At 41.8% G+C, this 61,494-nt stretch overlaps 3 protein-coding genes across 9 annotated transcripts; 2 read left to right on the plus strand and 1 right to left on the minus strand.

Annotated features, from left to right (window-relative positions):
• Positions 1–480: 480 nt before the first annotated feature.
• tp53bp1 (tumor protein p53 binding protein, 1) lies at positions 481–36,719 on the plus strand. 7 transcript variants are annotated; one of them, XM_033617896.2, is made up of 29 exons: positions 481–625; positions 6,011–6,225; positions 9,701–9,788; positions 11,345–11,429; positions 11,523–11,590; positions 11,699–11,824; positions 13,204–13,264; positions 13,355–13,524; positions 13,709–13,835; positions 13,925–14,013; positions 14,094–14,278; positions 14,777–15,923; positions 16,220–16,336; positions 16,416–16,607; positions 16,729–16,795; positions 17,047–17,139; positions 19,207–19,480; positions 20,656–20,724; positions 20,816–20,968; positions 24,342–24,553; positions 24,880–25,029; positions 25,570–25,967; positions 26,532–26,723; positions 27,345–27,524; positions 28,492–28,680; positions 28,788–28,882; positions 31,382–31,578; positions 36,180–36,316; positions 36,399–36,719. In XM_033617896.2, the coding sequence occupies exons 2-29, from the start codon at positions 6,046–6,048 to the stop codon at positions 36,581–36,583; spliced, it is 5,226 nt and encodes a 1,741-aa protein (XP_033473787.2). In that variant the 5' UTR covers positions 481–625; positions 6,011–6,045; the 3' UTR covers positions 36,584–36,719. The 7 variants fall into 7 exon arrangements, with proteins under 7 accessions (XP_033473787.2, XP_033473743.2, XP_033473766.2 ...); XM_033617852.2 differs by lacking the exon at positions 481–625 and adding an exon at positions 5,671–5,722; XM_033617875.2 differs by lacking the exon at positions 481–625 and adding an exon at positions 5,671–5,722 and having other exon boundaries at positions 17,050–17,139.
• Positions 36,720–36,733: 14 nt separating this feature from the next.
• tubgcp4 (tubulin gamma complex component 4) lies at positions 36,734–46,593 on the minus strand. The gene is made up of 18 exons (XM_033617936.2): positions 46,414–46,593; positions 45,804–45,932; positions 45,360–45,482; positions 45,226–45,279; positions 45,056–45,112; positions 44,311–44,390; positions 42,775–42,976; positions 42,526–42,691; positions 42,312–42,436; positions 42,038–42,088; positions 41,854–41,959; positions 41,654–41,761; positions 41,010–41,154; positions 40,747–40,924; positions 40,003–40,137; positions 39,802–39,918; positions 39,569–39,708; positions 36,734–39,401 (listed from the first exon to the last, which is right to left on the minus strand). Exons 1-18 carry the CDS (start codon positions 46,489–46,491, stop codon positions 39,395–39,397), a joined length of 2,001 nt encoding a protein of 666 aa, XP_033473827.1. The 5' UTR covers positions 46,492–46,593; the 3' UTR covers positions 36,734–39,394.
• A 226-nt stretch (positions 46,594–46,819) lies between these two features.
• On the plus strand, positions 46,820–52,779 carry cdkn2aip (CDKN2A interacting protein). Its single transcript, XM_033629655.2, has 4 exons — positions 46,820–46,906; positions 47,330–47,579; positions 47,670–47,794; positions 49,146–52,779. The coding sequence occupies exons 2-4, from the start codon at positions 47,332–47,334 to the stop codon at positions 49,700–49,702; spliced, it is 930 nt and encodes a 309-aa protein (XP_033485546.1). The 5' UTR covers positions 46,820–46,906; positions 47,330–47,331; the 3' UTR covers positions 49,703–52,779.
• The last annotated feature ends 8,715 nt before the right edge of the window (positions 52,780–61,494 follow it).

The raw sequence follows: 61,494 nt of genomic DNA on the forward strand, positions 1-61,494 counted from the left end.
TCTTTTTATTAGGTTTTGAATTTTGCAGACTACATGTTCACTTTCAAAGGAAGCACACATGATACTAATAAAATAATTTACCATGCCATGCATCTCTTCATCTCCCAGTTATAACTCCCACTACAATAAATATGGTGGATATGAATTATAAGTGAACTATTGCATCTGCAAAGTCTTCTGGTTATATTTAACCACAGCTTCAGTTTGACATTAGGAAATAATACAGACATGGAGCTGACAAACCTGAATTTACATTTCCTCTCTATTCTGTCTCATTCAAACACTGAAAGCACATTAAACTACCTCCTCTCTGCTTTATTTAAAAAGTTATTTCAAAGTAGCTCCTGGCATCCAAAAATAAAATTAATCTACATTTTTAAATGAATCTCATCCTGGTGATGATCCATGTGAAGCAGCAGTGTGTGAGTCCAGAGGAAATGAGCATGGCATCTACATTAAAAGATGCCTTTGCATCTTTACGTGCCATGCGTGTGTATTCCACACCCTGACTCTCAGCAAAACAGAGGCAAGGAAGGACTGAGCGATGTTGGACGCGTTATTATTGCAACCAACGGGACACTGAAACAAATTGGACGAACCGGGAGCTGACGTATTGAATCCGAAGGTAAAGCGCTTTATGTGTGTTTTTCTTTGCATTGCGGTGAAAATGTGAGAGGATGGAGGATGGTGATGTGTTAGAGGACGCGGAGCAGCATATGCTTCCAGTGTGCGTCTCAGCTGTCTGTCAGCTCCGGCAGAGGTGGCTAAGATGAGACATTTTGGGTAGTGGCTGCGCATTTCTTAATGTGGGTGTCAGCCCGACCTGCAGAAATGACGACGTAACGCTGAACTTTGCGGTGGCAGTCGGTGAAGCTGGCTGCACGAGGCTGATGCCCACCAGCATCCAGCCGGGCTGCAGATTGTGTTTCTTCATCTTTGTTTGGTGGAGCTGCGTATCAGGTCATTTAGCAGGATCAGGCATTGTTTCCAGCCACAGTGTCTCCACCTCAGTGTGCTCTTATCTAAATGCTGGTCACTAATATTCCTGCTGCTGCTGCTTGCCTGTAAATCAGAGCTGTGGTCAGGCCCATGGCTGCTGCTGTCTGGCAGGATGCACCTTCAGCTGACTGGGAGCAGAGAAAGACCCAAGGGTTTGAATCAGAGCTGAGCCTCTGTGAGCTGAAAGCTTTCAATTGGGGATTCTGCAGAAAACTGCAATCTCCACCTCCCTGAAGACTCACGCTGCTGTTTGGAGTTAGTCTGTAGTGAAAGAAAATGACCTTACCCTGCTTCATGGTGCTTAATCTATGGCATCATTTCTGTATCTATGATATGTCTCACAGGATTTTAAACATCAACTGTCCTTCTAAAATGGCAACTGTAGGTCTTTACTGGTGTGTTCAAAGCATTTGTGCTTGTAATGACTCTTGTTCCTGACTCTTGAGGAGGATGGCTGTGAGCTGAGGAGACAGCCCAGGTGTCAGTGTGACTTAGTTCAGCCAGGTTTGGGCTCATTGTGAAGACTTGCCGTGGAGCGACTCACTTTCCCAGCAGCAGCTTCAATCAGTGAAATGATTGCTGCTTTTCTCAGCCAGTACCTCTGTGATCTGCATTTGCATGGGCTGCGGTGTTACAGGAAATGTGGTGTCTCCATGGAAACTGAGGCTGTCAAATGATGATGACAAAGTGATGTTAATATTTGAGAGGAGGCCTGTTAATCTTCAAAAACTGAGAGCACCACAGCACTGTAAGCTCTCTACAAAATGCAGCTAATCTAGCGTGTGCTTGTTTGCAGTTTTAAAGCCTTAAAATCTACACAGCCACACTCACAGGTGCTGAGAGAGATACATATCTGTGATGCACGTTCATTACTCCTAAACCCCCATTAAGGTTCTACTTCTGTAAAGATGTTCCTTTAAAGTTTGATTAAAATATGAAATCTGGGGATGTGCAGGGGGAGCAGAGGTAACAGCAGGGAGAAAGAAGTCCATGAAGTCAAACTCGGTGAGTCTGAACCAGAGAGCTGAGGGGAGTGATGGTGAAAGTTAACCTATATCTCATTTTGCCGGAGTCCCCGAACACCTCGCAAGGACCTCTGAAGGTCTCAGAGATCCCACTGTGGGAAGCAATGCCCTAGATTTGTCTTTTTGGTATGATTTATCAGTGCAGAGTGCAAATCTTCATCATATATATCAGGTAAAACATCTTTATAATAAAAAATACAAGAAAATACTGATGGTCAAGAGGGTGTTCATTCTGTAGATGCAAAAGGACAAAACACTGTGAAAAAAGTTGATAGACCGACATGATGCAAATAAAAGACAATTAATGGTTATTTTGTTTGATTTATTTCAAGTGGGTTTTTTGCAAGTGTCAGGAGGCTTTAAACTGTGTATGAACATGATATGATAATTCAGCCAGGCAACTTTGTAGACTATAAACAGTGGTGTGTGGTAGTTACGACGGGCCCCAGTGCGCGCTATCGTGCACATATCGTCTTGTCACATGATCAGAGACTTGACACTGGGTAACATCAACATACCCAGCAATCATCACTGCATATCTGTAGGCCTATATGACAAAAATACCAAAGAAAATAATTGTTGATTTATAGAATATTTATGGATATAGAATAGGCATATATAGACCCTTTTAGAGCCGACGTCACAGTGACATCATGTTATCAGCTGGAGGTGCAGCTGCCTCTCCCCCACAGGGCTGTAGGCTCCATAGGAGTGTTAAAATGTGTTTGTCTTGTTGTGTTATTGGGAGCCAGAATAGAAGGAGTCATGGCTCAAAACCAGCCGCCACTGCCCGTCAACAAAAACAAAGACAACTATGGTTAAATGTGATAAGACCAAAGGACTGGACGGAGGCCATCATCAAAAATGCTCACATGTGCAGCGCACACTTCATATCAGGTTCGGGAAAAAGTATTTCCTGTTGTAGGGATGAATAAGGTTATGTGTATTAAGGGTTATCATGTCCACCTCATCAGAAACTGGGGAAGGATTAAGAGGAAGATTGGATTTCTCTGCAACGCTAACTTTTTAGCACATTAGCTAATGTTAGCTTCCATAGCAAAACAAACAAGTGTGGTCCTCCTTTGTAAGATTGGCTTCCTGTGACATCATCCATCCACTGAGTGAGAGCATACGAATCGGCCAGTCTGGTCCCGTTGGTCAGTGTTTACTTATTCAAGTAACACTGGCGGTCCCGGAGAGTGAGTGACCTGACATGGTGCGTTGGTAAATTCAGTCTGACGCTCTACACTAAAATGAGAGCCCTGTTGGTGGAAGAAACGCAGCGTTATATTTCTACATGAATGAACCAACGGTTAAGTTAATCACACATTCACTGCGCTCGGCGCTCTGCTGCTCCGTCTCCACAGACAGAGTGTCCAGAGTGCGCTCTGCCACTCTGAGAGTGCGCTGCTCTGGATAACCCAACGCTACATTCAGACAGCGTTCCCAATTTATCAACGCTCCAGTTTGTGTCAGAGTGCGCTCCCACACTCAGAGTGAGTGTTTCTGAATGCACCACTCACATCATCTTCCTCCATCGTCTAAAGCAAGACAACAGAACATGTTAGCTAGTGCTAGCTAATGTCTGTGGAGAACTGTTTTGTCTCCAGCTAAGCCCCGCCCACCAAAAACATCATATTGTAAAAGGGTCTATAGCAAATGGCACTTTTTTTAATGTAATGTAATTTCTTCTTAGAAAACAGCATATTTTCAAGGTGGCAATCAGGGCCCATTCTCCACCTAGCACATTGTTGGAGGGCCCACTCTCCCTATGGGCCCCCCAACTCATGGACCTTAGTGCAGCCACACTGCCTGCGCTGTCGATATTTACGCCCCTGCACAGGGGTGATTCAGTGTACGTCAGAGCAGGGGTGGCCAAACCTTTTTGATCATAGGCCATACTTTAAAATTTACACCTGTACTGTAAATATTGTTGTTATCTGTCTTTGTTTATCATTTTATATCAATATAGGACCTGTGTGTAATTGACAAGCAAGAGTGAAAACATTGAATTTCCCCTCAGGGGGATTAATAAAGTAAATAAACTAAACTAAACTAAACTAAAATAAAATAAAATAAAATAAACTATAGTCTGTTACTGTTGTGTATCACTGGGTGACACGCCTGTTTACATAATGTATCACTTAAAAAAAAGGAAGAAATGTCATCAGTACATGAGCTACAGTATGTAATGAGGAACATATATATAAAAGATATGATGGTAATATCAGGGGTCTATATGTGTGCATAAATATAAGCATATTCAGTAATCAGAATCAGAATCAGGATCAGAAATACTTTATTGAGCCCTGAGGGGAAATAATGATTCCTTACAGTCACTCCAATGTAAGGAATAGAGAATTATAAGAAGGAAGAATGAGAGTATGAAATAAAAGTGTGTAAATATAAAACAATAAATAAAATGAAGAAGAAAAGAAATGTGCATTATGCTACTGTGTTTAACACTAGTACTTAAATAGATTAAAATAAAGTATATATGGTCACTATAAGTGTGAAAATGTAACTACAATAAGAGTAGAATAAAACAATAGAATTAGAGTAATACAAGAACAGTTATGTACAGTTATTTACAGTGTATGTTGAACTAATAACAATATTAACTATTCAAGTGGTGAGAAATATTGCACAGTTGAATAATTGCACAGAATATATGGGCAAAGTATTGATATTATATTGATATAATATGAGATGAGAAATCGTTTGAAAATTTTGGCTATTGCAATATCGTTATTTCCACATTACTGAAGATTATTTATCAACAATCTCATTATGTTAAGTTTTGGGAAAGCAACAATAGTCAGCCCTACAATACTGTCACAATATTGATGCTGATTTGCTTAAAAATAAAATGACATTTGATTTTCTCCATGCCCTGCACACTGAGAGGTTTCAAGGAAAAAAAGTTCCCTGATTTTACCCAAAGCGTATCAGGCTACTTCTTGTTGTTTAAAGGAATGTTAGAAAATTCACTTCTAAGAGTAAAGATTAAAAAAATAATAATAAAGAAAATAAATAAACAGAAAACTTGGGTTGTGATGTAGAAAATGTTTCTTTGTGAATTAAAAAATGTATATTTAAAAAATTATTTAAAAAAATGTGATCACTGCTACTACTACTTTTTTGTTGTTTAATAACTTGGCTGATATAAGTAGCATTAAGGAAATTAAATTCTAAGAGAAAAATGAAAACAAACAAAAAACCTTAGGTAATGATGAAGAAAATGTATCTTTGTAAATTGAAAAAAATGCAAATAAAATAATCAAATTAAATTAGATATATTCAAGAGCGACATCATCAAAAAAAATAAAAAAAAATGCTAATAAAAAAATTACATTTAATCACTACCACTTTTTGGATGTGTAATAAACTGGGTGATTTAGTAAAATGTTAAACAAACAAACAAACAAAAAGCTTAGGTAGGGATATAGAAAATGTTTCTTTTTTAATAAAAAAAATGCAAATAAGATAATTGAATTTAATCATATATTATCATCTGTATTATCATGCAATAAATTATAAAATATTTAAAGTTAGAAAGATAGAAAAAGTTAACAGCTTCAAAAAATCCTGCAACCATAAAACTAACCAGCATTCTTATATGACGTCACCTGCAAACCGGACCAATCAAATCACTTCTGGTAACTTTTCCCGCGAGCGGTGGAGCAGAGCCGGAGTGGGTGTGTATGTTTTTGTTTTCTAACCGGTTAACTGATCGATTAGAGACACTAATCGATACTTTAATAACTTAGTAACTCATTAGTGAAGCTCCGCAGCTCCCGGTGTGTGTGTGAGAGTCTGTCCGGAGCACAGCGGCTCCTCAGCGGGCAGCAGCAACAGCGGCAGCACGCTTTGTTGTTGGGCGGAGCGTTAGCCGCTAGCCTTTAGCTAACATGCTAGGTCCAGGTAGCAAACAGCGGCTGTAGACTCACATGCCTGCCTCCGTTGTCTCACTGCTGCTCGGCTAGCTAACCACCCCGTCTCCTGTCCTCGGCCTGACCTCATGGATCCCGGCGGAAGTGAACTGGACTCCAGCCTGCCTCAGCCCGAGAACCCGTGTCTGATCGTGGAGGACTCTCAGCCGGACAGTGTCGCTCTGGAGGACGACCCCGAGAGCAGCTACCGAGCTCTGCTGGCCCGGCGCCTGTCCAGCCTGCAGCCCACCGCCCGCAGCCCCGTCCTGGTAAGCTGCAAACTCATCCTACTCCCCAAGTAACATAAGAAAACAGGTTCACCACGGCTATGAGAAAAACAACAGCACAATCACCTGCACCAGTGGAGGAAGTATTCAGATCCTTTCTTTAAGTAGAAGGATCGGTACCAAGGTGTAAAAATACATCAGTGACGTTACAAGTAAAAACCTTGCATCCAAATCTGAGCCAAGATAAAGTACATAAGTATAACCATCAAACTTTACTCCCACTATCAGAAGTTAAAGTTCTCAGTCTGCAGAAAGAAGCCCCAGTTAGGGACTGTTCTCCACTTATCAGAGGAAGGGGCTGCTGGGTGGGACTTTGTTGTTTATCAGTGTTTGTTTTGACCCTCCCTGAGGTTACAGATGTTTCTCTTTGAGTGACTGGCAGAACATACATGACCCTCATAACACAGATTAGTTATTAGATTTTTAAAACTTTCCCTTTGATGTTTGAAAATGAGAAGATGAAGATGAAATCCTGGAGCTGAACAACGCTGTGGTTTTGTCACTCTTGTCGAACATGTTGGTTAGTTCATGCATTTCATTTTAAATGAGACTTAGAATAAAGTGATTTTGATTAAGTATCACTATTTTAAGCACAGATCTGTTTATGGTTTTTTCATCTGATGGAAGCTTAGTTGCACATCGAAAATCTATTTGATGATTTATAGAGATGCACGGTATTGGTCTTTTTGCAGATATCTGATATGCCGATGTATATCATTGCTGATTACTGATATCGATATATCTGCTTTTTTCCCCAACCTAATTTCAGTGATCATCAAGTCTCTTCTGTAGTTGAATTAACATCATATTAAACAGATGGAGACATGAAATACAGTACTGTTCAATGTATGTAATATTCTTTTATTGTGCAAAATAATAAAAAGCATGTTGGCTGATTCTGACAGTTCATTTTAAAGCTGATATTGGCCGATACCGATGATGTGACGATATCGTGCATCCCTGATAATTTGTGTTTTTATAGTTTCTGGCTGTGATAAATGGTGTAATTTTGGCGAGTTTTAGAGAGGCCTGTGGGTTTGGATGGCCTGTTTTCAGTAGTATAAATAGAAAATACAGCCATTTCAACGTGCATGCCCCTCTCTTAAAGGGAAATTTCGGTTTATTTCAACCTGTCTCCTATTGTCCTAAATTTGTTTCAAGTGACTAGTGACATAAAAATGATAGTTTGCATGTTAGCCGTTAGCCTAGATACAGCCGGGGCGCATAGTAGCGTCAGACCTGTTAAAATGTAAGTGAACGGGCAACCTTCAAGTGCAAAGTTAGTCCACTAAACAAGCTTTTTTTCCACAAAGACTGCCTCATATCGTTAGGATAAATGTCAGAGAACATATAGAAAATGACATGTAAACGTGTTGTCTTACCTTACCGGTGTGCTGCTATGTTTGTTTACCATTTAGCTCTGCTTTCCAAAGCGCGGCCAAAATACATCTGGCGAGCTCTAGATAAAGCCCAGCTGGATACTACTCCAGGTGGAGGTGTCTCGTCCTCGGTCACATCCAGACCTTGAAAATAAGGCTGCAACCGATCCCATTCCTTGCAACAGAGGCATTCCTCTTCTGTGGGCACTGGGGCACAGCATTCACAGGTACACCACCAATCTCCAGAGCTACGCAGCCTTGCAGCAGCCATTCCTCCTCTCTCGTCCTCTACCTGTTGCGCCTCTCTCTCTCTCCTCCTCCGTTCTTCAATTTCATGAAGCTCTTCGTCAGTGTATTCTGGCTCAAATAAATAAGGGCGGCCATCAAACTCTGCAAAATCAAATTCCTCCTCCACAAAGTCGAAGTCTGGCAAAAAGTCAGCCATTATTCTATAAATCTTTCATAAAATAAATGAATGAACTTTTCAGGCTACTGTCCGGTTCTGACTTCCAGCTGTTGCTGCTTGTTCTTGCAATATTTCGGCCGCGCTTTGGAAAGCAGAGCTAAATGGTAAACAAACATGGCACCACACCGGTAAGGTAAGACAACACGTTTACATGTCGTTTTCTATATGTTCTCTGACATTTATCCTAACGATATGAGGCGGTCTTTGTGGAAAAAAAGCTTGTTTAGTGGACTAACTTTGCACTTGAAGGTTGCCCGTTCACTTACGTTTTAACAGGTCTGACGCTACTATGCGCCCCGACTGTATCTAGGCTAACGGCTAACATGCTAACTATTATTTTTATGTCACTAGTCACTTGAAACAAATTTAGGATGATAGGAGACAGGTTGAAATAAACCGAAATTTCCCTTTAAGCCAAAGTGAAAAACATAGGTCCCTCCCTAGTGTTTAAAAAACCAAAAACTGAAAATCTTTTAGCTGGGTAAATAATCACTAAGTTGTAGTCTCATAGCTGTGGAGAAAAAATGTACCATATTTTCTTCCAAACTTAAGTCGAGAGTAGGAGTGTAAAGTAGCATAAAACAGAAATACCCAAGTAAATTACAAATGCCCCTTACTGTTCCTAAAGTAGGATACTTGAGTAAAAGTACTTAGTTACAGGCAGCTTGTTAACAATCTGACATGGTTCACCACTGTGAACCAGGGCTGGGCGATATAACGATATATTTTAAAACAAGATATAAATGTAGACAAAACTGTTTATGTTAATATAGGGTCAAGCTGCATTACATGACACATACCAGTGTGCATCTCTCCTCTGTCACATTCTCCACACAGCTCCGCCCCCTCACTCACTCACAACTTCTCCAGCAACACTTTTTAGAGCCGTAGCCTGACGTGCACCTCCCGAGAAGAGGAAGCCTCTCGCGAGACGCAGAGAGACAGAGTTCACTGAGGACGAGTTTACAGACAGTTGTTGATGTTATATTGTTGCTGATCAGTCGCCAGTCCGTCACCAGACAAAGACAAGAATCACAAACAATTATTATATAAATTGAGGGATCCTAAGTCACATAACCTGCCTGTCTTCAGACTATGAGGACAAACATGAGATAGTTTCCTGTAGGTTCCTGCACACATGTAGATAAACATGCACATTCCTTACAGGGGGGCTCGAGGGGGGCTGGCAGCTCACATGACCTTATTGTGAGGTGGCAGTGCTCCTGCAGTGAGAGTCTTTGCTCTGCAGAGCCCCTCCCCCCTCTCGTGAGGAAGCAGAGAGGTCAAACTGTGACCTTTCAGTGACGAAATCTTTGTTAGTGTTGTGGTTGAGAACTTCAGCAGAGCAGGCTGGAGTTTAGTGACTGAGACGAAGCACTCACACTTCCCTTAAATCAGTGTGACCCTTCATCAGTCATTATCAGGCTCTAACAGGTTTGTTTAGTCGACAGACGTACCTGAACTTTTTCTCTTTTTGCTCACAGACACAACAAAGGGAACCTGACTAATGACATCATATTTGCTTTTCCTCCTTATTTTCTAAAGTTTGAATTAATTTGATTTGTTTTACATTTTTTTGCTTTGTGACAACAGTGATATTTTCTGTCTCCAGGAGCTGATATCCTCACCACTGGGAAGCAGATACTCTCAGAGTGACAGCCAATCAGAGAGCTCCCAGAACAACAACCAGGCTGAACCCGGTCAGTGCTTTTTTAATGACATGGATCAACATGTACTCGTATATAACGTAAAGGTCTTTACACACCCGAGGCGTGATGAATAATCTACAAGAAAAGGCGAAATACTCACTTATGAATAGAGTAATAACGTTTTTCATCTTGCTTATGACTGCATATCCTCCACGTTGTTGTTGTTCTGCACGACGTGATCAGTTTATGTTTCGGCGTGTCACGATAACTTCTTTTGTTCGATGATATGTCAAGAAATAATTGCAAAAAATGATGTTGTTGTTTTGAGACCATTTAATGCTGCTGATATAATGATAATTCAATAGCATAATAATGCAAGTACCACCTTTTAAAGAGCAGTGTAGTTTAAATTCTTAGGAATATTCAGACATTGGATTTAGAGTATGAAAAAAATTAACATATACGCGAAGGCTGTCAAGCGAGTAAAAAAAATAAACTTATACATGCTCTGTGATTAATTCATCTTAATTAATCGCATACATTATTTTTTGCTGTGAAAGTATTTAAAATTTTCAGTTTCAATGGATGTTGTCAGAAGAGTCGTAGTAAAGCTGCTGGATGTTGGAAACAGTTGTCCCCCTGTCCTCGACCACCCAAACTGGTCTGCAAGAGAGTCATTGAGTCAGTCACAGGTAGACTGACTCAGTCTGAACACCTGGTCCAGTGTGGCTTGACGAGGCTGACCTAGCTCAGACCTCCTGGTTCACTGCTAAATGTTTTGTGTTGAGGTGATATTTCAGACTGAAGTTCTCCGATGGTACAAAAATTCCTTCCTGCAGAACCTGCAGAGAACACTGCTCCTATCAACAGCTCCATCTGGCTGTTGCTTAAATGTAAATGTTCCACACGGGGCAGAGCAGTGTCGTCTCGTCTGCCTCCATCATGTGACAAAGACACTGTCGCCTTCAATGACGCACCGGGTCAAAGGGCACCACGGAACGTGATTAATCAGTTTAATTTTTTTAAGGCATTATTTTTTTTTCTGTGGTTTATTAACACATTATTTTGACAGCCCTAAAGTATACGTATATTTATTTTAATTATATTTAATATTTTATTTTATATTTAATTACCACCTGTTAATAAATACAATAAAGTATATGTATATATATATATATATATATATATATATAAAAAAGGTATCGTATCTTAAAACAAGTAGCCCAAAATGACTCATTTGAGACTTAATACTCAATTTGGCCAATAAAAAACAAACAAGTGATGCCTCTTGCGACTAATAGACAAGCTTAGCTAAATTATAGGAATACTGAAGTTACTTTCTTAATCAGTGTGCTGCAGTCGGCTCCTGGGGATGGACGGCCCGTTAGCTATAATCAGTGTAATTACCGTGACGGGCCTGTCGATGCTTTTAGTCAGGGTGCAGAAGCTCAGAAAAATCAACCTTGTTCTGGAAAAAAGTCACGTCCCTTTTTCAGAGTGGATGTTTCTAAAAAATATATTGGCATATGATTTAATGCCCCCTGTGTGTGAGGGCCTTCATCCTGTGGTGAACAGAAACAGTAAATAATCCTGTTTTCTTTATTCAGGCGTTCTCATGGCGGCTGACCCCAGCTCAGCGTTCCAGGAGGAAAGTCAGGTCATAAACATCTGCTCTCCTCCCAACAAGAAAAAGTAGGTGATGATTGAACATTTTCACTGATGATGATGATGATGATGATGCTTCGCGTCAGATGGTGACACAATGTTTTCATTCTGTTCATGCAGATGTGCAGCTGAAGACACTGAGATGGACTCTGGAGCTGATTCCACCACACACTGTGTTCAGTCTGAGGGTGGGAGCAGAGTAACGTCCTGTATCATACCTTTATAGGATTATATATCTCCGTGTGTGTGAGTGACGTCTGTGTGTGTGTGTGTGTGTGTGTGTGTGTGTGTTTCAGGGGGAACCTCTCAGTTCGGTTTTCTGGAGCTCTCTCAGAGTCAGGATCTGCGTGGTGAAGCAGAGAACAGTCAGGAGGAAGAAGACATCAGACCTCAGCCAGACAGCGAGAGACGCACCAAATTAGGTATTAACACTTTTATTTATAGACACTGATTTTCTTTGTGCTCCTTTTGTATGTTGTGGTTATTAAGGCCTCTTCTCTCCTTTGAATTGATGCAGAGACCATGACCTGAACATCTCAAATGATACCACCTGTAAAAGGCTGCAGTCAGGCCGGGCTCCTGGGTGATTTAAGAAACTCAGTTTGAATCTGCTGACGGGTGACAAATAAAAGGAAAATCCTCAATAAATGAGAAACTCAACAAATGCAGATACTTACAGGTCACCTACAGGTCACTGAATCATCCGAGCTACTTTTTAAATCTCCTGTGGTGGGTCATATTTAAACATGTTGTCAAAACTTCACACCTGTGTTGTCCATGACCGTGTCCTGCAGGCTGTCCCGTTTATACAGACATTGTGTCAGTGCTGTTGCTACCTCTGTTGCTGCATTAAAGGCGAGACAACTCTCACCCCCCATTCTGTGAACGTACCTTTTATACAGAATGACGAGGTGGCATAACTGTATGAAATTCCGGTTTGGGCTCCGTTGTTTGGAGCATTTCGTCCCCAAAGAGAAAGGTTGGGAAACCAAAAAGTTGGTTGTTAGCTGGAACTTTAATTATAAGCTTCAACGTTATTAGTTCACAGGCTTAATAACGTTAGCGTGGCGTATTTGTGGGTGAGTCTTGTGAGTTATAATGGAGCTCAATTTTGTACTTCTGTTAAGTTATTTTTAATGTTTTCACCATTAAGCTGTGTTTTAAGTGTTATTTAAATGAAACAGACTTTACTGTTCTTTATAGAAACCCCACCATCAACTAGCGTTTTGGAGGTGAGATTGCTGAGCGACACAGACACACAACTGCACAAGTATAAACGCACACTTTAGCGTAGCCTCGTGCGTAGGCTACAGCGTGGGCTCTGTGTAGAGCTTACGGCCAACTGGAAACCAGCTTTTAGAGGGATGGTGCTCAGAGTTCAAAGACTTGGAGAAACCTCAACAAGGAGCTCTAAAGTGGTATTTTCTTTTGTTTGTCACTCGTCTACAGGTTGGTGCATATTAGTTGCATTTGCACTTTGCTGTCTGGCTCTCTGCTCGCTGTTTAATCAGCTCGAGATGCATTAATTAATTATAAAGAGGGCTGCAATGACGATTGTCGAGGCAGCACATTTTTACCTGCTTCAGGAGTACTACTAATAGCATACCATGCACTGTGATGCTGCTGGTGAAATGTATACAGTGTGTGTATGTGTGTGTGTGTGTGTGTGTGTGTGTGTCAGGAGTGAAATAAATTCCTAATCCTGCTGGACGCAGCATGACAGCTAGTTCATTATTTAGTACCTGATCAGAGGAGTATTCATACTGACATGGTTTAAAGAGTCAATGTAACGTCTTCTCAGCAGCAGCGGAGCAGAACATGAGCTCCAGGACTTCTGAGAGTCAGGACAACAAAGCAGTGAGGTACGACTCCACGTGGTGTTTAAATCCTACGTTCATCAGAGGTCACGTACCAATGTGGGATGAGCAGCATTTTCTTCTTTCCTCCTCCAGATCTGAGGTGAGCTCCAGCAGCTCATTGGAGTCTCCGGGTCAGTCGGGGAGGCAGCTGAGCGTCCACGCTCTGCTGCACTCACAGAGCCTCCAGGCCTCTGGAGAGAAGGACCAGCAGGACTGCCAGATCCTGTCCTCACAGGAGGACATGTTTGATGCTGACAAGACAGGTACATCCATGCACATGCCGGCCTGTGTGGTGTTTTAAAGGTTGCAGGTAACAGGAGAGTGTCGCTCTCAGCTCAGGGTGTCGATTCGTTCTGTTTTACAGCCACACAGGAAGTGATTTATACCAGCTGGACATTGGACTGCCGTCTTTTCCTCCCTCATGTTATCTCTTTGTGCTGCTCGCAGGTGCTGCAGTGGACAGCACAGTGTCAGAGCCGGAACAGCAGGGTCACCCCACCCCGACGCCGGCTCACACCCTGCGACTGCTGCATCTGTCTGGACAGGGAACACTGGTGCAGGAAAGTCTGTCCCAGTAAGTCACAACAGTGCTGTCATATGAAGTTCACCTCTCCACACACGAGCAGAACAGAGACAATAACCTGAAACTCTCCTTTCTTCCAGGAGCTCTGTTGACTATGTCGCCCCGACCCAGGACAACTTTAGCCACACCCCTTTAATAGTCCCCAACTCACCGACCGAGAACGAAGACGGTGACTGATTTAATCTCCTTTTATGAATCTGAACTGGGAGTCAGCCGGCGAACAGAACTAAAATGTGTTTGCTTTGTCAGGTGCTGATGAACCGATGGATACTTCGCTGCCTCCAGAGGACCGAGCAGGAGAGAAAGATGAGCCGATGGAAACAGAAGCTGCCTCTAAGCCACACCCGTCCGCCTCTACACCTGTATCCCAGAATTCCCCTGGTTTTGTGTTAGAGCGAACTCTCTCTTTACCGTCCCAACCAGAGTTCTCTCATGTATGTATTACTTTTCTTTTCTCATTTTTAATGACTCATCACTGAGTTTTAGATTAATCAGTTATTGTTGATTAAGGTGTCAGAAAACAGAGAATATTGACTCTCACAGTTTCCCAGAACCCAAAGATATTCAGTTAGATCTTCTGTATGTGACATTCAGAGCATTAATATAGCAGCAAACCGCTGTTTGCTATGTTAAGATATGGTGGTGTCATGAAATCATGTTCTGTGTGTGTGTGTTGGAATCTGAGCAGCTTTAAATCATGTACAAAGGAAAACTGCTGCACTTAAAGATATTCCAAAATAAGAATTTTGGAATATCTTTAATTGACGACGTCACTTTAGGCTCTGGGAAATTAAAGGAGTTATACGTTACTATTTTTGAAGATCTTTTAGGCAAGTTAAACAGTTAATTGTAAAAAATAATCCACAGGTTAATCGATGATAAACCTTTCATTTCATGATATTCTATGTGTGTGTTTTCTTCTGTTTCCTCAGGACATGTTTGTCCCGACGCAGAGTCAGGACGCCCCACAGCAGTCAGATAAGAAGACAGTATTGTCGCCACGTGAGACGCAGTCTCAGCAGCTGGAGTCAGCTGCTTTCACTTTGCCTTTGCAGCTCTCTGTGAATACGCAGAGCAGCAGCCAGGTTCAGAAGGCCTCAGCACAGATTGAGGAGGACAGTCAGGCCACACAGATCGAGGAACTGGAAGAGCCGCCCGGCGTCGACACCAGCGACTCTGCGATTTCACATCAGAGGAGCGAGAGCAATGGCGTCCCTTCAGAATCACAAACTGCAACCAGCTCCAAAGCTTCCATCTCTGCTGAGTCACCAAAGCATCACAGCGAATGTGCCAGGAACGAGCCGTCCAGTCTGTCGCAGAAGTCTGATGTGCACAAAAAGACTTCTCTGAATGTAGAAAATGTGAATGTAAAAGACAGTAAGAGTGAGAGCAAAGAGGCGAGCGCCGCTGACGTGGTGTCTTGCTCTCAAACAAAGCTCGATGCCTCTGATGTGACTGTGAACAGCTGCGTGCAGGAGACCCCACCGGACACCACACCCCACAGTCTGCCCTCCCAGTCTATGATCTGTCAGACATCTCCTGTGGACGTGACGAAGACTTCTGTAGACTCGAGGAAGGAGGGAGACACTGCGAAGAGTCCGTCCATAAAATCATCTTCACAGAAGAGTGGAGTCGTTGGTAACAGTCAAACAGATAAAGTGAAGCAGAGTGAAGTAGATGAGGAGGTGGTGGTGATGGAGGAGGAGGAGGAGGAGGAGGAGGAGGGGGAGGGGGAGAGCACAATGGGAGGCGGGGCCTCAGCAATGGCCCTGGCCCTCTCTCAGAGCCAGGTGCAGTCTCCGGAGCCCATGGAGGAGGAGAGTGAAGACAGAGGGGAGGACAGCATCATTGTCGTCACAGACAGCGACAGAGACTCCCAGCTTCCTCAGAAAGATGTGACATCACAGTCAAAGACCAACAGCTCCCAGCCAATCAGGGACAAAGTGTCCGTCTCCACTAACGGCCATGAGTCCCAGACAAAGAAGTTACACACAGCTCCTGATAGGCTCTCCCAGACTGAGAAGGCGGGGCCTGAACCAGAGGGCCTCAAAGACAAGAGCCTGAGTGACAGCTCGGGAGGTAAGCTGATATACTGTACAGCCCTTTTTACACAGAGATGGTGCTACAACGGTGCTCCAAAGTCCCACCTTCATGTCACCTTTGAATTGATGCTTCTAGTGTGACATATAACATACACCTTTGTCTTTGAGTTAGCCGCTAACTGCTAGCAGCTCTTTTTAAAAATCTCCTGCAGTGGGTTGTACACACGTCATCAAAACGTTACATAGCAAATACCAAGGCCGAGGAGTGAGAGACACATCTCTGAACGATGCACTCAAGTAGATCTGATTCTAATTCTGCTTTTTTTATGACAGAAATTTCGTTTCACTTCACGCTTCCTAAAGAAGGGGAGCTGATTGGTCCTGCTGTCGGTGCCACGCCCCCTCTAATCAACCAGCTGAAGCAGACGCTGAGACACAGCACTCCCATCGGTGGGTCGGACAAACCGGAGCTGTAGAAATGTTAAGTATCGTGACGTGATCTGATGTCGAGTTTCTTCTTCTTCTGCAGAGATCACTTCCTTCTCTGAAAAGTCCGGTGTGGCGGGTGATGTCTCTGCAGACGGGGCGATGGCAGCCAGTGACATCGTGTCGGGGGAGAGCGGGGACGACACGACGGAAAAGGGAGACGGGAAGCTGAGTTTGAGGATGAAGCTGGTGACCCCTGTGGAGGAGGGCAGCTCGGAACGCTTCAGCCTGCAGAGTAAGAGCTGCTCCTCCCTCGTACTGTCACACTCGACCCTGGGCGTAGGCTTCTTCTGCGGAGTGATGCTGGGCGCACTCATCGACCTCTCAGTAATACATGTGTAATTTCTATCCCTCAGAGCCAGCACTATCAGAGGAGGATGGATCTGTTGTCAAGGTTACCACCGTTGCCAAGGCTGTAACCAGGTAACCCGGCACTCTCGCTTCATGCACAGTAGCTGAATTCTTTCAGAAGTGTGTCGCTGCCTTTCATTCAGCCTTTAGCGGATGAAACACAGTGAAGGACATTGTTCAGCCTCGACACCTCTCACACAATGGCACCGACACAGTGAGACATTTGTAGATGTGTTTGAGCGTCCTGTCAGATGATCCACAGTCAGAATTATGGAGAATAATTTATTTTTTAGTCCAACTGAAAGTCATGTTTCGTGTCCCAGCAGCCCGTCGGTGTTCAGTCGAGTCAGGCAGGTGCACAGACAGCAGGAGACCAGGGAGGACAGTCAGGCTGGAGGCAACACCACACCTGTCAGGTAAGCACGCTCACCGCTACAGTACAGGAGTACATCTATGAGTTTAATGTAGTGTTAGGCCTTCGATATTAAGCCAAACACTGGACCGGACCAGTATACCGAATTTTACAAGGTGTCCCATTTGACTTAGCAGCATGACACTGTGTCCCAGCAGAGAACTAGCGTCTGACTAATGCGTCACATCAGGTAACACGGGAGCTCTCTGTCCACACTGAAACCATTAAATATGCACCTCTGTTGCACCACGTAAACAAACCGTGTGGCTATCAGCTTAAAAACCAGGGATGGAGGTGAAGCAAATGTTGTCCCCAGATGTACAGAAAGTAAATATCCTCCTGGTCCTGTGAGACTGAATGTAATCTATAACAGGTACCAGGGGAGAAGTCTGCCTTATGCTGACAACAGCATTGTCCCACTTCTGTTAGCTTTGCAGTGTAGTGTGTTAAAGCTGCCATGTTTAGGATTTAAATAGACTTGCATCGATTAACCATTCGTGCTCGGAATCGGGCCGGTTTTCACGTGATCGGCCGTGACCTTCGACCGGCCGGTCAGTCTAAAATATGACGATTTAAAACACCGGTCAAATTTCCACTGCGCCGCATGATTGACATCGCATAACATCAGCAGCGCACATACGCACATGTGCAACTCACGGCTTGGGCGATGTGAGAAAGTGAAACATGGGCAGCTTCTCACCTTAATCATTCACGCACACACATCAAAAGAGAGAAGGAGAAAGTTGTTAATTGTCAGTGTTAAACTGAACTGCGGAGCTCTCACTGCTGCACTGTGCCGCTTGAAACTGACGAGGCGCGCGTCCTGAAGACCTGTGTGAATTTTTCACAGGAGATCACAAATCACATACTTGTTACTTTTAGTAGAACCTGCAGCTGCTCTTAAAAAGTTCGAACTGTTGCATGCAGTCTGCACACAATAGAGACAGACTGCTGTCCCTTAACGTCACACCCTGTACTTTGACCTTGTTGCTTTTATATCTGTTACCTTGGAGATTAAACAAACGCAACTTAGTGAGTTCACCAGAGACGAAGATCAACCCAGAGAGCTTTTTGCAGTGTACGTAGTTTAAAGTTATAACTGCACAGACTGTAGAGTCTGACATGTTATATTTGTGACGGTGAAATTACATCTACAGATCTCTGTTATTGTTATTTTTATAGTTCTGTCCTTTTGTTCTTTGTAATATTTATGATTATTTTGTTCACTTAAACAATTAATATTCCTATTATTACTATTCGACTGGTCATCAGTTACTTGAATGCCCTGTCATCTGTCATTGTGACTTCTGACAGCTGTCAATCAGCTGTCATCTGTTTGCAACTCAGAGGATTGTGGGTCAGAACAGCCAGGAAAGCATGCTGGTTTGCAGACTGCAAAATCAGATCAGATGTAGCAGAACATCCTGGTATTTTTGGCATACTGCATTTGACATACTATGTGTTGGGACATACTAAATCTCTTTCTGGCGTACTGTATAGTGTGGTAGTCTGGGTATTGAACACACAGGAAATTAATGTAGAGTGAACAGTTTTCTGTGGAGCGTCCACAGTCTGACCGTTTGACCAGGCGAAGTATGAATAGCTCTCCCCTGCTGTAATGTATTTTAGGAGACAGAAATAGGTCCACTTGCGTGTGTGTGTGTGTGTGTGTGTGTGTGTGTGTGTGTGTGAGAGAGACAGAAAGAGAGAAACCTACTTTTGGAGTCTGGAGGTGGGATGGTTATTTTTTGCATATTCTCTGGGGACATGAGGAGCGTTAGATAGTTTTTGTCCTCCTGCTTTGACAAAGTGTGTCTGTTTCACAAAATGTCCTCTGCAGCAGTGTTAATTTGGGAAACTATTTCAGATTTAGTCTTTATATGAAAATGCTTATTAGCACTTATTTGTTGCAGTTAACAGTTCAGAGAGCTGTGCTGTTTGCATGACAAGACAAAAGGTCTGCTGTTAGCCACAGTTTATTTAAATAGATTTGAATATTGGCACCTATTTATGTCGTCAGTCTGCCAGACGTCCCGGAGCATCACATTTGTACCTGTTAATATGTTTACAGAGGGGAGCTGTTCGCCTCCCCACAGAGGAGCTCCCAGGAGTCCTCGCTGGGATGCAACAGCCTCCCGAATAGCCAATCAGAGGCTTTACCACAGGAAGTGTCAGCAGCACCTCAGGAGACCACCAAGGATGCCCCCGGCCCTGCTGAGCAGACCGAGGAGAGACGAGGATCACCTCAGTCTCCAGAGACACCCACCCTGAACAGGACGGATGGCCGACAGAGGATTCCTCAGCAGGCCGCCGACAACACCATCACCTCCAGTCCGTCCAACAAGGTCAGTCACTTCCTGTGAACATCTGATGCTCGCCACAAGAGTGCTAATGTAGATGGTGGATTTTCCAATTTGTCATGTTCATACTGACGAGTTACTGAAGATAGTTATTACGTTATGTTATGTGGCTCAGTGCCCTCTTTATCTCCACAACATATGTAGTAGGGGGAGGAGTCAGACATCCTGAGGGAGCTTGGAGTAGCTCCTTCCTGTTGAAAGGGGTCAGTTGAGGTGGTTCAACATCTGATCAGGATCCTCCTGGGCGCCTCCTGTTAGAGGTGTTCCAGGCACGTCCCACTGGTAGGAGGCCCCGGGGCAGACCCAGAACACACTGGAGGGATTATATATCTCATCTGGCCTGGGAACACTCCCGGATCCTCCAGGAGGAGCTGGAAAGTGTTACTGGGGAGAGGGACGTCTGGGGTGCTTTGCTTGGACTGCTGCCCCCGCGACCCGGCCCAGGAAAAGCGGATGAGATGGATGGATGGATATTTCAATCTGCTCTGTTGCAGTCTCTCAGTCACTGCCACAAATATCATGTTTTAAACAAGCACAGAAGTTTTACAGCTAATAGCAAGTTGTTACTAACAAGCTGAAACAACAACACCTGTTTATGACTGACTGTTTAGCTCAGTTGTGTCTCAAAAAATAACCTGTGGTCATGTGACCTGCATGCAGTGATTCTCCTCAGCAGAGGGAGCAGCAGAGTGGACAGGAGGACTGATAGTGACTGATGTCTGTGTTCTTTATTCTTTCTAATCTTCACTCAGTCTTGTGATGTCAGGAATATGATTTATTTTATTGACATTTTAGATTTGTTTCTGGTGAGATACCGAGTTTATATTGTGATTTAATGTTTTAATGTTACTGTTGCTGCTCTAGAAACAACATTTTGTTGTAAAATATTCAGTATTATCCCTGTTCTGAGTTTATTCTTTTTCTTTTTTAAATAACTGCTTGTAAAATTTACAGCATAAGTTCTCTGAGAGTCTCTGCAGCAAAAATTTGTGTTGTAACTGAAATATCCCCAATCAAATCGATACTGAATCAGGAAATCAGTGGTGATACCCAGCCCTGCAAACAACTAAGCTGATGTTCAGGGCTTAGGTTTTTTAGTTTTTGACAGATGAGACTAAAGTGTTAGCAGAGTGTTGATGTCTGTGTCCTGTGTGTCTCAGCTCCGTCAGCGGACAGTCTCCCAGCAAACGAGCTTTGATGCACCAGGGCTGCGCTCTCCAGCCGGCAGGGTAGGGACACTCATGTTAATGGAGCGGGACTCATTCTGCTTATATTGGTGCAAAGTGTCCCGCTGACACTTGTGCATTTTTGTCTGTAAAGGGTGAACCAGAGTCTCAGCCCTTCAGAAGAACCACAGGCCCCTCCCACCGCAGACACGTGCGCACCATCCAGGAAGTGCGGACCACCGTCACGCGCATCATCACAGACGTGTATTATGAGGACGGCAAAGAGGTGGATCGCAAAGTCACGGAGGTAACTGACAGATTTCTCATTTCTCTGGAAGAGTTATTAAACTTAACTAGCAATTAGAAATCTTTGAGGGGTGGGTGTCGCCAGAGCAGTCTCCTGTCCTCTGTCAGATAATGTGCCATTATGGTCACATATGAATCCACTGACCTTGAAGTCCAGGGGCCGTATTCACAAACACTCACAGAGCTCCTAACTCAGCCTAAAAGATTTTAGTAAGATAAGATAAGATAAGATAAGATACACCTTTATCGATCCCATAATTGAGAAATTCCAGTGTTACAGCAGTCAAGGAGAAAGTCAGATTAAAGATTTCAAATTTAAACTTAAAAAACTTAAATAACTAGGCATGCAAATAAGTACAAAAAATACAAGAGACAGTGATAAATAACAATGACAACAATAATAATAATAATAATAATAAAAATAATAGGAAGTGGATAATAATGAGCAGCAGTGAATGAAAATGACCAGTGGATAAGGTGCAAGTGATTGTATGTGCAAAAACAGCAGACTGCTGTGGTGTCTATTAAGTGTCCATAGTGTCCCTAAAGTGTCCATGGTGCAGTTTACTGTGAGCAGTGCTGGTTATGTAGCCTGACAGCAGCAGGCAGGAAGGACCTGTGATAGCGTTCCTTCACACACTTTGGGTGAATCAGTCTATCGCTGAAGGAGCTCTCCAGAGCTTTTATCTCCTCCTGCAGAGGATGGGAGTCATTAGTCCTCAGAGATGACGGCTTGCCTGTAAAAGATGGCTGATGCCACCACAGTGTCAAAGAAGGTCTTCAGGAGCGCCCCCTGCACTCCAAAAGACCTGAGCCGCCTCAGCAGGTAGAGTCTGCTTTGGCCTTTCCTGTACAGTGCTGTTATGTGATCGGTCCAGTCCAGTTTATTGTTAAGATGAACACCCAGGTACTTATAAGATGTCACCATCTCAATGTCATTTGCCTGGATGTTCACCGGTGTTGGGGGGAGGAGTCTGCGCCTGCGGAGATCCACCACCAGCTCTTTGGTTTTCCCCGCGTTGATCTGAAGGTAGTTCCTCAGGCACTGGTCCACAAAGTCCTGGTTCAATTCTCTGTACTCCCTGTCACCCCCATCTGTGATGAGGCCGACTATGGCAGAGTCATCAGAGAACTTCTGCAGATGACAGGTGGGGGTGAAAAGTCTGCAGTGTAGAGGGTGAAGAGGAACGGTGCCAGCACCATCCCCTGTGGGGCCCCCGTACTGCAGACAACCAAGTCCGATACACAATCCTGGGTCCTGACATACTGCGGCCGGTCCGTGAGGTAGTCCAGGATCCAGGATGTGAGGTGATTAGCCACCCCTATGTGCTCCAGTTTGTCCCTCAGAAGCGCAGGCTGTATGGTGTTGAAAGCGCTGGAGAAATCAAAGAACATGATTCTCACAGAGCTTCCAGGCTTCTCCAGGTGATGAAGAGCTCTATGCAGGAGGAAGATGACGGCGTCGTCCACCCCAATGCCAGGCTGGTAGGCAAACTGCAGCGGGTCCATTGAAGGGCCTACTGCGGGGCGGAGACGAGATAGGACCAGGCGCTCCAGAGTCTTCATGAGGTGTGATGTTAATGCCACCGGTCTGAAGCTGCTGAAGTCCTTGGGGTGCGGAGTCTTGGGCACAGGTACCACGCAGGATGTCTTCCACAGCTGTGGTTCTCTCCCCAGCCTCAGGCTCAGGTTGAAGATGGTTTCAACTATCCTGCAGAGTTGGTCTGCGCAGGACTTCAGGAGCCTGGAGCTGATGCGGTCTGGACCTGCAGCCTTCCTCGTCTTTATCTTCCTCAGCTGATCTCTCAGGTGAGGATGAGGGGGTTGCAGCCGTGATGTCTGGGCCAGGGGAGGGGCAGACTGATCAAATCTATTGAAGAACAGATTCAGATCATTCACCCACTGCTGGTCGCCTCTGGCCTGGGAGTCTGGTTGTTTGTGTCCTGAGTTTTCAGACCTCTCCAGACTCCGCTGACGTCGCTCTGCTGTAGCTGTTCCAAGGAGTCCTAACTTAGGAGTGATTTAGGAAAGTTCTCAGAGCAACTCTGAGCAAGGACGAGACAGAAACTTTTACCTCAGTGAGGAGGTGTGGGCAACACTGTTGCTGGGTGTGATGCATTCTTTTACCACATGTGATTGGTTGTCACAAACACGCCCCTTTGTGACCCTGTAAGGTGAGGACACCCGGTGGCGATGAAAAGAACTGCTGACTGTGAAAGTGTTGTCTTCGTTAGTGTGATCGCTGCTGATGGAAGGTTGAGACAGACTCACCTCATCACTGCTGCACTGATGTGTTTTTACAGTTTTCCAAATAATGATCATTTCATTTCCTGGCGTTAGCTTTAGGTGGGAAATGTGTGCGTATCCCTAATTGTTTCCACCGTTTTCTCCTCTGATTCAGGAGCCTCTTAAAAGTCCTCCTCCCTGCTCCTAACATTTTTTCACCTTAGTAGCTCTTTGAAGGTCTGAGATGCTCTGTGAATAACTTTTATTTTCACAAGGACCTAGTCTTGATTTTAAGGGGAAATTCTAAGAAAACGTCACAACTCTAAGAATTTTCTTAGAATTTCATCACCAGGAGCGACTCAAGGAAGCTTTGTGCATCACAAGTTATCGCCACCCTTCCTGCTGTACCTCAGATTCCTCAGCTTTATGCTTCATTTCTCTGTAGAGCTTGGGTACGGCCGTGTCTGTGAAAAAACGTGGGGGCGGAGTCACATATCTGGGTTCACCTGTTTTTAGCATGTAGCAAAAGCTGTGGTTTTCAACAGCGCTGCATGGACGCAGATCTTTATACAGGAAGCAGGTGATGGACTGTGTCTCAGCTCTCTCACAGTTGGATGGTAGTTTTGTCGAGCTAAGTGTGTCCAGTGTTGGTTGATTCTTCTGTGGAGCAGGTTTAGCGTTAGCTTGGCTGTTAGCAGCTAAAGCTATCTCTGGACGGTGGAGTGTGAGGTGAGCCCTAATGTTCGAAGTATTCCCAGAGTGTTTTTTTTCTCAGATGACACTGCTGTAAATCACGTGTGTCACATCCAAGTCCTCCTCCTGTGTGAAAAAATCTAATATAGTTCCAGATGTCTGATTTATACGCAGATGTCACATTTCTGATTTCTGTCTCTGGTGCCTCCATCTTTGTTTTGATGAACTTCCTGCTGACCTCACAAGGAAACAACATCAGCACCATCTAGTGGACCAAAAGTTGTATTAAAATGTGTATTTGTAAAAAAAAAAAATGTATATCATTAAAGATTGATACTATCGATATAATATCACCATGCAAAATATCGCGATACTATGCTGTATCAATTTTTCCCCCACTCCTAAAATCTTCCTGACTTTAAAATGAATGTGATCACTTTTTTGATTGTTACCAGGAGAACGAGGAGCCAGTGGTGGACTGCCAGGTGTTGGACAGCGACATCTCCCCGTACCGCACAGGAAGCAGCTCTGTGACCTCCGGTGACCTCGCTGACATCAGTTCTTTGTCGTCCAAGGCGTCCAGCCTGCAGCACAGCTCTGGAGGAACCAGCAGCAGCGGCTTCACCAGGCCGGACTTCATCATGCCGCCCAGCCGAGGGGTCTTCAGGTACCGCCTCCACCTCACACTGCCGCTCAGCGCTCACTGTTTCTCCTCAGTGTTTCCTGTATAGTCTCTCTGCTGTGTCTGTCTGTGTCTGTCAGTACTAGCTGCATACTGTGTCACTCCTTCTTCTTCTTTGACTTTCTAACACCCTGATATTTCTCAGTGATTCACTGATCCCTGCCTGCTTCAGGTGCAGGTTGCTCACAGGCATCAATCTGGGGTCATCAGACGCCCTCGTTCAGCGGGGAGCTTTTGATTTTGAGAGTCGCCCCAGATCAGTGCCTGCTGCAACCTGACCGGCTCCGTTCGTCCCCTCTGTGTGTCTGCAGTCCCAGGAGGGGAGGCGGGCATCAACAGAGGGGTCACAGGGGTCAAAGGGTAGGGTCAGTGGTCACGGTGAAGTCCCGGGCCTTCGTCCCGCTGTCCCCAAGAGGAAGGGCTAGAAGGGGCCGACCCCCGTCCCGCTCCTCCCCGTCCAGGTGAGTCCTCGCTGAGGCTCGCCTGCACTCAGAGAACCCATGGATGAGGCAGCAGAAACAGGCAAACTGCTTCAACCTGCACCACCCACACTGTCTCTAACAACACCTTCCTCCTTCCACTCATCTTCTCACTCACAGCTGCAACTAACCACTCACTCCAGTAGTCATTAATTTGTTGATTGATTTCTTAAGTGATCATGTTTTTTTTCTGTAAATATGAAAAATGTGAAAACATTCATCAGTCTCTCAGAGCTCAGCGTGACGACTTCACGTTGTTTTTTTTTTTCTGGCCAAAACATCATAAATGACGTGTCAGAATCCTCACGCCTGAGAAACGAGAGAAAGTTTTTGTCAATAAATGAGCTGATCAAATCATCAGTTATCAAAATTGTTGATAGATTTTCCGTCAATCTGGCAGTTAAAACTTTTTCAAAATGTTATGTTAAATTAAAGATGGATAGACGTTGAGGAGAAAGTGTATGTTAAAATTCTCGCCAGATGCCACCTGTTGTCTGAACAGATTCTGTTTCTCTCTCGAAGGGGAGGTGGTGTCGGCTCGCTGCAGAGGCTCAGCGCTCACGGCCTGCCTCATTCGTCCTCAGAGGATGAGCCCTACACCCGCATGCTCCCCCCACGCCTCCCCGTCAGCCCCACAGACGGCGAACTCCCCAGCCACTCCGACTCCCTCAGGTCTTCGCCGGAGGAGGCGAGCTCGGTCGGAAGCAGCTTCGTCGGGCTGCGGGTGGTGGCCAAGTGGTCGTCCAATGGCTACTTCTACTCAGGCCGCATCATCAAAGACGCCGGGGAGGGGAGGTTCCGCCTGCGGTTTGACGATGGCTACGAGTGTGAGGTGGCGGGGAAAGACATCCTGCTGTGTGATCCCATCCCTCTGGAGACGGAGGTCACCGCTCTGCTGGAGGACGAGTACTTCAGCATAGGTGAGGAAGAAGAGTGCGGGCATGAAGGGATTAAAACAACTCTGAGCCCAGATCAGACTGTTATATTGTGATGCTGCAACAACTGATGCCATCACACACGCCATCGGTTGCGTCAAGGCGAAATCCTGCGTCATATACCTTTTAAATTTAACTTTCATAAAATGTATAGTGTCAAGATGTGTGACCATTGACCGTATCTGTGTGTGATGCTGCAGTAATGACATAAAGTTTTAGGGTTAGAAGGATGACTCTGCTGCCTAATTAATTGTTACGGAAACAGTGTATTTAAAAGATATTTTGGGTGCCTGCTGATTTTTTAACTGTTTTAAAGATGATTCTTCAAACAAATTCTAAATCTGTTTGCAGCAGCTGATCACAATATCGCCAAGTTTTTTCTTTGCAAATAAGAAATATGTGTAGCTCCCCCTCAAACCACCCTGACATCAGTGTTCCTGCTGTACGTGTGTGTGCTCTGTTTGTTCCTGTATGTTGTTAGTCATTTTTACAAAAGGCTGCTACTGATTGTCCCTGTGTGTGTGTTTGTGTGTGTGTGTGTGTGTGCAGGTGTGGTGAGGGGCCATAAAACGGAGGGGCAGGATCTTTTCTACTGTGTGGAGAGGGACGGTCAGAAGCAGTGGTACAACAGGACGGCGGTCATCCTGTCTCTGGAGCAGGGGAACAAGCTGAGGGAGCAGCACAGCCTCGGGCCCTACGAGCCCTCCACTCCGCTCGCCAAGGCCTCCGACATCAGCCTCGGTAAGACCCCCTCTCACCTCAAGATATCTGAATGACAATGGGTCCTGTGGGTCCTCATGAGTCTCCCCTTTACAGACATGTACACTTTGTTAGTCCCCCTCAGTTTGGGGCACAAACTATGCACTTTTTTGTGTGCAGTGTTTATTACAGATTTATGACTGGCATCTCAGATTGATCTTGAGGTTCCCAGCTGTCAGATGATGTACACCACTTCTATGTGACATACTGTTGACCTACTGTCTCCCCCAAAAAAGACTAGAATGGGTCTACAGTCTGTGGGTCTCAGAGGGGTCATTGCCTGCTGCTGTTTTGTCTCTTCGACCACACTGTTGCAGCTCTGATTTGAAATAAATAAATCTAAACGTCAGGATCACAGAGTGAATTTCTTTACATTCATTTGAGTCCCAATCAAAACAGTCGGGTAAGAATTGATTCACCTCGTTTATACAGACTTTAAAACTGTTGTGAAATGCAAAATGATGAAACTTTAAACCTGCGATTAACTACTGATTAATTGTGATTTAAAAAATTGTTTGACAGCTGTTTTTATTAATCTCATGAACCTCTTGTTTCCCCGTGCTGTGGACTCATAATAGAAACTGCTGTTGACGTTCTCCTCAGATAACCTGGTGGAGGGGAAGAGGCGGCGCAGAGGAGCCCCCGGAGCTCAGAACACTCCCAACCGCAGCTCCTCCAGCAGCCCCCGGAGCCCTGGCCCCTCCGGCAAGAGGAAACTGATGACCTCAGAGGACGGCAGGGCGCCAGCCAAGAGGGGCCGCAGGGGCCTGGGCGCCAGAGCTGGTACGGAGCCCCAGTGACCAAAACTGTGATGGGTGGAGGTGGGGATGGGGGGAGTGATTTCAGGGTTTGCAGTGTTTGTTTGTTCCTTTTTTTAACATGAGGATTTCAGTGTTTTTCAGTTTTTATCTCAGACTGTTTTAACTACAAACTTCAAAATTAATCTTCTCTGTAATTTTATCAATCGACAAGTTGGTTTTAGATTTTAAACTTATTGTATTATTTTCTTGTTAATGAACTTTGATATTAAAATTTTAAGGTTTTTATAAAGCAGTTTTTAAACAGCTTTTTGAAAAATGATTTGTTATCATTGTATTTAATGGTGCATTGAGCATGTGAACATTTTAATTCTTGTTGAAGTGATGATTGTGGGATCTCAGATTGTTTCTCTTGTTTGATACGGAGTCAGTAATGTCTGATTTTTGTTACTGAGCATGACTAAGACATTGAGGACAGTGCGTGTCCATCCTGCTGTCTGCCGGCTGCTGCTGAGGCTGACTTGGTAACTAATAACGCCCCTGGTGTTGGTCCACAGGTGGAGGGAAGATGTAGTGTGTGTTTCTCTAAAGTCATGGGTGGATTTACTTTGAGAATGATTTTAATACAGTTTATATATGTGTTGAATATGTGTATAAACTGTATATTAGATGCTCACACGGTCGGTTCAGCCAAAGTACAGAACAGTCTTCTCATTTACGTCTGCTTTGATGCAGGTAGAGTTGATTATTTTTGATTTCCAAGTAACAGAAACATTTTTGGATCCAAAGAACAAAGTCTTTAATAAGAATTATTACAGAAATCTCAGCAGATAAAACACAAACATTCTTCAGGACCAGATATAAGAGAGAAACTTTTTTTTGTAATTTGGATGAACCGATGTTTTAAAGTCTTTAATTTTGTCTGACGTCTTCGCTCGCTGTCTTTGTGCTTTAACACCTGTGTGTGTGTGTGTGTGTGTTTGTGTCCACAGCTCAGCGGGTCGGTGTGTGTAACACCTCCGGCAGCGGCACAGATCTGCCCGGTCAGTCCTGTGACGTGATGGAGACTCACGGCCCACTGCCTCAGAACACGACTCTCTTCATGGGCTTCGCCTTCATGCTGACCGCCTCGTCTGAGGTCGACCGGCTGACCAACAAGCACACCAGCGACGATGAGGACGGTGAGGCAGAGAGTGACACACACTGAGGATTATTGTACACACTAGCTACAGCATGTTGAACCAGCTGAAACCTCCTGTGATGATGGTAGATTAATTTTTTCGAACAGATTACGTGGAGACGGGTCCGTATAACAAAGCGTACACAGAGTCTCAGCTGCAGGCGGGTGGAGGCTTCGTCCTGCCCGACTTCAATGAAGAACAGGTCAGTGCTCCGAGAAGACCGCAGCTACCAATCAATCTTTATTTATATAGCAGCTTTCACACAGGTCAGAGCAGTTCAGATGACTGACAAGCCGATTATAAGACAGAACACATGTGGGACAAATAAACAACATAAAAAAAGACCAAAAGAATTAAACTGTTTAGGACCAACACACACAAAACAAAAACAATACTGAAAATGTATTAAAATAGGTTAAAAAGCTATGATAACAGCAACAGTAAAACAGAGTGGCATAAAAAATGGATTTAAGAATGAGATAACATAGATAAAAAATCAAAACAAGAATAAAATCTGATAATAAAACAGATTTAAAATTTATAATGATAATAATAAAAACTAGAAACAATGGATTAAAAAACTAAGACAAAAGAAATCAACGAGGGATTTAAAAAATGTAATGATCATATAAAATATAAATGAAATAAAATAGATTTAAAATCTGTAATACTAATAAAATAGCTAAACAAAGATGCTAAAAATGAGATAAAAACAACAGACAGAATCAGGATAAAAATATATATAATATTTATACAAATGATTTAAAGAAAATAAAACAATACAAAAAGATTTGAAATCTATAATAATAATAATAATAATAAAATAGCGAAATAAAAATTAACCTAAAAACTAGATAAATCAGATTAATAAACAAAAGCATATATAATCAATGAGGCATTAAAAATATAATCATAATATAAATATAATAAAAGAATAAACAGATTTAAAATTTATAATGATAATAATAAAAACTAGAAACAATGGATTAAAAAACTAAGACAAAAGAAATCAACGAGGGATTTAAAAAATGTAATGATCATATAAAATATAAATGAAATAAAATAGATTTAAAATCTGTAATACTAATAAAATAGCTAAACAAAGATGCTAAAAATGAGATAAAAACAACAGACAGAATCAGGACAAAAATATATATAATATTTATACAAATGATTTAAAGAAAATAAAACAATAAAAAAAGATTTGAAATCTATGATAATAATAATAATAATAATAAAATAGCGAAATAAAAATTAACCTAAAAACTAGATAAATTAGATTAATAAACAAAAGCATATATAATCAATGAGGCATTAAAAATATAATCATAATATAAATATAATAAAAGAATAAACAGATTTAAAATCTATCATACTGATAAAACAGCTAAACAAAGACTAGACTAAAAATTTGATAAAATAGATCAAAATGAATAAGATGGACAAAATAAATAATATCAATGGAATAGAATAAAATATAAGAACAGAAATACAATAAAAAAGTGAATGAGTGATATAAATAATGTTTTTGTTGTGGTGCTCTGCTCAGATCTGACACCGTCTGCCCTCAGCTTCACCTCTCTGAAGCTCCGTGCACTGAGGCGGCGCTGTAGGCAGCATGACGCTTTGGTTCCCAAGAACCACCAGGAGACAGTAATGTTATATTTGTAGGTTCAAAAAATGGAGCCAAATTCACAATATGTAGAATATTACTAGACATTTCTGTCTTGTAAAAATACGAAAAACATCTTTTTATAATAAGAAACTTTGAATGTTATCACCTGATACTGAGCAGGTTTTTTTTCCTGGCATGGAAGCACTATGCTTCTGTAACAGTTTGACAAAAAACACAACTGACCAACTGTAGGTCCATTTAAAAAAAAATGTATCAGACATGTGTCAAGACCTATAAATCCTCCAACTTCTTGTGAATAAAAAAAAAAAATAGGATTAATGGCTAAAAAATGTGTCAGTATTGCCTTCGGTACTTTTACAACCCAAATAATAACAGGTCATTTCAACCCTCACTGCATTTATTGAAGAACCTGAAACTTTATTTTCTGTCAGTCTGCATCTTGCTTCAGTGTCTTCCAAAATTTTATGAAAAGCTAAAATGTCTGTCACACAACACACTACAGCTTTGTCTTTTTTTCACTTAAACTTTTATTAAAACAATTTTTGTAACACTGTCATGTCACTAACAACAGCATAGTAAAATAATACAAACATAATAAGAGCCAATGACACAAAAACTGCTCAGATGAAAACACATTTTTACAGCCTTGAGGATTAGAGGATTTATTTATTATTATTCCAGCCCAGCCAATCAGATCCTTCCATGAGAACTCCCCCCAGGTTCATGAATTAGTGGTTAAACGGTGTATCTTCTACATACTGTGCCAATCTTTGTCTAACATTCCGACGTTGAGTTCTTTCTCCCATTTTATCTTGATATATTTAGCTGAGTGTTTGTCATTTGTGTTCAGTCCTCAATATAGTGCCGAAAATTAATACTGCTTAATAATAATACTGCAGTGCTATCATGTTTATTCTTACATTTTTTTATTGTTTTCACATTCATGCAGCTCTGATAGCATGTAGTTTACGATGTGGTTTATGTGATGGTATTTTAATGGTGATAGTATGATGAAGCCCAGCTGAGGCCGCAGTGTGTGACCCTCCTGTCTGGTTCCCTGTTCAGTGTAAGGCAGCGTATCAAAGCCTGCTCATCGCAGACCAGCACTGTCGCACCAGGAAGTACTTGCTGTGTTTGGCGAGTGGTGTGCCGTGTGTGTCACACATCTGGGTGAGGGACTGCTGCAAAGAGAACAAGCTGCTCAACTACAGGAACTACCTGCTGCCCGCCGGCGTAGGGCCGGATGAGGCCATCGTAGAATGGTAAGATACACCTCATTATCATCATCTCTGGTGTCTGTTCTTAAGGTTTCACTGGACGGATCTGGATCTGGGCCCTGATTCAGAGAGCAGCTTGAACAAACTCTGAGACCAACCCTGAACTCTGAGCTGATGAACACTGAGATGGAAAACTCAGAGTTTAATGAACAGGACAGAGTGAAATGGGGTGAGAGAGAGAGAGAGAGAGTGGGGGCTAACATGCAGCGGAGGGTTGCAAGCCGGAATCAAACCTGCAACCGCTGCAGCGAGGCATCACCTCTGTACATGGGGCGCCGGCACTATCCACTACTCTACCAACGCCTCTTCTATGACTTTTTTTCATGATTTTGGACGACATGCTATACTATGACTTTTTTCATGATTTTGGACGACATGCTATACTATGACTTTTTTTCATGATTTAGGACGACATGCTATACTATGACTTTTTTTCATGATTTTGGACGACATACTATACTATGACTTTTTTTCATGATTTTGGACGACATGGTATATTATGACTTTTTTTCATGATTTAGGACGACATACTATACTATATAGCATGTCGTCCAAAATCATGAAAAAAAGTCATAGTATAGCATGTCGTCGAAAATCATAAAAAAAAGTCATAGTATAGCATGTCATCCTAAATCATGAAAAAAAAGTCATAGTATAGTATGTCGTCCAAAATCATGAAAAAAAGTCATAGTATAGCATGTCGTCCAAAATCATGAAAAAAAAGTCATAGTATAGCATGTCGTCCAAAATTATGAAAAAAAGTCATAGTATAGCATGTCGTCCTAAATCATGAAAAAAAGTCATAGTATAGCATGTCGTCCAAAATCATGAAAAAAAAGTCATAGTATAGTATGTCGTCCAAAATTATGAAAAAAAGTCATAGTATAGCATGTCGTCCAAAATCATGAAAAAAAAGTCATAGTATAGTATGTCGTCCAAAATCATGAAAAAAAGTCATAGTATAGCATGTCGTCCAAAATCATGAAAAAAAGTCATAGTATAGCATGTCGTCCAAAATCATGAAAAAAAGTCATAGTATAGCATGTCGTCCAAAATTATGAAAAAAAGTCATAGTATAGCATGTCGTCCAAAATTATGAAAAAAAGTCATAGTATAGCATGTCGTCCAAAATCATGAAAAAAAAGTCATAGTATAGCATGTCGTCCAAAATCATGAAAAAAAGTCATAGTATAGCATGTCGTCCTTAATTATAAAAAAAAGTCATAGTATAGCATGTCGTCCTAAGTCATGAAAAAAACATTATAGTATAGCATGTCGTCCTAAATCATGAAAAAAACATTATAGTATAGCATGTCGTCCTAAATCATGAAAAAAAGTCATAGTATAGCATGTCGTCCAAAATCATGAAAAAAAAGTCATAGTATAGCATGTCGTCCAAAATTATGAAAAAAAGTCATAGTATAGCATGTCGTCCAAAATCATGAAAAAAAAGTCATAGTATAGCATGTCGTCCAAAATTATGAAAAAAAAGTCATAGTATAGCATGTCGTCCAAAATCATGAAAAAAAAGTCATAGTATAGCATGTCGTCCAAAATCATGAAAAAAAGTCATAGTATAACATGTCGTCCAAAATCATGAAAAAAAGTCATAGTATAGCATGTCGTCCAAAATCATGAAAAAAAAGTCATAGTATAGCATGTCGTCCTAAATCATGAAAAAAAGTCATAGTATAGTATGTCGTCCAAAATCATGAAAAAAAGTCATAGTATAGCATGTCGTCCTAAATCATGAAAAAAAAGTCATAGTATAGCATGTCGTCCAAAATCATGAAAAAAAGTCATAGTATAGCATGTCGTCCAAAATCATGAAAAAAAGTCATAGTATAGCATGTCGTCCAAAATCATGAAAAAAAGTCATAGTATAGCATGTCGTCCAAAATCATGAAAAAAAGTCATAGTATAGCATGTCGTCCAAAATCATGAAAAAAAAGTCATAGTATAGCATGTCGTCCAAAATTATGAAAAAAAGTCATAGTATAGCATGTCGTCCAAAATCATGAAAAAAAAGTCATAGTATAGTATGTCGTCCAAAATCATGAAAAAAAGTCATAGTATAGCATGTCGTCCAAAATCATGAAAAAAAGTCATAGTATAGCATGTCGTCCAAAATTATGAAAAAAAGTCATAGTATAGCATGTCGTCCAAAATCATGAAAAAAAAGTCATAGTATAGCATGTCGTCCAAAATCATGAAAAAAAGTCATAGTATAGCATGTCGTCCTTAATTATAAAAAAAAGTCATAGTATAGCATGTCGTCCTAAGTCATGAAAAAAACATTATAGTATAGCATGTCGTCCTAAATCATGAAAAAAACATTATAGTATAGCATGTCGTCCTAAATCATGAAAAAAAGTCATAGTATAGCATGTCGTCCAAAATCATGAAAAAAAAGTCATAGTATAGCATGTCGTCCAAAATCATGAAAAAAAGTCATAGTATAGCATGTCGTCCTAAATCATGAAAAAAGTCATAGTATAGCATGTCGTCCTAAATCATGAAAAAAAGTCATAGTATAGTATGTCGTCCAAAATTATGAAAAAAAGTCATAGTATAGCATGTCGTCCAAAATCATGAAAAAAAAGTCATAGTATAGTATGTCGTCCAAAATCATGAAAAAAAGTCATAGTATAGCATGTCGTCCAAAATTATGAAAAAAAGTCATAGTATAGCATGTCGTCCAAAATTATGAAAAAAAGTCATAGTATAGCATGTCGTCCAAAATCATGAAAAAAAAGTCATAGTATAGCATGTCGTCCAAAATCATGAAAAAAAGTCATAGTATAGCATGTCGTCCTTAATTATAAAAAAAAGTCATAGTATAGCATGTCGTCCTAAGTCATGAAAAAAACATTATAGTATAGCATGTCGTCCTAAATCATGAAAAAAACATTATAGTATAGCATGTCGTCCTAAATCATGAAAAAAACATTATAGTATAGCATGTCGTCCTAAATCATGAAAAAAAGTCATAGTATAGCATGTCGTCCAAAATCATGAAAAAAAAGTCATAGTATAGCATGTCGTCCAAAATTATGAAAAAAAGTCATAGTATAGCATGTCGTCCAAAATCATGAAAAAAAAGTCATAGTATAGCATGTCGTCCAAAATCATGAAAAAAAGTCATAGTATAGCATGTCGTCCAAAATCATGAAAAAAAAGTCATAGTATAGCATGTCGTCCAAAATCATGAAAAAAAAGTCATAGTATAGCATGTCGTCCTTAATTATAAAAAAAAGTCATAGTATAGCATGTCGTCCTAAGTCATGAAAAAAACATTATAGTATAGCATGTCATCCTAAATCATGAAAAAAACATTATAGTATAGCATGTCGTCCTAAATCATGAAAAAAAAATTATAGTATAGCATGTCGTTCTAAATCATGAAAAAAAGTCATAGTATAGCATGTCGTCCTAAATCATGAAAAAAACATAGTATAGCATGTCGTTCTAAATCATGAAAAAAAGTCATAGTATAGCATGTTGTCCTAAATCATGAAAAAAACATTATAGTATAGCATGTCGTCCAAAATTATGAAAAAAGTCATAGTATAGCATGTCGTCCAAAATCATGAAAAAAAAGTCATAGTATAGCATGTCGTCCAAAATCATGAAAAAAAGTCATAGTATAGCATGTCGTCCTAAATCATGAAAAAAAAGTCATAGTATAGCATGTCGTCCTTAATTATAAAAAAAGTCATAGTATAGCATGTCGTCCAAAATCATGAAAAAAAAGTCATAGTATAGCATGTCGTCCAAAATCATGAAAAAAAAGTCATAGTATAGCATGTCGTGCTAAATCATGAAAAAAAGTCATAGTATAGTATGTCGTCCAAAATTATGAAAAAAAGTCATAGTATAGCATGTCGTCCAAAATCATGAAAAAAAAGTCATAGTATAGCATGTCGTCCAAAATCATGAAAAAAAGTCATAGTATAGCATGTCGTCCAAAATCATGAAAAAAAAGTCATAGTATAGCATGTCGTCCAAAATCATGAAAAAAAAGTCATAGTATAGCATGTCGTCCTTAATTATAAAAAAAAGTCATAGTATAGCATGTCGTCCTAAGTCATGAAAAAAACATTATAGTATAGCATGTCATCCTAAATCATGAAAAAAACATTATAGTATAGCATGTCGTCCTAAATCATGAAAAAAAAATTATAGTATAGCATGTCGTCCTAAATCATGAAAAAAAGTCATAGTATAGCATGTCGTCCTAAATCATGAAAAAAACATTATAGTATAGCATGTCGTTCTAAATCATGAAAAAAAGTCATAGTATAGCATGTTGTCCTAAATCATGAAAAAAACATTATAGTATAGCATGTCGTCCAAAATTATGAAAAAAAGTCATAGTATAGCATGTCGTCCTAAATCATGAAAAAAACATTATAGTATAGCATGTCGTCCTAAATCATGAAAAAAAGTCATAGTATAGCATGTCGTCCTAAATCATGAAAAAAAAGTCATAGTATAGCATGTCGTCCAAAATCATGAAAAAAGCCATAGCATGTCGCTGTGGAAAGGTTCCTGTTGTAATACATTTAAATTCTCTCTCCCATCAGGCATCCACGCTGCAGCCCGTTCAAGCCTCTGCGGGTCCTCCTGGTGTTTGAGAAGCCGGTGGAGCTTTGGGCTCAGCTGATCACCATGGGTGGAGGTTCTTCAGTCCGACACTTCCAGGCAGACAAGGACAGCTCAGGTACAGACTCCCACCTCAGGATCCACAACATGAAGCCCAAACAATCATTCATCTGACCGTTTGTTCTTCCCTCTGTTTTCAGACATTGCTGCTGGCAAGTATGACGTTGTGGTGACAGACCATGCCTGTCCGCCATTGGTGGAGAAAAACGTGACATCACAGGAAGTCCCACTGGTGTCTCCCGAGTGGATCATCCAGAGCGTCATCCGCGGGGAGCGCCTGGGTTTCCATAGCAAGCCTCAGTATCGCCACGACTACTCCTCATAATCCAAGTCCACATGTGCATACACCTTGGACCATGTTAAATGTTGAGCGTTAGTTCTGTTGCATGCCTCTGCTGTATATACCTTTATCCTGTCTGTTTTTATGGGATAATAAATTGTGACCCTTGTTTCATTTTAAACTGACGTCAGTTTATTGTTTCAACAAACAATGGTACACACATCAAGGTTTATAATATTTACAGTTTATACAAGGACACAGAGCTGAAGGATCAGATCACCCAAATATCCTCATGAATCCTATAGACTGTTTTGAACGCATATTTCAGTTGCTAGGAAACGACAATGTTGCTCCACTTAAATTTTCAAGCTGGCCATTACTGCACAAAAACAGCATATGAAACACTGATCTGTATACCTCCTGATCTGAAATATACTCTGTGTGGGACAGCTAAATTAGTTTTAGCACCTCCAATGGTTGGTTGTTGGTCGTTGGCTTCAATCAGAAATAAAAGTCTATGTTGCCCAAAGAAAGGAAGCGCCACAGACCCTGGAGTTTTCCTGTAGGTGTCCAGTTCTTTCGACTGACCCCTAAAGAAACAAACCCACACAAAGTATGGATTGCAGTGAAGTGTCAGGGCTGGGTGATATATCCTGAAAATTATATCACGATATATTTAGGCTATATCTCAATACATGATATATGTCTCGATATTTTTAAATCTCCTAAAAGCACTTTATCAATGTTAGGACTGGAAGACAAAATCGTACGTGCTTCTGACCAAATACCTTCTCTGATGACACAAAGTTGTTGGGTTTTTTTTTTTTTATCAGAAAATATTAACACCGAGATTTTGATCAATAATCATCAATAATGTGAATATAACGACTGAGTTAAGGCAAGCATTAAAACAAATAGAAAAGTCTGTTTAAATGATACATTTACATCAGTTTGCCGTAATGAAGCCTTAAAAGAAGAGGAAAAAAAGTATTTCAGCCATATTATGAATCAATGATATCCAAAATCCAGGACGATACATAGTCTCACATCTGGATAATGATATAATATCTTAATATTGCTCAGCCCTGGGAAGTGTAAGACTTACATTTCTGACATTCAGTTTATACCTTGTCGAAAGAAACAGCCAACCATCGAGCAGCAAGTTCCTAACTCTGATTTCACCATCTCCCATAGTAAGTATTTCAGCTCAGGCGCTGTTTTTGTGCAGTCGGACACGAAGTCTCAGTAGAACAAAGATGTTTCCTAGATAATGAAAGACGCCTTAAACAGTCTCTATAGTGTCAGGTGTGAATGCCGCGGTGTTGAGATCTGCTTCTGAGGTTTCTTATACTTCTGAAGTGGATGGAGTTTTGTTTGTGATGTTCACAGCATTGAAAAATGACATTTAAAAAGTCGACAGCAGCTCGATTTTGCAGAAACGAATGTGGTGAGGTATGATTCAGTTAAACCAGGTTTATTTTCAGGTAATTCTGTTATAAAGCCGCTTTTAAATAACTCTGAACCACAGTTAGTTACCATGTAAATGAATGACAGGAGAGACTACTTGAGTACTTAAAATGAATAGTTCAGCATTTTGGGAAATTCCCTCTCTTGCAGAGACTTAGATGAGAAGACTGATACTAATGTCTTGTTTGTACGGTGAACATGAAGCTGCAGCCAGGAGTCGGTTAGCTTAGCATAAAGATGGAAAGAGCTAGCTAACAAGTTTTTTGCTTTAACTTATCATTATGTAGTAAATGTTGATTGCACAGTCTAATGGCTGTAGAATAACGATACCATCAGCGTTTACATTGGTTCTCTAAAAGCCTCGCTTTCACTGTGCAGCTCTGTCGGCCATCAGGTAAAATCTCCTGAGAAATGAAGGCTTGATTTATGGGACAAAGGAAGTGCTTCAATAATTGAGCGACCAAAACAGGAAGAGGATAGTGCTTGTGTTTCTCCTGGTAATTATCCCAAGATACCATTTCATGTCTCCATCTGCTGGTGGGCTGTCACACTAAGAGCATGCATGTATAATATGATGTTAATTCCACTACAGAGGAGACTTTATGATCACTAAAATTAGGCAGGGGAAAAAGAAGATATATCAATATTGGTATTGGCAAAATTAGTTGTCATACATTGGCATATCGGATATCAGCAAAAAAAAAAACAAACAAAAAAAACAATACTGTGCATCCCTAGTATCAGTGTAAGTGCTTTAGTATCTGCAGTGGAGGAAATGGTGGACAGTGGAACAACAGACGTAACTGTGAAAACTGATAAGTGCTAGGCTCAGAGGAAAATGGAAAGAGATCCAGTTGTTGCATGAAAGCTGTGCCAACAATAATTATTATCATTTGTTCTCATGGTCTGCTGGTTATGTGATCGGCCACAGCAGCGTGACATGGTTCTCCCAGTGAGTTTAAATGTTTCGTTGTTTTTTTTGGCATCCCCTACCGCCGCAGCGTCGACACACTATGCATACTCAAATGTATGAGGGGAGTGGCATTTTAGTAGTTCCACTGAATCTGCTCACAGTGACGTCATTTTGTCTGAAAAACCTATTTGCTGTCTCCAAATGTCATTTTTCAGCGCTGTGAGCACCACAAACAGGATCTTATCCACCTCTGTCGTGCTGAGGTGGTGTCAGAAGGTTTAGAGGCAGATCTGAAAAACTATTTGCATGTTTGGATAGATAATATGAATGTATAATTTGGATGAGTTAACCCTTTAAATAGAAGTTAAACAGGCATGCCATGCTAACAGTACTCAGGCAGAGGAGAAGACCGATGGGAGTTCAGTGAGAGTCGAGTTAGATGGACATATCTCTCAATCTTAATCCTTTGTTTCTTCTTAAACACTGAAAAGACAGAAATTGAATATTGTTGGATTAATTCTAAAAACTGCCTCAGGAGTGTCGGGTATACTTAATTTTCTGCATCATGCTGAGACACAACGATCACAGCCTGAACTAATTTGTGTTTAAGTTGAGAAGATAACAGTGTGAGGTCGTGTTGTGTGTCCTACCTGCCCAGCGTGCCTCCAGCCTGGGTGTAGTACTTGTTGTAGTCCAGTCGCAGTAACAGCTGAGCCAGGTCAGAGTTAATCTGATGATTCCTCACACTCGACAGGATCTTAAACAGTAAAGAGGACTGCCGTCTGAAGCCCTGAATTATAAATGTGTCGGTGTTATAAATACATACATATATATATTTTGACTTGTTCCAACACAAGACAGATGAGGAGATAAGTGGCTTCACCTTGACCAGGATGTCCAGCTGAGCCGTTCCCCTCTCGTCCAGTGATGCCACGCTCTGACTGACCAGTGAGCAGAAGTTCAGACACAGCTCGAGGATCTCGTTCAGACAGTGGAACACCTGAGGACAGAGGCATTCATTAAGACTCGATTTTAACAGTCTTAAAGAGATGAATTACACATAATCTGGCTCAGTGGTTCGTACCGGTTTGAGGAGGATGAAGGACTGGGCGAGCAGGTTACTGAGGAAGTGGTCGTGGGCCAGTCTGATGCTCTCAAAGTCTCTGGTGGAGTTGATCTGCTGCAGCAGCTGAGAGAACTGAGACTCCAGCACGTCCACCTGGAGACAAAGAGCAAGAGAACAACTTCAATATTTACTCCGCTGATGCGATGCTCCTGTCTCATGGTAATATTTTTAACTGCACACAAAGTAAAGCCATGTCCAGGGCCAGATGCCTAACACTAAAAAACATGCAAAAGGACTCTTTAAATGAGATTTATAAATCTCAAGAATACGGATGAACGGTAATGGATTTTTTGCCGATAGAACAACTCATTTGATCAATAACAGATGTCGATATATTAACTTTTTCCCCACCTAATTTTAGTGATCATAAAGTCTCCTCTGTGGTGGAATTAACATCATAGTATACATACATACTGTTATTATGACGGCCCACCAGCAGATGGAGACATGAAATACAATACTGTTCAGTGTATTTAATATTTATTCATTGTGCACAATAAGACCACAGATACAGTGATGACAAGTTTTGTTAACCAACATCCTGCATGTTAAAGATCAACGACAATTTTGAGCGAGTGCTCAGAGGTTTAAAGAATGTTTGAGATGAACACAACCTGTTTTTATACACACTGGTTTGCCTGGGGGCGGAAATGTGACTACTACATACACATCATTTATACATCAGTTTCACTGAGGTGTTACCTGGAGGTAGTACTGCAGGTTGTCGATCAGGAACGCCATGTGGTTACGTAGTCTCCACTTCACGGCGTCTGTCTGGCTGGACTTGAGGTGTTTCCTCTGCATCTGTAGAGCCCAGCAGTGCTGCAGCTGCGACTGCACCCGCCGCACACTCAGCAGGTACCTGAACACCACGTTGTACCTGACACAGAGAGGAGAGGACGCTCAGCAGCTGCACTCACAGGAAACACACACCTGAATAAATGGGAAGCCAAACGAGAACACACTTCTCCAGGATGGCAGGAGTGAAGAGGATGTGCAGCGGCCACTGAACCTTGTAGGTGAGACCAAGAGCTGCCCAACCTGTGGGCGGGACCTCACGGGGGGACGTGTCTTGTGGAGGAGTGGCTCCGTCTCTGGGGCCTGTTGCCTCTGAAAGAACAGGCAGAATAACCTTTAACATTAAAGTACAGACAAATCAGGATGAATCTCACTACACGAGTCCGATCATCATCTTCTTCAATGATTCTGTTCTGACTGGTGACTGATCTGAAACATGTTTTAATATAAACTGGTCTCAGCTGCAGCGGAGTGTGTTCATGTTAAAAACAGCTGCAAATAATGATGAACTGGGACAAAACCTTATATTTTGGAGTTTTTGATTTTTACTCTTCAATTCAACTGTGTTGACTATTAAACTACAGTTGTAATGAGGAGCCTTTTAACTTTTCAAAGTTGCTTCATTCTCTTAATGCTCATGATCATAAAACCACTGGATGGCACTAAACACCAAACAGAGGAGAGCATCATCTTCAAGTAGAAAGTTTTCTATTTGAATTCACTTCTGTTCACAAACACACAGTTTCCTCCTTCAGGATTGAACAGGTTGATTATCATGAACATTTACGGAAAGCTTTAGTGAGCAGCACACCTTTGCTGTCTTTGCCCTGGTAGTCCACAGTGAGGTGCAGCAGAGGCAGCAGGTTGTCGTCGTCCAGGAGCACTTTATGAGCGGCCTGCTGAAAGGCCACGTTTACGTCTGTGGAGCAGAAAACACACGACATTAATGTGTGACAACTGTCAAGCTGAAGTTAACAAGGGGGAAACTACTCCACAGATTTAAAAACGCACCGTGCTCAGTGACGGCTGTTGGCGGCGTCTTCAGCATGTGCTGCGCAAGGTCAATAAAAACCTGGTAAAGCTCGCCACGACCCAACAAGTAGAAGTCTTTAATGATCTGAAAGAAAAAACAAACTTCAGCACCGTTCGTTCTCCTCTGATTTATGATCCTGAATCAAGTGTGACTGATACAAACCTTGAGCTGTTCGAGCAGATCTGACTCCTCCACCATCAGCGTCCAGAGATGCTGCAAGTGTGAGAGATGGTGATTTGTTTTTTTTCTTTAACATTTACCAACTTAATCTCAGGGAATATCAGAGTTTCCCCCTGTAAGTTTATGACTTTTATCTTGAAATTTAGAGTTTTTTGTTGGAATATTACCTACAGTGGTCCTAACACACCAACGTTGTTCTAACCTGGAACGTTATTTGGTCAAAAGATTAAATTAATGCACGAGGATATGAGCTCACCTCAGCCACTGTGCTCCTGATGCGATCGATCAAATTCTCAAAATCCACCAGGCTGAAAAGAGGCTGCTGTTTGAGTCTGTGCAGCTCAGCAGCAAACATGTCCTCCTGGTGCTTCAGTATCGAGCCTGAAACACTCAAAACAATAATGAGCTGCTCTCTTAATGATGCAAACACATAAGTTAAAGTACGCTACTACAGGACACAAACAGGCTACCAGTTCTAGACGGGCTGTGGTTGTGGTTTTCAAACATCTGGACAGATTCTCCGACGAAGAGGATCTTCTCAGCCACTCTGATGGGAATGTAAGACGGCAGCATCTCTGTTCTGAGAGAGAACTGCTGCAGAGACGGAGCCAGCATGTTCTCCTCTTCGATCAGCCTCTGCACCACAACACAGAAGCACATACTCAACACACTGTTTAATACAAACTGAGCTGTTGTCCCCTGTTGGTTGTGTCTCTCACCAGGTCCTGTAGTTCTCTGAGCTGCTTCCCGCTCAGACCTCCCAGCCCCAGGTCCTCCTCCTCCTCCTCCTGGTTGGCAGCAGCTCCTCCTGCACTGGGCCCCTGCTTCACAAAAAACTCCTCGCTTTGGTCCAGCAGCAGTCCGTGCAGCATCCAGGCTGCTAGCTGTTTGTACATCACACCGTGGCACACAGCAAGAATCCTGCAGAGTGGACGCAACAACACAAAGATAAAGAAAGAAATGTTTCTGTATCTTAGTGTGACGTGATCAATTATAAAACGAAGACAAAACAGAAGGTTTGATGATTTCATCACAGCTCAGACATCACCACAATTTTACAAAAGTAGGGATCAGTTATGGACCATATTTAAGCTCTGCCAGTTTGACCCCTAAAAGGCCTCAGTTATGCTTTCAGCATGGACATGAGCTGATGCAGGATCATGACAAGGAAACATTTGGATCTTTCATACTGTGTGCAGTTTCTCCTCATGGTATACCAATATTCTCCCAAACTGCGGGGATGGTATTTGGTTCTCTGCCCATTTTGCATGTAGTTAGAAAATGTTGGCTGTGCATGGACAGGCGAAAACTTGCCACATTGTACTCAGCATATGGGCCATGTCTGATGGTGGAACGTCACTTCGCCTGTGTGGATACTTGCAACCCTTGCCGATAAGTCAAGCATAGAGCGAGCATCACTCATTTGGAGTGGTCCTCCATAATTATTATGAGGGGTAGTTTTAATAAAACCACACAATGGAGTGACATGTCAATTGTGACTTGTATACATGATCAGGACTAACACCAGAATGGAAACTATGTACTGAAAATTACACCAGGAGGCACTTCAACTTCTTAGTCTGTTGTTTATTGTTTTTTAACTAAGGTATTAAAGAGTAACTGGAGCACTTCACAGCAACTGTAGTGGTGACAAAATCTGTTTGACAGGACACAAGAGAGAGCTACAGTTACTTCATCAGACAGGTTCTGAGCTCTGACATCACTCACATGAATGCACAACCAAAAGAAGAAGGGTCAAGGTCAAATTAAATTTATAGGCAACTCAGAAAACACAGTGTGTCATTTTAAGACACATGCTAGCATCTAAACATAAACCACCCTGTGTCAAAGAGCCATGGACTGCCAGACTGCAGGATTATGACAAAGTTAAAGTATCTGCAGTGAAGGAAGGACACACCTGCTCCTCGTGTCAACCCAAATTTTGTCTACCCCGCATTGTTGGGGTGAGCATATAACCTACCCCAACAATGTCAAAACAACTTTGGGAAAGACCTTAATACAAATTTCAAAGAGACTTACTTTTCTTTTTCTTTTTTTAAAGATTATTTTTTGGGCTTTCTTTTTGCCTTTAATGAACAGGACAGAGTGAAATGGGGTAAGAGAGAGAGAGTGGGGGTTGACATGCAGCAAAGGGTTGCAAGCCGGAGTCGAACCTGCGACCGCTGCATTGAGGCATCGCCTCTATACGCGGGGCGCCGGCACTATCCACTGCGCTACCGACGCCTCAGACTTACTTTTCTAACGCCATGCGGACGGGGGGGAGCCCCCCACAACTGTGCTTGTACACCGTCTCCAGGATCTGGCAGCCGTGGATCTGAAGCAGCACACAAGACAAGAAGGACATACAGCTGTCAGTTCTGTTCCCCAGGTGTTACTGTAGATCAGTAGGTCTAATTTTAGAGTCACTTTTTCTTTTAGTCAGCTTTTACGTCGCGCTTCGATCAGTCTCATTTAGTTTGCATATAATGTGCTGAGAGATTAATAACATGCACCCTAAAACTGATAGTGAGCAAGTTTTAGCAAACTTCTGCAAAATAAAATGTGAATCAGTGTGTAGCTTTAGGCAAATATAATCAAGAGGTGACAAGATGACATAATCAAACTTCAGAAGAAGACTCGTCATTGCACATCTTTGCTGCTTACCAATAAATCTGAGTTTTCTCACAGCTTTTACTAAACTACTTTCATTTCTTGAGCCACACAAATCTTGTTGTGTTTTAAGAGCTGCTATGGTGATAAAGGGTGTGTAACAAGGGCTCCGGTTTGCACTTCAACCAGGGTTGTTGTAGTTATATATACCCCAACATCTTTGCTTAATTTATTCTTGATTTTTGGGAGTTTTCCAGTAAAGTGGAAACCTGTTGTAATCTTCCTCAACTGAGGGATTCATCCTCTTTTAATCATGTGAAACATGAGCTGCTCTGTTTAACGCCCTGAACTTACATTTCCTGGTGAACTAATCCTATAAACAATGCTTACCTTCTGTGATTTTATAGACTCCACCACCACCATCACAGACGGAAACAGCAACTGGAACTGAAAGAAACAATACAGTATTAGAGAAACATAAGATGAACTGTACGAAGGATTTTCAGTGTGAGTGTCATTAGTATATTTTCAGTGGATAGAAAGTTTCATTAATGCTTTACCTGGTCCAGCTTGTAATTCACATGAGATATTGTCAGATGTGGATCTCCGAGGAACTGAAACACAGACACAAGATAAATGAGCATCGTGTCACATACGTCACCATTTACTCTTGTTGGTTGTGTCATCATTTTACCTCTTGTTCAAGGTCCAGCAGGGCCTGTCTGTAGGGCTGCAGGATCGAGTCCAGCCCGGTGCAAAACGCCCGCAGATAAATTCCATGAAGTCCTGTCTGGTTGGGCTGGTTCGTGTGATGTTCCTGAGAGATGAATTGTTGAGAAAAATCCAGTGAACTAGATTTATTTGTGTTTGTGTTTAAATGAATTCATTTATCAATAGAGAAACACAAACTTAGATAAGGAAGGGTGAGATACTCTCTAACAAGCTGAACCTCTGTTTCCCTCCTGAACTAACAACACTACAAGTGCAGCCAAATATCAACTACAAAGATTCAACTGAACTGATATGGACATAGATTTTTTTAATCTCACTGACTGGTTAGTGTTCCTACAAAAAAGTGACAATTTAGAGTCAAAGATTTTACAAGTTAAATGTCTAAAGTGTTTTGTGGCTTACTCACCTGTTGATGCACATGGCCTGTGTGTTGTTCTATGAACTCTGTGAAGCGGATGTAATCTGAGCCCAGTTTAGAGAGCCGGTTGAGGACACTGGTCTCACTGGGGTGCAAGAAGGGCAGATCCTGGGACACCTGAGGGTGGAACAAAATGGTTCATGACCACGATCTGTAGGTTTTCATGCATACATCTACACTATGTCAGTACTTTATTCTTGAATCCAACTATTCACTTCAAATGTTACCTCATTCTCATATAGGGTTGTTACGAGTACGGAAACGAACAACACATCTCGCTATATTTGAAGAAGACACTTTGAGAGGCATATAAATGGAAAATAGTGCAATGTTCAACTGAGACTGTTCATATATTAGGTGTTAATGTTGTACACAGGCTATCACTTCTCATTTTAACAGTTTCTTCCTAAGCTAACTTATGCTAACACAAACCAATAACTACACTGCCACAGCGACGACAATATCACCATATCGATATGTTAGGACTGTTTAAAGAAAGGAGAGGAAATAACGTTACCATGTTTTTAAAAGTACAAATGTATTGGCTAGCTAACGTTAGCATGCCGGAGAGCTGTATGCTAACGTCTTTCATATTTACCTGCAAACCTGTCCGTTTGTTCCAGGTGAAAATAGTCCCCGGGTATCCACTTAACGCCAGCAACAGCTCGTGAATCATTTTAATTCACCGTTAACCGATTAACGTTGGAGACGCCGCTGTGAGCATCTCATTCAAATTCAGCCACCAAAACAAACCGCTGCCCGCGCTGTCGCAGGTTGATTGCGTCACGACGTAAAGTGTCACGGGGCGCGTCAGAGGTTACGTCGCTTTTCTTATCGTGTACTTTTAATTGAAATGGCTTTAAAGTAAAACTAATTTGTGTTATTAGGTTACTCCTGACATTTCAGAGATTAAATGAGCTCTGTGATGCATGTAAAAAAAAGTGAGCGAAAGTTAGCATGGCAACCTGTAGCTGTCACGGCGCTTCTGGGAAATGTAGTTCTCCAGCGGAAGGAAAAGGCAGCGTCGTCAGTCTTGCGTCATGATTCGGTCATGTAGCTAGCTAGCGACACCTCGCAACGGAGAGAGCTTGGTATGTCGTAGTTACTAATTAAAATCATTACTTCATACAGACGGTACAAACAATGGAGAGCTTGTTAATCGCATTATTATTTAGCCTGATAGCACTTTAATAATCAGCGAGACTTCCGGTAACGTTAGAGCTATTGTTACTCGGCTAACGTTAGCCGTTTGTCTTAACTTAACGTTAGTTGCTAAGTCAGTTGCACTCTAGAAAACATTAACCTTAATTTGGCTGCTACCAGGCAACTGAGCAACACAACACCAGCTGTGACGGTATAAAAACTGTTAGCAACACAGAAACCTCAAGTGTGTTACAGACAGGTTGCGTTTATTTAGATCAGCTAGCCTGGCTCAAGCTAACAGCTGTGTTACTAACTTGAATGGTCAGGTGTGTGCTTTGTTTGCCTCTTACATGCAGTGTGTGTTGTTGCAGGTATGGCGGGGGAGAGGAGCGGAGAGGACATAGTTGCAGAGTACCTGGGCCAGAACCCGCAGCTGGCCCAATGGGTGGAAACCTTCAGGACCTACTGTGAGAGCAACAAACAGTGGGCTGCCCGGAGAGAGTTCATCCTGAGGAACATGGAGGCTTTCCCCACAGTGGAGCCCGGAGTCCCCAGCAGCAGTCTGGACAGGCTGCTCTCTCTGTCCATGGTCTGGGCCAATCACGTTTTCCTGGGCTGCAGGTAAGACACACACTGACACAGCTGAGTGATGAACTGCAGGGAGCAGAGACAGAGGTATATCTTACTGTGTCTGTTCTCTTCATCCCTCAGCTATCCACCAACGGTGATGGAGAAGATCAAGGACATGGGAGAGGGGATCGTTGTCATAGATGCTCCAGTTCACAAAACCACAAAAGATGGGATCCTGGCCAGAGGGAAGCGGAGTGCCACAGCTGGTAATGAAATATACACTTTAACTACTGCAGCTTCGGTGTGGCTGAAATCTTTTGAATTAACCAGAAACACTTCAGACAAAAGACCAAAATTTGAAACTCAGTGTTTGCACTGCCATTATTGTATTGTTTAATTTTTTTGGAAATACACAAATGACACACTAGTTAACAATTTCCCCCCAGAAAGCAATAAAGTATCTCTTATCTTATATTATATTTACAAATAATTAGGACTGCAAGACAGGTAAAGCAAATCATATTGAGATTATTTTTGACAGTTGAAGTGGGAAGGGTGATGTTTGCATTTCATTTTTACTGGAAAATGATATTCAAATGAAGATGATGTGATGTTTGCTGGGGTCTGTATAAAATCTGGAATATCATTTGTAGACCAAGATGCTCTGTAGCACCACAATGCCTCATTGATAATGGAAGGTTTTGACACATTTTACCCTTAAAATTGCCGCTTCTGGAATTTGTATATTTCACTTTGCCGCATCTCGATAATTCTTTAGCTTTATTGTGCAGCCCCAGAGAAAATGGCACTATAGTAGGCATTCTGGTCAATAGCTGTGTTGTATGGGATTGCATGGTGTTAACATGTGTTTCTCAGGGTGTCTACAGGTCCTTGAAAAGGTCTTAAAATCTCTTAAATTTGAATTTGTGAAGTCTTAACTTCTACTTCTATTTAATTCATCCATGTTTTAATTTCTTTTTGTGAAAATGAGTGAAGCCTTTCTTTGTAAACGTTCAAAAACTATAAAACTGTCATTTTACTTGCACAAACCTGTTTTCAACATATAGATTGACTTAACTCTAATAACCATATTCCTACGTAACACTTTCCTCTACACAAGACCACATATATGCTACGTGCCTGTGATGCTTAAGTGAGTAAAATATGATTTGTCCAAAAATCTGTCCTGAATTTGGTTAAAAGGCATCTTGAACAAGTCCTAAAAAGCATTAACAGACACCTGTGGACACCCTGAATATTTTGTTTCCCCATGTATGTATATAAGTGGGTGAACAAAATTTTAGAAGCATCTTTCAGAGTGATGCTATCCAAGCCACCACAAGCAGAAGTCTCAAAAATTTCAAAAGGGTGGAGTAAAGTCTGTGACTATGTTAGATAGCAGGAAGGACTCTGTGCACTCCCACAAACTGTCTGTAGCTTGTGACGGACCACCGTGTTCAGTGCTGTCTTCTATTACAGCAGGGTTTCAGTGTAATCACCCACACACATTTTTCTTTTCTTTACTCACCCACACCCGAGGATGCAGTCTGTTTCCTCAGTAAATTCTGTTTCTTTGTGCAGTCATCACTTTCCTGCCTGTTGTGTCATCATTTGCAGAGACTGATGCTGACAGCTGTGTGAAGAAAGCCAAATGTGGACCAGCTCCACGGCCAGTGACTCAGAAGTCAGGACCTCCTCCACAGGCTCCAGCAGAACACCAGCCCTTCTTCAACCGCCTCTACAAGGCGGTGGCGTGGAAGCTGGTGTCGGCGGGGGGCTTCGGTCCAAACTTGGACCATTTTGAAATACTGCGTAGCTGCGTAGAGTCGTGCAAAGAGACCCTGACCTGTGTGTTTGTGCCGCTGAAGGACATCGCTGGCCTCCCTGCAGGCCGCACACAGAAGGAAGGCCACGTGTGTGAGATTCGCTGTCAGACTGTTTACATGGGGACAGGATATGGACGTGATGAGTCCGCTGCCAGAGCCATGGCTTCCAAAGAGGCCCTAAAAGTCTTTCAGGGGCGAAAAGTGACGGTAAAGATCTGCAGACGGAGGTACAAAGGGAAAGACGTGGAGGACTTGATGTTGTTGGACGAGCAGCCTCGGAGTCAGGGTTTTCCTCCTGCACTCAGCTACCCCTTTCAGGACGAGCAGCTGGAAGATGGATCCTCATAGAGCAGACAGTTTGTGACGTTTGCCCTGCTGTGATGCCCGTCGGGAGCATGGACATTTAATTAATGGAGCTACTGAAGGAATTCATGACCGTGTCGGGACCAGAGTGTTTGCAGCTGAACATCATAACTAACGCAGAGCATTAACTGTCACATTTTCCACAATACTTTGGTATCATAACACAGCTGGCATGTTGTTAGACAGATATCTGGGATACATCTCCAAAACAACAAGAGTTAATCTCACACTGTACTGACTACATTTTCAACCACTTTCAGTTTTACAGAGTTTTATAGGCAGCAAACAGCGAAAGAAAGTGTGTGAAGTTTAAAAGTCAACCAGCCATAAAAAAACATGGCAAAAACTTTAATGCAGCCGCTCCCCAAAAAAATGTGGCATTGTACCTTTCTGCAAACTAGGTTGGGTTTAGGCACAAAAACCAGTTGGTTATGGTTAAGAAAAGATCATGCTTAGGCTTAAAATACCTGATTTTTAAGGCACAATAACGACTGGAGTTGCCGTCGATGTCTTGGTTGGAAAACAACTGCTTTTCACGGCACCATTCCCCGTGCAAAAACTGTGATGGGTTGCTAAAAACACTCACATTTGGAGCCTAACAAGCTGCTAGAAACACAGTGATGACTAACCAGCTAAAACACAACCAGGTTTGCTGTTTGCTGGTTTCGAACTGGGGTCTGTCTCATCTCAGTGTCACGCCATCCCCCATCATTCATTTATGTACTACGACACACTGATATGACACATATGAAACATACAAATATAAAGTATTCGGGGTGTGCAGAAATGTACAATGCCAACATTTTCTTCTGGCGACTGTGCTGCTAGAAGCTCAGCTACCAGAAGGCAAAACAGTTAATGAGTTAAAACTAAGGATTAAACACCACCTGAGTATTGTGGGAGATTGTTTTGTATTATATTGATGTGATTGTTCGTCCCAACAAAATTGTTACGGCCATCATATTAGGAGTAGCGTGTATCTGTTTTTCTCCTTTGTTCATTCCTGTTGTGACGGGTGTTCTTCTGGTGATTTCACGAGTGCAACTGAGTTCAGTCCAAACCGGAGTTGATAACCTGACCTGTTTAGATTCACACTGCAGGGTTACAAGGGAAACAAAAGTCACACGGACAACACAAGAATTCGTTCTCTTATGGTTTTGATCACCTGTCAGTTTGCAGGGTCCAGATTAGGGTTGCAGCAGTGTGAGATTTTCACAGACAACAGCACGGTTTCATGGTATTACATAATTCGTAATTGAAACTAGAAGGGTTTTGTGGTTGAACAATTGCTTTATTATAATTTAAATTTAAGTCTGACAGGCAGTCAAAGAGGAAAAGAGATGTGCATGCAGGTGAGATTTTCTGTTCTGTTGCCTTTTTTTTTTCAGTTCTGAAGATAAACCGTTTATGATTTGTTAATCGCTGTTTTTTTATACCGTGGTCTACTGTGAAACCAGTATATCACCACAACCCCAGTCCAGGGGCCAGATGCATAAAACTGTAGATTCATGAGCTAAACTGTGTGTACGGACAAAAGCAGGAATATGCATGTACAGTATTTTCATCAGATTCATAAAGCTGTGTGTAGGATCATCGTGGAGCCTCATTTCCACACCCACAGTCCGCCATAAATGGATGTAGAAACGCCCTTAAAATATGTTTACTTATCGGTACTTGTGCCCCTCCACCAAACTTTAGACCTGTCAGTGAGAAATGCGGAAAATAAGGAGCAGTTTCACCGACTGTGTTGCAGCAGTGAGATTCAGAGCAGCTGTTATTACACACAGTTGTGGTGATTTGTAGAATCTGCGCCGCTAATTCATCACATTTCTGCTCACTGTCGTCACGGTAAAATCTTGATAGTTATGATTATTAAACATCTGAAAGACGATCAATGATTTATTCAAAGCCTTCATGTGAATTTACAAAATGTTTCACAGGATACAATTTAACGATTACTAACACGGGAAAAATATGTAAATAATAATGATGACATTCCACAGTCATAAATGACTTAAAATTAACTTTATAAATGCGCCTTTGATTGATGTTTTAAAGAACGCCGTGTGAGCTGCAACAAAAACAACACAGTCAGTGAAACTGGCCAACAACCTAAAAACATTCTTGTCCATCTCTCATCATATTCAATCTGCTCCTCATCATCTGACCTGCAGCTCTCTCTGCTAAAACTGTGTGTGCGCCTGGTCTGAAGAGTTCATGACATTTGACATTCATTTGTAAGTACCAGTTTAAGTGTGGGAAAAGGCGCAGGCATGGTTAATGTACACATCGTTTATGCGTCTGGCCCCAGATTTTGGCAGCAGGATGCAAAAAGTAATGCTCACTTTTGTTTTTTAAACGTGATGGACTTTAGTATTCGTACCAGTTGAATACACAGAAACATACGAGTTCTAAATCCAGACTTCAGTTTGAATATTATTTTCCACCATAAGTGACTGTTTGATGTCAGATATCAACATTGTTTCCTGATCGTACCCTTTAACCCTCGTGATTAGGATTGTTTGTGTAACAGGTTGAATTTGCCTTTCATTTTGAGCGACCCACACTTTAAAGAGCACGACCCTCTGAAGTTATTTGGTGGTTCCCACGTTTAATTTTTTTGTACTTTAAAAAACAACCAAGTGACGCCACAGAGACCTGACTGAAAGTTTGATTTGTTTTTGACAGTATACAGAGTTTAAGGAGACGTTCAAGTGTACTTCACAGTTTTGTTTTCTTTAACACTCGGCCAACTACAGTACCTGTTATACTGTACAGACGTTCTGAAGGCTTTTATTTTATTTTGTTATTTAACTTCACTGATGTTGAAAATATTGGGGTGTCACAGAAAAGAGAATTCCTCTGAACACAGTTTGATTTTTGCAGTTCTGATGTGTTTGAGGGTAAAGTGCTGCTGTGATGTGTTATTTCTTTTTTCCAGTTTGAGTTGAAGGTGAACAGGGTCACATTGAAGTGTGAGCGTCCACACTCCTCCATGTTACTGTCTGTTTACACCAGTGATCTGTTTCTATATATTTTTTAAATAAACATAATTTAACCGACTGAAGTTTGGTTCGTTTGTCGCTGCAGTAAACACCACGCTGACTTTGTTCAGCAGCCTTTTATAAGCAGCCAATAATACTGTGTGTCACCAGTTTAATGATCTCACTTCACTCGGGGAATCTCTGGCAGCTCCAAGAAAAAAAATAATGTTAATCCATAAGTAGAAGTGAGTCACACACTGACTCTCGTTAGCGGTAATTGGCAAGTTCAGACACAACTGTGGAGGATGACTCAGTCCTCATAAGACAGATGGATTTAAATAGATATAGAAATAACAGTGGTGATGAAATAATTATAAACTGTCAGTGATTTGAGTGACACTCATGCTTGACCTCCTTCCACAGTTAAAACGGAGCTATTGTTAATATCAGCAGGAAGCCGCCCGCTCAGACTATATTCACATGCCCGCACGTTGATGTCTTTCACTTCATTAGACGATTTGAACACGAGCGCTGATATGAGCTGTAACATGGTGGATGATTAGCTGCGCCTTAAAGGGACAGTTCACCCCAAAACCTGGTCTGGTACTGAGCTTTAAGAGTATAGGCGGGTGCGGGTTTTCAAAAACAGACCCGTGCAGGACTCTGACACACTGACATGCATCCTTGAAAATTCTCTTAAGGAAGGACTCAGCCCTCTGTAGAATTTGTAGGATCCTTGACACAGGAACAGTCCTTCAGCGGGATTCAGTGACGTAGCCTCCTTAATTTTCAGCTGTTTCAGGATCCTTCCTCGACTTTGACAATCACCACATGAGTAGATGCACGCTGTCTTCTGCACAGTTACACGGCTGGCAGTGTAGTTCGGTCGAAAAGAAAGTAGTTCCTACATAAAACTGCTCAAAACAATGTCTGTGGATTAGTGTCATCTAGTTCCAGTATACTGGAGAAAAGGCAGACACTTCTACAGCCGATATCTCCAACACTCTGCAACTCACACCAAAACTATCTAGACTGATAAACAGCACCACAGGTGAGAGGAAACATATGTATTCTTGTATTTTGGGGTGGACTGTCCCTTTAAGCTGCGGTGGCAGGTGGACATATCACATCTGTGTATTCAGGAGGAGCTCGTGTTCATTTTAACATCCTGTAAAAACCTGAAATTTGGAAGTTGTACAAAGTGTACTCAAACTAAAGACTGACAGCATTTGTGTATTTTCACAATATGATAACATCCTGTTTACTGTTGGGATCAGGTCTGACCACTTAAAAGTTGGTCTGCCTGGTTTTGCCTGTTTGACCTTTAGATATCTCCTCCAGGCACATTTTAAAATCTATAAAAACACTCTGCTTGGAATAATAATTTGTCTCTGATGTGGTCTCTCCAACAAAAAAATGCAAATTACCTCATTAATATTTCTTAAAATTACATCTAATGCTGCTCACTCATGGGAAAATCTACAACCTGTGAGCATGCAAATATTAATTGGTTCAAGGTTTAAGGGTCCAGTGTGCAGGATTTAGGGGGATATACTGGCAGAAATGGAATATAATATAATCAGTGTGTTTTCTTTAGTGTTTTATCACCTGAAAAAAAGAAGTGTTGTGTTTATACCTACATAGGGAGCAGGTCCTCGTCTATGGAGATCACTATGTTGCGACGCCATGTTTCTACAGTAGCCCAGAGGGGGACAAACTAAACACTGGCTCTAGAAGGGGACATTCACGTTTTCGTGATGACCAATCAAGGTTTATTACTAAGTTTGGGAACAAAGACCACACCTCAGTCGCATCCTAAATTCGCACCCCTTTGACTCAGCTGTCACATCCCTCGCCCCCTAACCCATTTTCTTTTTGTTGTCATCTCTCCCCTCTCTCTCTCTCTCTCTCTCTCTCTCTCTCTCTCTCTCTCCACAGAATACAGGAATCACCAGGGGGCGCTATCCATATTAGAGCAGACAAAATGACGATTCCCCCACTCTGTCTCAACTTTCCTGGTTCCGTCCCGCCCTCCGCCTTCAGCCTACACCGAACCACCATCACACTCCACCTGTCAGGGACCCTGGTTTCCCCCTTCACTCCCCTAACAACCTTCCTGCCTTCCCTGTGTCCCTTCATCCCTCCATCTGTTCATCCCTTCACCCTCATTTAATCTATATCTCTACTGGGGTGGTCTTTGTTAGTGAACTGTAGTTAAAAGCCTCCTCACGGTGAGAATGTCGGTTTTTATTATTTCTATAATTCCAAACAAGAGAAAGTTTCATCTGGTTGTAATCTGCAATCTTCACCACTAGATGCCACTAAATCCCCCTAAATCTTACACACTGTTCCTTATGTCACATATTGAACATTGGCTGGCTTTCAAACTAGCTGTGATGTCACAAAATAATTTCTTACATACACATGTTTAACACAAACTTCCCTGTCTTCAGCAGATAAAAACATTCTGCACAGTGAAGGTAAAACATTCAAGAGAAGTAACAATAAGCAAAACATTTTTCTGAGTGGAGGACTTTAAGGAACTGGTGGTTACTCTTTTTAAACAGTATCGCCAAGCCCAGATTCACTCCTGTGGTGAAATAAGCTCTGTCCGCTTGGTGTTTTGCCTCAGTACATTTTGCGCTGTGTCAGCAATTTTCATAGCTTCCTCTTAGATGTGTGCTGCTTACAGTCTGGCACCTGGTCACTACTGTTTCATAAAGTCCTGATCTCACCTGTGCTCAGTGCCCAGGAACGTCCCTCGCACAGCAAGCAGAAAACAATCAAATCGAGGCAGAGGGCAGAGTCTCTGCAGGTAAACACACAAGTAAACACACAGACACTGAGACTGGGTCATCAGTGAGGGATTACTTCTGTGTGAGGATAAACATTGTCTTCTCATTGCATACTATGGCCTACCTTTAAAGGTCCAGTGCGCAGGATTTAGTGGCATCAAGTGGTGAGGTTGCAGAATGGAAACTTCTCCCGTGCGTTGAGCGTGACAGAGCCAGTGTTTGATTTGTCCCATCTGGGCTACTGTAGAAATAATGCAGTGAATTCTGTGATAGAGGACCCGCAGATATAGATAGTTATAAACAGCTCATTTCAAGGTTTCAGGTAATTATAAATTAATGAAAACATAGTTATGAATATTAAATGCTAGGGGTGCCTCAATACTTGGATAAGTCCAGTATCCAGAATGGATGTGTGCTCCATCTCTTACTCTTGTGTTCTGTTAATAGTTTTTTAACAAATAATAAATATAGCAACTTCTGTTCAAACCACAGCAATTTCAGATTTAAATGACAACTTTGGGTCCCATCCATTTCTTGTGTAAACACCACCCATTCCGAGTACGGATATGAACACAGATAACTACTTCCTCATAAATCCTACAGACTGGACCTTTAAGTAAAAGTAGCAATACATCAGAGTAAGATTACCAACTAATAATGAGAGCACTGCACACTTCCTCCATCCTCTCTCTCCAACCTGTAGAATATTACACGCCCTCTGTTGTTGTCACGTTCACAACGAAACCAACTTTTCAGGTTTGCAACCAATTTATTTTGGGTCTAAATGCTCTGAACGGTTCAACTAGGAGCAGGAACCAGAATGGAACCGGTTCCATGTTGGTGGAAAAGAAGTGTGTTTGAGTTTACATGCTCCCTGTGTGTCAGTCTGGTTTCCTCCCACAGTCCAAAGACTACATTAACTGGCAGGGGCGGTTCTAAGGTCTGAGGACACTGGGGGCTGTAGAGGGGGGATCTTACCCCAAGATTTTTTTTATTAACATCTCTATTTTGATGCTTTTTTAATGCACTCTGGCAACTTATTTACATTCAAAGCACACGACCCAGACACACCAAACCGACAGCGAAGAACTAGTGCCGACAAAGTGCGACTGTTGCATCGCCTCATATCGTCTGTGTCTCGGCTAAAAGGTTGTAAAGACAACAGGCAACGACCGACTAGCATGTACGTTCTGTGCCTGCGTGAGAGGTAATAACTCTCCACACCAGCAGGTGTCAGTCAAAAAGGGAAACTGGGAAACCAACAAGATGAATTCAAGACGCTAGTTAGCCAGTTAGCCCATCAACAACACAACCCAGTGTTAAAGAACAAAGGATATTTACCACATGCTGACGAACAACTCCACACAAACAGTTTCTGCTGAAGACAAAGCGTGACAAAGTGACGGTATTTGACGACGTGGGACTGAGGACGGGTTGTGTGGACAGTTCTGTTCAGGAAGTGCCACAAGATGCCTTTGTTGTAAGTTATAGCTCGTGCCACACCTTCCTATTCATCAATATCCCTGTGAGACAGGGACATAATTAGAGACTGTGTGGGTGTGTGTGTGTGTGTGTGTGTGTGTGTCAACAGCATATGAAGGAGAATTTGTGAGGTGTCACGCCTTCTGTGCTCAGAGAACAGAGAGGAGGAGTGCTGTTCATCAGCCTGATAGAGAGTTGGCCAGCAGCCTGCGGCAGGCTGGTGATTACTGAGTGTGTGTGTTGATTGTGTCTTTACTCATGTCAGCCTGCCGACTCCCAGAAACACATTCACTCAGTTTCATTCCAACAAGATCAGTGCACGACCATTTTTAAAGACATGTTTAAAAGGGGATGATTTTATGATGCACGTCTGTCGGGGAGGGTTCATTAATCTGAGCATGCATCTCTGTGTGAATCTGTGTGTGTGTGTGTGTTCACTCAGCAGACTGAGAATCCATCTGGAGAGTTTAACATCCCGTCTTTGGCTGCCTTCACAGTACATCTATAAACTCCATAGATCTATAGATAACACATACATGCAGACATACATGGGAACTATGTGTACTTACAGACATACAGAGACACGCACTATAAAGTTTGACACAGTTGGTGCAAAGGTGCAGAGTGCAAAGACTGGGTTATATAGGTCTACATGAGGAAGGTGCATATGACAGTATGCAGCTTTCTTTTATTGTGAGTCGCCTTCAATCAAAGCATCAGCCAGATAAATGTAATTTAATGTTGAATCTAACGTTATCCAAGAGTGTCAGTGTTTCTCTTTAACTGGAACAGTGGTTTTTGGTTTGTCTGATGAAAACACAAGACAGAAGGCACATCCTAAGAAATGATTTTTTTGTCCTCACTCTCAAATTCAGCCTCAGAGCGTGGAACAGCGAGTACGTGATATGATCCAGAGCTCCTCCAGAGTATCTACTAACCATGTAGTGACAGAGATTTCTCAGCTGCTGTTCCTGAAGTTCATGCGTCCATATCTCAGCCCTCAGGATGATTGACAGCCAATTAAAAATGGTCTCTGGCTCACCTAAACAGCACAAGAAGATGCAACATATAAATCAAGTCATATATAATAAGAACTAAATTACAGTGCAGTGCAGATGATTAGATAGATAGATAGATAGATAGATAGATAGATAGATAGATAGATAGATGGATAGAAAGGTTTTCAGTGGTGCACTTGATCAAGCAGGTGCTGCATATGTAGAAAGCAAAAATTGAGTAAATAAAATCAGTTTAAATGAAGTCAAAACTCAAATAAAAAAAGACTCTCTGATAAAAGTATGTTTCAATAAGAGAGATCACTGACTCAGCCGACATGATTTCCTCTGGCCTTGGAACAGACAAAAGACCTCTGCTGCCGGAGGACCAAGTACATCCTGCACATATTACAAAATAAGAAGCCAGTAGGACTGTATGTGACGTTTGACATAGTGAGGACATAAACACACTGGTTTTAAAGTCACGTGCAGTGAAATTCGGGGACTTGGTTTAATTTAAAACAGTACAAACAAAAACACAAAATAATCTACTCCTGGGCAATACTCAAAACATGCTCTGTGACTGGGAGGGAGGATATGATTTAAGAGGAAAACTAAATCTAAAAAAAACCCCACTGTTTTCATACAACTCTGAAAAGTCTGTGTGTTTCAGGGTGTGGGGTGGATGTGTGGAGCGGGTTGGATGAGGAGTTAAAGAGAAGCACAAGTACGGAGCACTTTAAAAAAAGATGTACAGACACAGTTTATTTAGGAGGTATGCAGGCAAAGAGGAGTGATGCTGATGGGTTTATCTATGTATTTATCTGGGCTTGGTTGCGATGGGGTTTGTATGTTTAAAATCTATTTATTTATCTACACCAGGGCTGTCAAACTCATTTCAGTTCATAGGCCACATACACCCCAGTTTGATCTCAATGGGCTGGACCAGTATTAAACTGTGACCCCTTCAAAATGTTTCCCTTGTTTTTAGTGTAAAGAAAATCATTCTGAAACGTTCATCCATTTACAAAACAAATGGCGAACAGCATGTGATATCCAAAGAAACATTATGTGCAAATTACTTCTCACTGTCATTACATGTGACCTTTTTTTCATAACTTTCCAATAAAGCAGAAGCTGCTGAAGAAGCAGGTAAAGTCATCTGCTGCCTTACAATCTGAAGTCGTGTCAGTGCCGCAGCAGCAGGGTTACACTAATATTGTTTTAAGACAGAAGTCTGATGCAGATTCTTTTGTTCTGAAGCTGCTGGTTGACAATATTCTGCACAATGTCCAGTATCTTTAAATATGACCGCAGTCAGTATTCACTGTTATTTCAGAGAGCTGTACTCTGGTCGGGGTGGGAAACCTCTGAGGCAGCATTTATCTGCTTGGTGTTTAAACTGCTCCTGAAACCTGTCAGCCTTCACAGGTGCATCAACATTAGGTGCGCAAAGTCATCCAGTGGGCCGGACTGGTCCCTTTGGCGGGCTGGCTCTGGTGCCTGGGCCGTATGTTTGACACCCCTGATCTATACTAATGCTTGTTAATAAGTTTGGGATAGTTGCTGAAAAACAGATGTGTTTTTTCTTTATCTGCTGTGAGAGTCCAAAGGACAGAGGGCTGTCGTATGGACTTTATAAATGAAACTGAAGTGAATTATGTATATTTTTGTAGGTATGATGGCATGCTTTATTCCTTGGATCACTAAAACATATCCCCACACATCTGGTCCCTCCCGTCAGTGATGACTCCAGCCTTGAATCAAAGAGCTCATGTTGTGTCTATTAAAAAATAATCATTATAAAAGGATGTGCAGCTGTTCTTAAGTTACTGATGTTACTCTCCTCTGATTTCTGGGACCCTCACTTCACTTCACTTCCTCTGCACTGACACGCTGGCTCAGCAGGTGAGAGTCACTGATCCTGCAGCATGTGTCAGCGCGTGCACGCAAGGCGCACGTGCACAGATGTGACGGATCATCATCATCATCATCATCCTGATCAATTATAAAGTCAGAGCATCACATAATTAATATTTCCAGTGTCCAGCTGTAGGTGTACTGACGTCATTCCGAGAGGAAACAAAGAACTGCATCGATTACACAGAATTAACAAGGCTGTGACCGGAAGTTACACGCGTCTCCTTCACAATAAAAGCACGGAAACTAATAATAAATGAGTATTGGAATGCAGTGATTTGTTGGTTATCAGTATAATCCGGGAGGTTATTTATTCTGATAATAATGTGCAGCAGGTCTACAGCCTGTAGCTTCATGTACTTGTATTTTTCTTTATTCTGATTTCTGCACATTCATGCATATATTCGGACTATTTATTGTTTTAGAATTTCATGATAATTTTATACTGTAGGCCTTTATGTTTATATATTTCTTCCATGTATTTTACCAGCTTGATTTTGAAATGTATATTCAGGCATGATGAATAAAACCAGATATATAGGATGTCTAGATGTCATAACCAGAGGGTCGCCTGTTCAAGTCCCCGTCTGGACCAAAATATTGAGCGTGGACTGGTAGCTGGAGAGGTGCCAGTTCACCTCCTGGGCACTGCCGAGGTGCCCCTGAGCAAGGCACCGAACCCCCCCAACCGCTCGGAGCGCCTGTCATGGGCAGCCCCCTCTGACATCTCTCCACTTAGTGCATGTATAGGTCCATTTTGTGCATGTGTGTGTTCGGACCTGTGTGTAATTGACAAACAGAGTGAAAAATTGAATTGAATTTCCCGTCAGGGATTAATAAAGTATATAAAATTTAAAAAAAAAAAAAAAATAGAGTCTACTTCTAGTAAATATGAAGACATATACTTAAAATCAATTAATCTTTAATTATTCTCTGTATTTAAAAGATGTTTTAATTATGCAGCATTTTGTTTTGATCTGCATATCAAACAGCTGTTTATTTGTTAATAAATCAGGAATAAACATCAAATCCAGGCTGTAATCACCTGTTTATCATTCAGGAGGACCATAATCAATCTACACCCTCTGTGACCCAGCCTCTGAACAGGGTCTGGGGTTTGTTTTCCCCTCACAGGAGAGTTATTAGAAACTTAACAGCTAAACTGAATGTTTTTAGAGCATTTTGAAACTAAATCTTACATCAGGGTTCTCAAAGTTTTCATGACTGAGTGCCATTTCAGGGAGCCAGCGTTTGAGTGAAGGTTGTAAAAGAGTGCACACACTATGACTTCTTAATGACGTATTATACAATGACATTTTTTAACAAATCAGTTTTATGGCACACTGACACTTTACAACTTAACATTTTTAACACTTTTGAAAGTAATGAAACAGACAGGACAGTGTTTGACATACAGCACAGGTATGTGGAGATAGACCCCAGGTGGTGTTCAACACCTGCCCTTTTGACCTCTGACTAGTTAAATGCCACTTTTAGCAAGACTTTTTTTTTTTTTTTAAATAATTGTTATTTATTTTAATTATTTTATATTTCAGTTTTTAAATTTGGCCCATGGCATCAAGTCTCACTTTAAAGAGTGT

This window comes from Epinephelus lanceolatus, chromosome 2 (genome assembly GCF_041903045.1).
Source record: "Epinephelus lanceolatus isolate andai-2023 chromosome 2, ASM4190304v1, whole genome shotgun sequence".
Taxonomy (NCBI): Eukaryota; Metazoa; Chordata; class Actinopteri; order Perciformes; family Serranidae; genus Epinephelus; species Epinephelus lanceolatus.

What these genes read in the sequence shown, in the direction of transcription:
- tp53bp1 (XM_033617896.2), top strand. Translation starts at nt 6,046, where the DNA reads ATGGATCCCGGCGGAAGTGAACTGGACTCCAGCCTGCCTCAGCCCGAG. An exon ending in TCCCGCTCCTCCCCGTCCAG is followed by an intron (nt 25,030 to 25,569) that starts GTGAGTCCTCGC and finishes TCTCTCTCGAAG; the next exon opens with GGGAGGTGGTGTCGGCTCGC. An exon ending in GGCAGACAAGGACAGCTCAG is followed by an intron (nt 36,317 to 36,398) that starts GTACAGACTCCC and finishes CTCTGTTTTCAG; the next exon opens with ACATTGCTGCTGGCAAGTAT.
- tubgcp4 (XM_033617936.2), bottom strand. Translation starts at nt 46,491, where the DNA reads ATGATTCACGAGCTGTTGCTGGCGTTAAGTGGATACCCGGGGACTATT. An exon ending in ACAAACGGACAGGTTTGCAG is followed by an intron (nt 45,933 to 46,413) that starts GTAAATATGAAA and finishes TTCCACCCTCAG; the next exon opens with GTGTCCCAGGATCTGCCCTT. An exon ending in ACTCCTGCCATCCTGGAGAA is followed by an intron (nt 40,925 to 41,009) that starts GTGTGTTCTCGT and finishes TCTCTGTGTCAG; the next exon opens with GTACAACGTGGTGTTCAGGT.
- cdkn2aip (XM_033629655.2), top strand. Translation starts at nt 47,332, where the DNA reads ATGGCGGGGGAGAGGAGCGGAGAGGACATAGTTGCAGAGTACCTGGGC. An exon ending in CACGTTTTCCTGGGCTGCAG is followed by an intron (nt 47,580 to 47,669) that starts GTAAGACACACA and finishes TTCATCCCTCAG; the next exon opens with CTATCCACCAACGGTGATGG. An exon ending in GAAGCGGAGTGCCACAGCTG is followed by an intron (nt 47,795 to 49,145) that starts GTAATGAAATAT and finishes CATCATTTGCAG; the next exon opens with AGACTGATGCTGACAGCTGT.